This window comes from Epinephelus moara, chromosome 15 (genome assembly GCF_006386435.1).
Source record: "Epinephelus moara isolate mb chromosome 15, YSFRI_EMoa_1.0, whole genome shotgun sequence".
Taxonomy (NCBI): domain Eukaryota; kingdom Metazoa; phylum Chordata; class Actinopteri; order Perciformes; family Serranidae; genus Epinephelus; species Epinephelus moara.
Window position 1 is genome coordinate 4,287,645 of NC_065520.1, and position 61,515 is coordinate 4,349,159.

Consider the following 61,515-nt stretch of genomic DNA (forward strand, 5'->3'; position numbering starts at 1 on the left):
ATACCAGATAACATTTGCTCACAGAATGACTGTCTATTAAAATGACAATAGTTTGTTTTGCTGCCCCTAGAAGTCTGTGCCTGGCATTTCCTGTTACCACCACTAAGTACAGGTGTCGCCAAATTGACCCGGACGGAAATCTTACAGATTGCCCCATTAAAACAAGCTTTACCTTCATACATACAACAGAAATTAGAGCTTTATTTACAGGTTTCAAATCTCAAATTGTTTTCATGACAAACACCTAAAGTGGAACACCTAAAAAGATTCCTTTGCTTATTTGAGATTAAAGGAAATGGCCAATTTAGAATGAAAATACAGACAGTACTTACTGACCCTCATGCCGACAAGAAGTCCAGTCTAGTTTTTTAATCCACAAAACTCGTTCAGGGTATCGGGGTATGTTTACATGGCAACTCACGCGAGACTCGAGAACTAGCACCACCACTAGCCATCAGCTAGTCTTGCGCGAGTTGCCATGTAAACACAGCACTCCTGCAGGGCAGGCTAACTGACCATGGTAAGAAATTATGCTATAAAAGTGGAGTAAATTACGTCTTTTCAAGTCAATTTTGCATGCCGCGGCTTCAGGGCATTTGGATTACGACGGACGAGCTGCTCTGACATTTTTGAAATACATTAGCTGAGTTTTATTACATTTTCAAAATGTGGGTTCCATGCACTTCAAGTGTAGCTGTTATTCCGGCTAGCTGTTATCCTCCTATACCCCGAACAAGTTTTGTGGATTAAAAAACTACACTGGACTTCTTGTCGGCATGAGGGTCAGTAAGTACTGTCTGTAATTTCATTCTAAAGTGGCCATTTCCTTTAACTACCTTACGCCACTGACCAAGACCAAGACCAAGAAAAAGCTCCATTCTCTATCAAAACTGAAATTTAAAGGGATAGTTTGGATCTTTTGAAGTGGGGTTGTATAAGGCACTTATCTATAGTCAATGTATTACCTACATGAGATGGCAGTCAGCATGCTCACAATTTGGAGAAGCAAGCAGTAGTACTTGTTAACAGCTTCAGTTCCCCATCTACGTATGCCCTTGTTAAGCCACCTGACTCCATTGACAAAATTAGTCATTTTACCTCCCTGAACTAGGTAGCTGTTGGTTTTCCACTGCTTCAGTCAGTTAGGTTTGTTTGTGCAATTGTGTGACTTTGGTCAATCTGAACTAACCCTTTAAAATGCCAGAGTCACATAATAACATAAACACACTAACTGATTGAGGCAGTGGTAGACCAGCAGCTCCTGTGTTCAGGGGTGTTAAATTAGTGTTTTTCTTAATGGAGTCTGGCTTTGAGGAGGGGGATATAACAGTTTCTGCTCTGTGTTGGAAGTCACAGCTGATGGCAAGGTAAAGGTAAAGCAGTAAAAATATTCTAATTATGGCATCCACTCTAACTGATACTATTTTTTTTAACTTTTTTAAGTGGCTAAAATGTGTTTTGCTGTTGCCTTACTTCACAGTAAAACAGTTATGCGAATCCACTGGTTCAACTTCACAAAATTAAGGTAACAATTTGCATGCATTTTTAATGTAGTTCCAAGTCTGGCCTTACTTATAATCTGACAAACTCAATTTGTTTAGTACAACCAACACAATTTGCTTTGACCTCAAAAAGCTTAATTAAGTTGCACCAATTTAATCATTATCCAAAAGTTGTGGTTACATTTATTTGTCAAATTATTTTATTTAAGATATTCCAACTTATTTGTTTTAATTCCATCCTACTCAAAAATGTCAACTGTTTTTGATTTTGACCAACTTCTTAAAATAAGTTGTCTAAAACACTTTAATGTAACAAAAGTATTTTTCTATGCTGAAAAACTTCATTTTAAGTGTTATCCACTAACCCCATGTATCTTTTTTTAAAGAGTACACAGCTTAGGTGGGGGGCGACTAACAGCAACTGTAGGTAGTACACTGACTATGGAAAAGTACCTCATACAGCCCCACTTCAAAAGATTCGAACTATTTCTGTTTGACTTATTATTTTCCAAAACTACAACACAAGGAAAATAATGTTAAAATCATAATGTTAAAACATATGAATATAGTACTATTCCTACGGTTGAATAATCTCTAACAATATGATTATATAAAAACAATCTTACCTTAAGGTGCACTTCTTGTGAATTCCCTATCTGCTGCAAGGATACGCAGTTTGTCACATGATGTAATATTTCTGCAGGTATAATGAGTGGGAGTATTGCAGACTGCCCAAGGCCACCTCAGTGCTGTTCATCTGTGAATATTCTCCACACAAATTCCTCCAGTTCAGCTCTGTGTAAGAAAAGAGACCTTGGTGAGTATTTTTTTGTTACCTCTCATCTCAGTTTCATACATGTTGATAATATTTTTAGTATTATTCGAGATGTTTTGATAAACAGAATTTTTCATCCTTGTTGCTGTCCTGGTTTGGGGGAAGGACAGCTAATAGGAGTGAAGAGGCAACAAGTATGCAGTGCTCTCATGTTGACTGAGCCTAACATTCCACTGAGAAGGTAAAAGAAGAATTTAAAACATGTAATACCAACAAATAATTATCACAATAACACTTTAAACTCTTTCAACACATCAACAGGAGTGACAACAGGAAATAGTGTGAGCTTCCTGTTAGCACAGGCACTCTTGGAAACAGTGTGGAGTGTGACTGTTCTCCCAAGTATCTAATGAAAACTTACTTCAGCCAAGTTTGAAACAGAAAGTAATATACAAATTTAAAAAAAAAGTTATGACTGATTATTTATGTAAAGTGTATCACTGCATGCCTATGTCCACATAATAATGAAGAGCCATAACTCAATTACACCCAGGAGGAAACGTGCAGGTCATGATCATGGGAGAAGAGTGGACAGTCGTAGAAATGAGCCTCATATTATTCAGAAGTGTCATATTATTTAGAGGTGTGTCCATAAAACACCATGAAACAAAACAAGAGATTAAAAATGAAGAAACTAAACAGCTTTTTTTTGTTGAGACATTTGTGGCTTTCCACAGCACTAGGGCTAAAAATTAGAATCCCAGCACCAATGACAGTAGCCTTAAATCAGTATTAGTATCCTTCATTCAATACCCATGAAGTGAATGGATCAGGGTTGGTAAACTTTTTTGTCCATCTGCCACTGTGGCTGTTTTTGAATCCACCAGTCACAGTGGCAGATGGACAAAAAAGTTTACCAACCCTTCTGTTGGTAACACATTATATTACTTCGTTACTGCTAAAAAGTAATATATTACTGTAATATGTTACCCCAACACTGTTCCTAAGAGTTCTCCTTTGCATCATACGTGCATTTGGCCATGTCATTGAGTTAGTTTGCTGTCTCTCTCAAGTAGCTGTCCATTCATCACTCACTCTACAGCAAGAAACTGAACTTCAAAATAAAAGCACTGTGCCAGAAATTCATTAGACTTAAAAATAAGGTGTTTTTACAAAACTAATACTTGTGACTCAACTACATGACCCACCAGCTGGGAACCACTGCGATAGATTACCATTGTTTTTCTTTGGCTAATGAGTGTGTGAAGCAAGTCTCGCAGCCACTTATACATATTTCACCAGCATTTGGCTGATGCTAATTTACAACCCTTGAATGGAATAGCGTGTAGTGCAGACATTCAAATGATTTGGTGGCATCTCGGCACACAGAACTGACAACTTGTAGACTTAACCACACCACAGACTAAATGGGTTGTAGCTGCAGGTGTGGGAGTGTGTGCTAAATAGTGGGGACAGTTTGTGAGAGTCTTCCAGCACCATAGATATTAATAATAATCAGATACTGGATGGCAAGATGGCGCCTATTTATTCCAATGGAGTTGCTGGCCTGGCTCATACGCCAAAAAGGTCTCTAGCTTCTGGGTTTACTTCTGTGGTATGCAGCCCACTGAATATGTGCAGTCGTGTTTCTCCCACTAGCCCTGCCCACGAGTTCCCACTTGGCTCACAGACTTTACATTGTGATGACGTCAGCCATATTTATGGCTCATGGAAAGTTTTAAAATATTAAACATCCATGGATTAAAAAAAAATCATGATAGAAAGAGTCATAATTGACCTTGCAGTTTGAGGTGTCCTATCAACAGCTTTGAGCGGTTTTAATGTTGGTGTGAGTTTGTTGGGACCGTGCAGCTCGGTGCTGGATGTTGGCCGCTGCTGTTGTGTTAGCTCATGGTACCCTGGCAGACGTTGAACTCACTGTTCACGGGAGGAGAGCGTGCCCAGAGACTGAAGCAACTGAAAGTTTGCTGATCCGTAGCGGAGTTGGGACAGTCAGGAATCAGACCCCAGCACAAAATGGATCAAATGTAGGATTGTTTGACTGGAGAAGCTCCCATATATTTTTCTAACCTCAACAAAGCCCATGAAAAGACCAAAATGAACAATGAATTGATGTAGCCAAAGCCCATAGCTTATCTGTGCCACAGAGCTCCACTGTTGCCCAGTCGGAACAAATGCACTGTAAAAAGGAAGTACTGACAGGTGGACTTTCAATTTCTCATGAGATTTGTTGTTGATAAGAAATGTAAGATGTAAACCTCATTCTTTATATTTGAGTAAATGTGCTTTCCATTACTGGTCATTTGCTATAAATAGAAATTGTTAAAACTGTTAAATTAAACATTTGATCCTACCATAAGACAGACTTTAAACTCATTTTCTCAGGCCTGTCTTTAGTGGGTACAATAAAACGGCTCCAGGAACACACACACACACAATAATATTTTGAAGTATTAGTCACGCTAGGATATCTACATTTAATTGTAGATAGAATTATCTGCAATTAAATTCAATTCTGTTTAACCCCAGGGCTGTTCACTGTTGGGTTTTAGCACGCTCCTACTTCAGGATGTATGAGCTCATGGGAACCAAACGAATAAGACATTGTATAAAGAGCTGAGGTCTGCTGTCTCATCGTCACTTGCTACGGTTGACAAAATGCTTTCAACAAGATTGACAATCATTGCCTGTGAGTACACGACCTGTTGTTGTCTTTAATACTCCTTAACTGTGTCCATAATATTTTAAATGTTTGTTTTTTTTATCTTTTAGTCCTGGCTGCAAGTTGGTGTTGGACATCTGATGGTAAATTCTTACAATTTATATCATTACTTTCCTTAATTTACTATTGTTTGTAACTTTCTTTTTTTTTTTCTTTTTTACTTTATTTTTGTGCATGTTCAACTATATGTTGTGTAATGTCAGGATTTATCTATCTCTTGCATAGTCTATTCAGTAACTGTTTTTGTTCTGTAAACTTTATTTTGTAAACTACCATTCATAATTTTGTTTTGAAGAAATAATATTATCCAGTATTTGACAAAAAAAAAGAAACTTTTCTTCTCTTTTCCTCTCCTGTCAATTATCTCTCAACTCCCTCAAACCCATCCATGTTGGGAACCTTTGCTCTATAAGTGTGACTAAGTGTGTCGAATGACTAACAATGTTTTGCTGCAGGACAACTCTACTTTGACGTGGCATGACACACGCTGGCTGGTGTCAACAGCGAGCTGCACTGCCATGTGTTATCTATTATTTATTCATATTTTAAAGTAGTATCACATCCACTTACCCTGACCATTCCCATCCTTCTCCTACCATCACCGATTATTACTATTTTGCTGTTTGATCCATGTTTTCTGTATGTTCAGCTGGAGGAAAAGTGACTCAAGCGCTGTCCATGCAGCATGGTGTGCCGAAGTATGCTGACAACCCAGGTCTCACGTAAGAACTGCATACACCCGGACATGTTTGAAAGGGTCAAGCTTGTGCAAGAATTTTTGTATTCTGTTTATTATAGTAGTTCAGTTTGTAAATTGAGAAAGAATTAAGGATTTATGGTTTTGCATAGACCCTACACACGTAGCCTACGCATGTCGCCTATGCCATTGTGAGCATTTTTACTTGTGCGGTGGTGTGTCTGTGTCACTCTGCAGTTACACCTCCAAAACACTAGTTGCGGCGGAGGTTTCTGTGAAGTGCTGTAAAGTTTAGTTGATTCAAAACACACATTAAACATGGCTTAATAGAGACAATTTCAAACACAAGTACACAAATTGGCTTCACTACAACGGTGCCGTAGCATTGTTCTGACCTCTCATTGTTCCGACCTCTCATTAGTCCGACGTCCCGTTGTTCTGATATGTGATTATACTGGGCTATACTGTATTTGTGTACCATAGAGGATCAGCAACGCAACAAAAGTAGGCTACTGGTCGAGATACAAGTGTCATAGAGAGAAGAAAGTGAAACACCATAACGTCCTGTTATTAACTCTGGGGTCGGGGTTGTGTGGGGAGCTTTCCGCGGTGCTGAACGGCTCCCGGCGGGCGTATTTCTGCCTTAATGGTGCGCCGTGACCGGCTCTGGGTCAGCTGGGAAAGGCTTGAGGCGAAGCAGGCTCACGGCTTATGTGTTTGCTACTTTCTTTTTCATTTTAACCCACACCATGATTTTTTCCTAACCCTAACCAAGTGGTTTTTGTACCTAAACCTTACCAGACCTTAACCACAGGGCATCGTGATGATTTCGGAACAACGGGACATCGGAACAGTGGGTTTAATATGGTCGGAATAATGGGATGTCGGACCAATGGGCTGTCGGACCAATGGGCAGACCCCACTACAACTCGCAGCATTCACAGACAACACTGGACACATTTTCCCCACAAATACAACATGCTAATGTTATTAGCACAAGCCTATGGCATTTTACATTGTATAAATTAGCCTAGCAGCAAGCAATCTTTTCATCTTCTCATATAAAACCAGGGACAACGGCAACATTCAACAAAGGTAACAGCACACAGTTTGGCTCCATTACAACGCACAAGGTTCACCGACAAAACAACTATCACACTAAACACGTTTTCCAAACAAATACAAAATGCTAACGTTATTAGCACAAGCCTATGGCATTTTACATTGTATAAATTAGCCTTGCGACGAGTGGAGATTTCCTCTTCTCATATGAAACCTGGATAAATCCCTAAGTATAAATCCCTTAAGGATAAATCACACATGAGACATAAAATGCTATTTTAGTGGAGGCTTTACTGTCTTTCACAATTTATTGTTTCTTATCTGTGAACTAAAAGTAAATACAAGCTCCGTTTCCCCTGAGGGAAATGGTGTCAGTATACAGTGACAGACCGGAGGTCTGCGTCACCGCGACACGTAGTTACAATTCTGGGGAGGTGCACGTCAGGCTACGGCTTAGGTTTTGGAGTAGGTTACGGCTTAGGCTCTATGTCGACACGGAGCCTACACTGCATCTACGGCGTCGATTCAATGCAGAACTGTAAAATGCGTGAGGCATAATTGCCATCTGCCAGTATGTGACTGAGCCATACCCGTAGTTGGAGGCATTATGTTTTCGGGATTGTCCTTCTGTCTGTCCATTTATCGTAAACGTGTTATCTCAACAATGCCTTTTCTTTTTTTTCCCAAATTTAGCATGATTGCCCACTTGGACTCAATGATGGACCTATAAGATTTTGGTGGTCAAAGGTCAAAAGTGAAGGTCACTGTAACTTCATGTTTGTCTCATTCTTGTGATTGCGATACCTAAAGAAGGGAATATCCCTAAATCTGGTCTTACTCTGAAGTCAATGAAATCCTGCATGAGGGCAATGACTTCTGGCGCATGGGTCCAACAACCATTGACTTTCACCAGGGAGGGTAAGACAAAACTTCCCGTATGACTGTAAAGCTAAACCCTGTTGGGTTTTTTTCCTGAACCCACCATGTGTTTTTGTTGCCTAAATCCAACCACGTGCGTGTGTTGTGTTAGTGGTTTAAGCAAAGGCAAGTTTCCTGTTATCATTTGAATGTATTGTTATTATGTTTTCGTTTTTCGTTCGTGTACCTATGTTGCTGTGTTCTGTATTTTTTTCACCTTGCTGCAAGACAAATTTCCCTCAGTGACAATTAATTTGAAGTTGAAGGTGAAGCTGAAGTTGAAGTTAAAATTTAGTTTTCCAATCAATATTTTGACCTTTTCTAATATTTCTCCAGCTGTGACGGAATGGAGTGCAGCAGCCCGTCCCCGCCCTATACTGAGATGTTTGTGTGCAGTTTCTCTGACAATAACTTTATTCAGATCACCTTCATCTGTAAGAACACAAACGCTAGTGAGTATTTTTAAGCACCGCAGAGGACTTGCTGAGGTACAGTAGCATAGTTCTGCAGATGTCATTAAAGATGTTAGGGTGATTTTAGGATTGGAAGATCTGACCTCATCTCCTGATGTTTTGACAGATATGCGTACCGAGGTTATTTGTGAAGGACCGGCTGCAGTGATCAAGTGTGGTAAGAATGCGTCTATAATTCTTACTGCATGGAAATTTTTGGTTATTAAAAGATCACACTTCTCTCCATGAAGTTTTTCTTTATAAAAATTTTGTCACACTCTGTAGCACAAAAATAATAAATAATGTTAGATTTTGTTTAGAGTGAGACAACTGAGCAATTAAAAACTGAATGTATTAGAAAATTAACAATTATTTCATTAAATATACAGATGTATTTTTTTTTAATTCACAGGGGATGGAGACAATAAAATGCAGATTTGTCTTACATAGTGTAACCTATATAATCTATATCTACAAATCCGTAAATATTTCTTGTTGAATGGCAACTTTTTGGTAAGACAAAAAAAAAAAACATGTTGCATCAACTTGCTTTATTGCATTATAATACACTGTCTTTCTGTGACTTGTCACTGACAAAACACCACAACAAAAAAAAGGAAGATGGAATAATATAGCCGTATTCAGTGATCGTAGGGTTCAAGCCAGCACAGAGCTGTGAAGGATCAAGATTTATAGGAGTGTCTGGCATCTGGATTAAAGATAACAGGTTCATAAGGCGTTCAAACAGACACCAATTCATTTATGACCATATCTGTGCCGGGCCACGCTTTGTGCTCTTCTTTGGCAACGTTGTCGCCCCCCCCGACCCCCATTAGTCAATTATGAAAACATATTAAGGAATCACTTCAACATCTCAAAAAGTTTGGCAATGTTTGGACAAACTGTCATTGCTTCATGGTCAAATTTTCCACAAGGCCAGTGCACTTGTTATGAACTAGTGGTGCCCCCTATTGAGCAATTTCAAAACAATTTTACACACATGGTCAAACATTGTTATAAAACATATCTTGGGAGTTTGATTTGTGTTATGCCACGCCCATTTTTTGCATTCATAGCGCACCCCTATTGTCAACTTGAATGAAACTTTCAGTGTAAGTTTCAGGTACTTATGTGGACATATCCTGCAAGTTTTGTGAGGATTGGCTCAAGGATTGTGGAGTTTGGTCTACTGATGTGCTGAGCCGTGCCACTTTTGAGGTTTATCGGTCAGTATCTACAAAACGCAGTGAGATATTAACACGCTTTATGCAACTTTTGGTGACTTGGTCCATTAATAATCCACAAAAAATAAGGCGGCAATCGAGTGACATTTTAGTAGATGTTAAAAATGTACTAATAGGTAAAAGGTACTGGTTCTTGAGGCTTTGAGCTAGACTTGTCTCTCCAATTTCAAGTTAATCAGACTTACATTGAGAGGAGTCTGGCCTTTCAAAAATTGAGTTTTTGGGCCTCAGTTACAGCCCCCATCAGGCCAACTGGGGTCATATTTCTTAGACAGCAATTGCACAAAACTTTCAATCATTGATGAAAATTTCATGTGTCTGAGATAGACTATCTCCCAGGAATTTGGAAAAACATTTCTTGAGAAACAATATTGATTACAATGCCAAGGTTTAGTCAAAAATGAATAAGACATTATTAGAAAAGTCCATATCTGTCTTTTTTGGAAAAATGTAAATTCATTGTATATCTCTCAAGGTTTGCATTCGTTAAGTGATGACATTTTAGTGGGTTTATCAAGCAAGTTGCATCAACTGTTAGCTGGTTAATCTCAGTTTAAGTTAGTTCTTGTCAGTGTTACGACAAATTTTATGTTAATTTCTGTGTCACCCTCAGAAAAAGGAGGCCTTGCCATTGTGAGGGCCAGTTTCGGACGTTTCGACCAGAACACCTCCACTGTAACCCCTTCAGAAATGACCCACTCTGCAAGTTAAGACACTGAAGACAGCATGAGAAGTTTGTATGTATTGGTTCAAAACACAAAAGACTGAGTGGAAGCAGAGGGAATGCATTTTCATTTTGTGCTATAAAATAAAACTAGTTTTAATGACCAGTAGTAGTGCTTCTCTGTGTAGTAAGTGTAATAATAAACACATGTCCTGTGCACAGTTTTGCAAACAGTTGAAGCATTTAATGTATCATGTGACGCCTGAGGATGTTTTTTGTAACTTTTAGGAGGTTTGCTTCTGACAACAGCATCTCAGAGAGGAGCAGTGACTTCATAATTGGTTCCATCGCATTCATCCACTGGCTTCTTCCAAACACACGTCAACAAAGATGTGATGGAATGAATTAATAAAAGAGTGCATCTAATGATTGTGTTTGTCTTTTCTGAAAACGTCGTATCCACACTAGTGCGATTATTTTATGAACATGCGAAAGTCAGCTCTGCTCAAGACCAAAGAACAGAACCTGTCTTTCTTTATACATGTTTATTTTACTCTTAACAGGTGTTTGCTGCTGGCAGTAGCAGAGAGTAGTAGATGGGCTGGGGTGAATGGTTTGTCCATGTCCTGGATGTAGGGTGAGCCTGAGTCATTAACAACATGGTAGACAAGTACCAGTGTCTTGAATCGCATTTGAGCAGCCACTGGTAGCAGGTGCACAGTGCTGAGGAGCAGCGTAGGGTGGAAAAACTTGAGCAGGTTGAAATCAGGCGGCCAGGAGTGGGTCGCAGCAGCCTAGGCCTGAGATAATAGGAGCAGGGACCAGAACCCGCTCCACCTCCTGGCCTTGCTTTATAAGATTCTGGCCTCCTCCTTGGCCTGACAAAGCTGCCTGGGATTAGCTGTAAACCAGGGTTTGTCATTGTTGCATGTACAAAAAGTTTTGGCCGGCAAATACATTCCCACACAACAGCTGATATAAGACGTCACAGTGTCAGTGAGTCCATCCAGGTCTAGCTGCAGCCGCTAATCTCTCCAATCAGAGCAGTCAAAGCAGGCCTGTAACTCCAGCTTTGCCTCCTTGGTCCAAGGCAGCTGGGGGACAGAGCAACATGCGTCCTTTAATGTGGTGTAGCAATGGTCCAGTGTGTTTTAACCCCAGTGGGACACTTCATGTGCTGTCTTTATTTTGGAAATTCGTGGCTGAGGTTTGCTCTGTTAAAACCACCAAGAACATTGAGCAGGATGTTTTTCCTCCATGTGAGTTATCTGGTCAGCAGAATAAAGAAGAAAAACTACTACAGTGAATAAAATGGTTTACAGTCAATGAAAATGGTCTTTAAGTGGAGACTGTACGTTCTCCTTTAGAATCCCCCTCGTTTTTGCCTAATAGCTCTGTTATGCAGTCCGCTCAGAGGAGCTGGAGGCTCAGCAGATGGGGTGAAGTGTCTGGAATGGGCTCACCAAGCAGGTTTTAGTGAAGCTCAGGGCAGCAGGTCAAGGAAAATTCATGTGTGCTGTGTTGAGAAGCAGCATATCAGCAGATTTGAGGATTCCCTGCCCTGCCTTATATTGGATCTCTTTGCCTGATCTGACTGCCTACCTGGTTTTTACCCCTGCCTTTCTTTAGACCAAAGTAAAGTTGGACTTTTATTTTGATCTTGACCCTGAAAGATGTAATGTTGGATTCAGGATGGGCTGACAAAGCCAGGTTTTGGTGAAGCATTGGGCAACAGATCTGGAAAAGTCCAGGAGTGTTCACTTGAGAAGCAGCACATCAGCAGATTTGAGGATTCCCTGGTATGGTATATCTGTCAGATAAATGGTGGATGTTTGTCGACCAGAAAGGTCAATTGTCGGCAAGATCGGCAAGGGCAGGAAATCAGGGAGTGTGGGATCATTTTGAGAAGGTGAAGGATGAACCCAGGGTGATATATAAACTCTATCATTCGTCGACTACAAACATGACATATCATCTGAAACGTGGATGTAGCTAGCCATTCGCCACTGAGCACAATCTTTACTGCTTTGCCGACAGATGACATATTTTGCAAGCCTCATGTTCTATACTTGAGTAAATGTACTTTCCATCAGTGGTTATTAGCTTTAAACCAAAATTACTTTTCAGGCTCCTAAAGATGCAACAAAAGAAACAATCACTCACTGGGAATTTTTAATATAGAGATGGCTTGCCCCCTCCACCCCCTTAGTGCTCTTACAAAACAAAAACAACTGATGATGGACACACTAGACCTGTGGTAAGAGGGGATTGTGCAATACCTATGAGGAGGACAGTCAGCTTTCTGAGTGAGAGCAGTTCACACATGGATCAGTCCGCCAACACTTATCAAAGACTGTGACACATATTGTTCATTTGAAAACAACATAAATCATGTGTAAAAAACAACCAAGTGTGTGACTTTACTCTGTAACTAACTCAAAATCTGAAGTGTGCTTTGTTTTTATTCTTTCTCTATTGTTGCCCCCACTTAACTGTCACAGTATAAGACAGATCACACACTGAGCACATGTAACAGGCATCAAAGAGTCTGGAGAGGCTGTGGTGAACATTATGCTTCCTGTAACATATACCTTAATAATATAATAATAATAACTTTTACCAAACTGCCGACTTGAATATTTGCCATTGTTAGACAAACTGAAAACTCATTTTTTTAGTTGCATCTTGCAAGTGTCGACAGTAAAGTTCCTCAAGCAACAGACAATATTTGGATTTCAAATGTTTAGATTACACTAAGAGACACGATGACAAGTCATGTCACTTTGCTACCTGTGTACATATTTATGCACTTAACAAAAATACACTTTTGATTTTGCTCCCATTTTTCATAGATTTAAATGAAAGATTGGGAATTTTTATGCCCAAAAATGCAAATTATGCAAATTTATTAAGATCTGTGTAAGTGAGCCCTTATCCATCCACCTGTCTAGTCATGAAATTCTGTCCCGTCTCTGTGCCCCCCAGGGCTGTTGATTTTCAGCAGCCTCCTACTTCAGGATATTTGTGTTGATTTGAAACAAAAGAAGAAGAAATCATATAAAAGCTGAGGTCTGCTCTGTAATCATCACTTGCTACAACTGACAAGATGCTGTCCACAAGACTGACAATCATTGCCTGTGAGTACACGACCTGTTGTTGTCTTTAATGCTCTTGACTTTGGGTGTAACTTTAGTAATGCAACCAAATTATGCTTCATGTCCTTTATAGAATCAACAATATTTATATATGTTTTCTATCTTTTAGTCCTGGCTGCAGCTTGGTTTTGGACATCTGAAGGTAAATTTTTCTTTGACCCTCTGATTTCTTTTCCTCTAATTTCCTTCCTATATTAACTTTTGTTTGTGCCTTCCAAACTTTATTTTACTTTTTTTTATGTGTTCAATTTGTTGTGCAATGTCAAGATCTCTATGTCATCTCCTGCAAACTGAATTCAGTAAATGTTTTTAATCTGTAAACTTTATTCTGTAAACTACCAGAAATAATTTATAGTTTTGAAAAAATAAAACAATCGGGTAATTGACAGGGGAAAAAAAGCAGAGATTTATGGAAGCCCTGAGAGGAAAGGTAGAAAAAATGTTTGTGAGCAATGTGTGCCAAAACCTAAGTTTATGCCATACATACCAGAGGTACGAGATCAAGTTTGAGGTTAATTAGGCTGTACTGAGAGCGAGACAGCCGTGCAGAATGAAACACAAACTGAACCATATAAATGGCATTGAGTTCAGTTCAGCCAAGTGCAGCATAAACAAAAGGTTTTACAGTGTTTCCCATTAATTAACGAAACTATGGCGGCCCGCCATAGTTTAATTTGATCCGCCATAGTTTCTAAATAAAAGATTTAGGCTGCCGAAAGTATTGGCTTCTCATGATATAAATAATATCTTGAGCGCCGTAGCATTTTGTGCTGATGTGCTCAGGCTGTCAGATCCAGCGCTCGACAGTGCGAGCGTTTCACTCGACTAAAAATACGTGNGCTTGGCGCAGTGACAGTTTCGTGCCAAAAGGCTTCGCCGTAGGTGCGCTAAAAGCTCGCCATCTGAAACCAGGTCTACTGTCAGCGCAGGGGGAGTTGTGGTGACCTCCTCCCAGGCTGCCTTTGCATCATCAGCCCGTGGAGGTCTGCTCGCAGTTCCGTATATTCGGACACTGTGAGCAGACCTCCCGGACCAAAACATCAGGTTCCTCCTCGGAGAAGTTTGGCCGTCTGACGCTGCTGCTCTCTTCTGCAATGGCGAATTGAGTAAACTCTCATTACGCCTTCGTGCGGCACATTTAAGGGCGAGGAGAGGGGCTCATTTGATTGGTGTGATGTGTGTAAAACCCACTCCTCGCCTTCTCTCCTCCCTCTTTCCGACTTGCGCAGGTAGGAGGGACGGAGGTGGGACAGACGAGTAGCTGCGCCAGCGCGCACGGTGTGCCAAACTTGCAAAATCCGCCTGGCCACACCCAGTTGGCGAAGCGCAGGTGCGCTGCGCCCCCGCCTCGCCCGGTCTGCGAAACTAGAGCCCTAAGTGTGGAGAAGAGGGACCGGGAAAAGCGGCGGACCTCCGGGGAAGAAGAGGGACCGGGAAAAGCGGCGGACCTCCGGGGAAGCCTGCTCCGTTCTCCCCGCAGTTAGGGAGTGTTCGCCACGGTACTGCTGCTGGGCAGGGTGGAAATAAGTCCTGCAGAGTTACAGAGGACCTAGAGAATGTTTTAGGATAGTAATAACATTATATAAGATAATCATATTACAAAGATAATATAAGATAATAACATTAAAGACAAAATGAAATTGCAATACTTTTTCAAAACTTGATGATGATTTTACCTTTCTGTACATTTTGTATACAAATTCATTTCAATTTCAATTTACAATGTTCAAAATTTTCTTCCGGGGGGGGGTGTGGGGGGACACCCCCCCCCCCCATAGTTTCCCAAAATCCTGTGGGAAACACTGGTTTTACCTTCTAAGTTAACTTATGACAAATGTCCACCAGAGTTGGGTTGATTTCAGCTGCACCTGCATTTGCCATTATGGCTGGTTTCTGGCAAATTGGAAAAATAGCCTACATCGGCAACCTGTGCTGATGCTATCAAGGTGCTAAATCCAACTTGTATTGCATTGGTAATAAGCAATCTGACAAAGTGAGTTACATAATATTATGTTCATAAATGGACCAACTGAGCCACTAGTGTCTGGCAGGCCATCTGCAATTTAAAGAAGATCAAACTTCAGCAGAGGTGGGAGGGGGGACAAGTGGCGCATATTGTGTTTGTTTACTAGGAAGACCATGTGTTTTTTGGTTGATGAGACGAGACATGGCAAAGTCACTCTCTCAAGAAAACTGCAACAATATGGCAACATTTTGGATTTCTGAACTTTTGCCGGATGCCCTGTTTTTATTTGTTCCTGTGGCTCACTTTAGAAATGCCCCAATTGACGAAGTACAGCTGATTTGGGATATCACAATATGAAATTTTTGTTTAAAAAGTAACGTTACAGATTTAGGAAGATGGCAAGTAGGCTACTCAATCGTCTTTTAAGTAGCTACGTCTCCGTTATGATCAAGAGCTCACAGCTGAATCATGTTAGTTTACATAACTATAACCACAATGACCATTTCAATAGCAAAGGTTGAAGAATTTTGGAGTTTCTGAATTGCAGAGGTTGGCGCATTCACTCTTGAAGTATATAATAGACAGCATATTCCAAAAGTATTAACAATATAGCAAAAAGCAAAAGTACAGGCAGTAACAGTCAGACTCTGTGCTAGGGAAGTATACGCATTGCCTTTGCGCCAAGACCTGTGGGCAGGACAATGGCAGAGAGAAAAAGAAAAATGAAAGGAACAGGTTGTGATGGACAAGGTCCTCAAAACCTCAGAAAAGAAACATGACAGGTTTAATATCCCAGTCTGTCAGTGCTGTAGCTGTTTTCAAACACACACCTTTGTGTGTAAGTGCACACAGCGTCTCTCTTAATGGGACATACAGCAGCAGCAGACAGCAGTTCTGCTCTCTGCTACGTTCATATTTTAGATTGTGATCTGAATAATGATGTATTATTCCACCCACCCACAACCCATCAGCTATTAATCAGAATGTTTTTGCTACTGTATGAGAGCTACAATGATGACCGTGGAAACCTGACCTGTTGGCTGGTATCTGAAATGCATGTGGTTAGCTAATCAGAGCCTTATGATTGTGCTGTATCAATAAGGTTACAAATAAAAAACATTCAATCTGTCTCTCCTGCCCGCTCGCTGGCTGAGTAGACTGCATATTAGGGGTGGGAATCCCCAGAGGCCACACGATACGATATTATCACGATACTTAAGTCACAGTACAATACTACTGTGATATAAAATGTGTTGAGACGTACTGAGTATTGCAATAACATACGTTGCAATATACTGAGATTCATTACCTTTTTTCAACTGCAAATTGTTAGGGCTGCCCCCTAATGGTCGACCAAACTTTAGTCAACCAATGAGGTCATTAGTCGGCAAGATTTCATTGGTTGCTTAGCCGCAGAAAATAAAACAACAAACAAATGTGAAACTGTATTAGGAGCTGGGCCTATACGACTGGACAATGTGGGAATTTAATTTGAAAGGAAAGACACAGGAAGAGGCCACGCAGTCAGACAGGAGTCATGTTACAAACCAATCACAGCTGACAGATATCTTTCCCTTCTTCTGCGAATAATAATATAAATATGGAATAGTTGATCATAGAAATCTGCAAAGATAAACAGCAGAAATATGTATTTTCTTTGCTTTTCTCTCCTGTCAATCATCTCACAAGCCCTAAAATTTTCTTTGCAAGACCCATCCATGTTGGGGACCTCTGCTCTACAAGCGTGACTAAGTGTGTCAACTTACTAACACAATGTTTTGCTGCAGGAAAAATCTACTATGATGTGGCATGTCCTGGTGTCAACAGTGAGCTGCGTTGTCGTATGTATTCATTTCTACTTAAACATAATATAAAATCCATTCACTCTCAGGCTTCAGCTCCTCTCTTCCCTCTCCTACCATCATGTATTGTTTATACTTTGCGTAATGATCATGTTTTGTGTATGTTCAGCTCAAGGACGATTGATTGAAGTGCTATCCATGCAATATGGTAAGAAGAGTTCTGTTGACTGCGCTGCCAGAAGCCAGCCTGCCACGAGTGTGAGGGCGCAGTGCATACACTGGATGATGATTGGATGGGTCAAGAGCATGTAAGAGTTTTTCAATTCTGTTTGGAACAAAGTTGGTGGGCATATTTTACAATAGGAATATGAAAAGGTTTCATTTGAGTTGAAAACTTTCTAAATGATCCTTAATCCAACATTTCACAAAAAAGGAAATGTTAGAGGAAATCCTAACCCTAACCCTTACCCTTGTTAAAAAAAACAATCAAATGTTAAAATTGTCTTTGTGAAGACATTCTCTCATGCATAAAAAATCTTGCCTGTGCAATATTTGAATATTTGAACCTTTTCCAATATACTCCTCCAGCTGTGACAACTTGCAACGCTGCCGACTGCCCAAGCCCAATGTTCAGATGTTTACGTGCGATAAAGATAAAGATAACTTCATTCAGTACAAGTACAAGTGTAACATCAAAAGTCCTGGTGAGTATTTTAAGCACCCCAGAGGACTAGCTGACATACAGCAGCATAATTGCACAGATATCACTGAAGATGTTCAGATGATTTTAGGATTGAAAGCTAAGATCTGATCTGACCTCATCCTCTGATGTTTTGACAGATGTGAAAACGGCTGTTTTCTGTGAAGGACAAAAAGCGCTCATTGAGTGTCGTAAGAATGCTTCTTTAATCCTCTCTGCATGGAAATGTTTAGATATTAAGAAAAAAACATGACACTTCTCTCCATGATGTTTTTTATAAAATGTTCATACCTATATTCCTTTAACCCTGAATTTAAAAGTGCAGGCCTGTTATTTTTATTTCACTTTTTAGCATTACAGTAACGTAGTATAAGATATTGTTATTGTTTAGAGTGAGCGACCCTATTCATACAGCATGATAATAGATTCATTATGAAAAAAAGATTATAGGTAATTGTAAAAAGCAGGTTGACCAAACATTCGTCGACCAAAGGTCCAGTGTGTGGGATTTGGTGGCATCTGTTGGCAAAAATGGAATATAACAGTAATAATGTTTTAATTAGTTTATCATGAAACTAACTGAAGCTAATGGGGATTTATACATTGAATCAACGCCATACCTACGGCGTAGGCTATGCGTCAACGAAGAGCCTATGCCATAGTCTCACGTGCACCTTCACAGAAATGTAACTACACGTCACGGTGACGCAGACCTCCTGTCTGTTTGTGTAAGGTGAAACCATTTCCCTCAGTGGAAATGAAGCTTTTATTTCACAGATAAGAAACAATAAATTGTGAAGACAGTAAAGCCTCCACTAAAATAGCTTGTTAAATCTTTATCTATTTATCCTGGCTTTATTTGAGCACAAGAAATCTACGCTTGTTGCTAGGCTAATTTATACAGTGCGCCCCCCTGCACAGCTGTTGTCACCACATCTCTAAGACCTAACTGACCCATTAAAACCTTTACATAACTCTAACTTCGAAGGCTTGCAACTGTCTTGCTTCTTGTAGGTCAATACTGCCAGTACAATATTTACTGCTAGTGAGTTGTACATGCAACAGTCTGCATACAGTATGCAATTCACTATTTGATGCAAGATCAAAAGCCGCCATAAAAAATGTGCTAAAGACCATCTTTTACAGTCTAAATGTAATTTTTATTGTAAAATCCCAAAATGGAAAATTCTCTTTAACATTAATGAAAGACTTTAAAAAAAAACCCTTAAATATACATTAAGTTTTTAATCAAAATAAATTAAGATCATCATCTCAAAAAATTGAAAACAGCAGATTTTTTTAATACAAATAAATTAACAACACTAAATCCTACCGAAAATTGACCCAAATTACCTACAGTTCTGTATCACCACCACTAGATTACATACATTAGTTACATGTTTTTGTATTTTGCTTTGTTGTGTGTGTGTGTGTGTGTGTGTGTGTGTGTGTGTGTGTGTGTGTGCAAGCTGCTCAAATAAATTGCCTTTCATGGGAATAATAAAGTCTGTATCTATACATGTCATTTAACGGCCATAATTCAATCTAAATGAAAGCATCGAACTGGATTATTTTAATATTGCCTGTTACTTTAATACAGGCTGAGTTAGGCTACTTAATGTTTCCAACTGTCCAGCATCCAGTACCGACAGTTGTAGGCTGTTTTTGTTTCATAATAATCATTATATGGAAAAATAATTTGTTTGAATTTCTGTCATTAAAAATATTTTGTTTTCTTTTTTGTAATGATATAAAAGAGCAAGAGAGAGAGAGAAATTCCCACAGACTCCCTGCAATGATGCTAACTGGCATGTCATTCAACACAGTGTTGCTCACCTTCTTCATTGGGACAGGGAGGGGTAAAGTTATGGGGAGACAGGGCTGCTGCTTCTGACTCATCTGTTGTTGAGTCTGGTAAAAGGGGCAGGGACAACTGATTTAATATGAATATCTTGCTAAACATTTACCTGCACTGATTAAATGTAGGTTAAAAAGGAGTGAAATGTAGGCTAACACTACTCTGTAGCTAGCTTATTTCACTATGGACATTAAGCTAACAGGTTCATTTCTACCACTCACAGGCTATAGGCTACCCACCTTTCTCGGAGAAAAACTGGGTCACATATTGACGCCCTTTCTTTTGCCTCTCCTCTCTCTCCTTCCTTTTTTGAAAACCGGATTTTCTTTTAGTAACGTTACTAGGTAGCATTATGATGAATGTAGCATTCTAGCGCAACCGCTGACTGCTACTACGCACCGTCACCGTCAGTGCGCTAAGGCAGGACCAAACCATTTCATGCGGACACAGGGGGGTGGTCAGTCAATATGGATGTTTACTTTTTGGTCAATGGGGATATTTAACTTTTACTGCCACACACAAGTAAAAACAAAGACATCATTAATTTTATTACCATATTTAAAAAAAAAAAAATCTTAATGATGATGGTTTAATAATTTTATATTAATTTTTACCTACTTTTGGGGCCCCTGTCAGTCAGGGGCCCTTGAAATCGTCCTAACTTTTCTCCCCTACAGGGCCACTGGCCATAGGCTTGTGCTAATAATATTAGCATGTTATATTTGTTTGCAAATCGTGTTTAGTATAAGACAGTTGTTTTGTCAGTGAACCCTTGTGAGTTGTAGTGGAGCCGAAATTTGTAACGTTACCTTTGTTAAATGTTGCTGTTGTCCCTGGCTTCATATGAGTAGAGTACAGAAAAAGTCTGCTAGCCGCTAGTCTAATTTATACAATATAAAATGCCATAGGTTTGTGCTAAAAAATATTAGCTTGTTGTATTTGTGGGGGAAATGTGTCCAGCAGAAGATAAATGCTTTGTCTGTGAATGCTGCAAGTTATAGTGACACATTTTGTCTTCATTTCTGTGTCACCCTTAGCAAGAGGACGCCTCAACATTTTGCGTTCCACTTTTGGACGTTTCGACGAGTACATCTGCACGGACAGGGCTTCAACAATGACCTTCTGTTCAAGTCCCCGAGCTGGAGCCATTAAAAAAGAGTGTGTACTGGGGCAAAAGACAAAAGATTTGGGGACAAATTCACAAAAGGATTTGCTGTTTGTATTTCAGAATGGCTGATTTAGTATTTTAAAGGTGGAATGAATTTTTGATTTTTTCGTTTTGACATCAATAACTCTTTCTTTTCGTTTTGGTTTACCCTCAGCTGTGATGGCTATAGAATTTGCAAATTTCCCTCCAACTCTGGATACCTGGGAAAACCTGCTTTCTGTGATGGTCTTCCCAAGTACACCACTGTGGATTATGTTTGTCAGTGATAGGTGAGTTTAAGAATAAATAGATGTCCTGTGCACAGTTTTGCAAACAGTTGAAGCATTTAATGTGTCATGTGACACCTGAGGATGTTTTCTTGCAACTTGTAGGAGATTTTCTTCTGACAGCAGCGTCCCAGAGAGGAGCAGTGACTTCATGAGTGGTTTCATCAAACTGATCCATTGGCTTCTTCCAAACACATATCAACAAAGATGTGGTGGAATAAATTATTAAAAGAGTGCAACTAATAATTGTGTTTTTGTCTTTTTTGAGAATCTGCACCAGTGCAATTAGTTTTTCTTTTTTTTTTGTATATGTGAAAGTCAGTTCTGCCTGATGGCCAGAGGTGGGAGTAAGTCACACATGTGCAAGTCTCAAGTCATAACTTTCAAGTCTCAAGCAAGTCTCAAGTCACTGTGGTGAAAATTAAGCAAGTCAAGTCGAGTACTTGCAATAAGTCAAGCAAGTCAAGTCATTAGTCAGGTCAAGCGAGTCACAAGTGAAGTCATACTCACAAACTCATAAAGATAATATAACATAGACTGCACCCAGTGATGAAATGTAACTAAGCTCATTTACTCAGGTACTGTCAGTAAGAAGTAAGTCACTGTGGACACTATCTCATGGTGCACACATACACACACACACTCACAGATAGTGAACTTATGTTGGGACAGTCGTTTCACTGTGGCAGTATCAAAACCTCGTACAAATAAGTGGAGAGCCTCAGAGTATAAAGCTAGCAGCACATTTATCGGCTCTCACAGTGGTGACTGTGTGTGTGTAACGGCCCGGAGCTGGCAGTGTGTCGCTGGTTGCAGAGCACGTTCAGTACTCAGTGAGTTATTGAAACTTAACTTGCATCACGCAGGTAGAATTGAATAAAAGCACATGGTAAAGCTCAACTGTCATCCTATATCAAAAACAAAACGTAACTTCTCAATGTCTAGAAAAATACAGATATTAGATTAAAAAAGTCAAGTCCATTCAAGTCATCTGTCCAAGTCAAAGTCAAGTCTCTGTTACAGTTTTTATCCATGTCTGTGACAACGTGGATGCTTCACACACATCTTCCCCCCAGCAGCAACACCCGACATAAGTGTCACCAATTCAGTATCTGACCAAATGTTTCCCCTTCTGTTCCTGAGAGATGACGCTGAGTAATGGCCAGAGAAATGTTTTGTGCAGAACATTGTGATGTCACAGTGAAGTTAATCTTTGACTTCATTCACTTCATCATTTTATCCTATCAGACATTTGTGTGACGTTTTGTCATAATTAGCTGAAGAATTCTTGAGTTATGGCCAAAAACATATATTTGAGGTCACATTGAGCTTGACCTTTGACCATCAAAATCTAATACAGTTCATTGTTGAGTCAAAGTGAGTATTTGCGCCAAATTTGAAGACATTCCCTCAAGAAATTCTTAAGATATCGCATTCATGAGAGCAGGACAGACAGAAGCACAGAAGCATTAAAATAAATAGGAGGCCTGTGCTGACGCAACATGTAGTTACATTTCTTGGGAGGTGCACATCAGGCTAAGGCACAGGCTACAGTGTAGGGTATGCATCTACGCAGAGCCTATGCTGTACTTACGATTGCAAGTTTGTCTGTAAGTCAGAAGAAGATGAGCCAGACACTGCAGGGCTCAACAATAAGGATTGCCCGATTGCCCGGGGCAAGTAAAACTCACGGTCGGGCATGTAAACTAACAACTCACTTGCCCGATCGGGCAAGTTGCTAAAAATAGTAAAAGTTAATAACTAATTGATAAAATAAATGTATTTTAAAACGTGCTCTTCTGCTCTGATGCAGCGGTCTCTCTGCCTGAAGTCACAGGCACAGCTGTGTAACAATGTCCTGCCCACAGCCCCCATTGATATTATTTTGCGCGACGGACGCTTCATATAATAACATAACAATATACTATTTATGGTGTTATGCCATCGTGTCATTTCTGTCTCTACATGGTCACGCGTTAACAATTCTCCTCTGCTCTCTGTATCGCGCACGGCGGAGTTCCGCCACACACACAGGTGAGCACGCTAGAGCGGCTCGGGCCGCATTTTCCTGACCAAACCTGACCCCGAGCCCGGTGCAGTTTGTCAGCTGACAAAGTTATTGTTATGGACAGTGTGTAAATAACCAACAGACTGCTGTTACGCACAGACAAACACGCTGCTCGCACAGCAGCTCAGCACGGCACTCATGCTGAGCTTGTGTTGCGTTCAGGCGTTGTCACGTAAATAACAACTTCCAACACTTAAATAGGTCATAGCACAAAACAGCAGCATGTCAAGTGACTTTTTACTTTATTATATTCAATAAAATTGTATGTTCCTAAATCTTGAGACACCTCATATGTAAGCTAGACAGACATTTCACCTGCTCATTACTGTGCACACATGTACTGTATGTACTTAGTCCTAAAGAGCCCTTCTGGTGCCAGTAGATACATAGAAACATCCCAGCAGGCTGTGCTTTGCAAGCATACAAAAAAGTTTCACGCATGTGAAAATTATTTTTCATGCGTGTGCTCCACCTCCGCTGCTACAACTCCATTCTAGGGGAAACACTGCTGTGTGCGTTTTGTGCAACAGGTGGATGTGGTAGCCTACTGGTAGAGTAGAGAGAGAGCTAAGTAGCGTTGAAGTACAGTAGAGCAGGGCAGAGAGATGGAAACAAAATATATTAAACCCGGTGTTAATACAGCAGAACTGGAGAGAGGGGTGAAAAATAAATAGAGGTGAGCACTGCATACATGAGGACATGTTAGGCTGGATCAAGTTCATATAAGAGCTTTTCTGTTCTGCTGTGTATGTGGGAACAAGCTAAGTGAGAAACAAGAAGTGAACATATTTTACAAGTGGAAAAAGAATAGCAAATTTTACATAAAAAAGTCCAAATCCCTGGTTACAAAGAGATTTTCCACTGCAAAATCAAAAAGAATAATTAATAAATGAATAAAATGTTTAAATTGTCGATATGTAGATATTCTCCTGACTGGGGAACATTTTGACCTTTTCTGATATTCCTTCAGCTGTGACGAAATGGATCGCTGTTGACTGTCCAAGCCCCATGCGCACATGTTTTTGTGCAATCACACTGATAATCTTCCTTCAGATCGACTACAACTGTCACAAAAAAAGTCCTGGTGAGTATTCTAACCACCACCAAGAACGTGCTGATGTACAGCACATTTTTTTAAATGCACAGGGGTGACAACAATTACTGCTGCTCTGTCCAACATAATGCAATCATTACAATCTGGTGCATCTATTAACCTGTAAGTACTTCCTGTTTAATGGCCACTTTTTGGTTAGACTGTGGTAAAAATGTGATGATTCAACTTTTTTGCATTATGTTAAAAAAATCTATAAAAAAGGAAGAAATGCAATCAATTAGAATGGTAAGGTTTCAGCCAAAAAAAGAAGCCTAAAACAGTCCTAACAAAAACTTGAACTTATAGGATATATGTATTGTTGTGAATTGCATTGAATAACTATTTTTTTTGTTTGTTTGTGTGTTAAATGACTGGTACAGAGTTGCAGGCTTTAAACCCTGTGAGGGTGCAAACCCTTGCAGAGTCATAAGGGTCACATGTGAGCTCTTAGTTTCAGAGTCGTTAAGGTCACAACGTGAGTCGTTGACCCACCTGTCCACCATGTGAGTCGTTAGGGTCAGGTGAGACCAGGGGTGAATGGGTGTGAGGTCGTCTGGGAAGGGACCAGTGCTTAATTTGGAACCGGTTTTCCTGTTTCGACAGACAAAAGAACTTGCTCTGGGCCAGACAAACCGGTTCCAGAGTGGCACCAGTTCTTTGCTGGACTAGAAGAACGAACCACATACGTCACAGGGAAGGGAGCGGGGTTATTGAGACCAACAACAATAAATGAGACTTTGCGAAGCGCCATTTATAAAAAAAAAAAAAACAGTGAAGAGGGAAGCCATGGACGCAGCAACAGTGGTCCATCAAGGAAACAAGCTGTCTCCTTACCTCATGGTCGTCGGCAGAGGTTCAAAACAAACTTGAGGGCGCTTCGCGGACCACGCTGGTATTTATCCAAATACAGCGTGAGATGGCTGCTGCGTAACGCTGCCGCTGACGGAACCGGTAAGTTTCTTTTCGAACATTTTGGCCTTGCATACAGGTGTTTAGTGTTACCAGCTTCTTCAGATAACAGCTGTGTCCCAATTTATGCGGGCCCCAAATTGGGACACAGCTATTGTTTGTGATGATGTAATGTTAACTCATCAACAGGTTAGCCTTGGTAACATTAGCTAACATTAGCAAGTTACTTAGCCATGGGCTCACCTACCACCCATGACTGCTGTCATTGAATCAGGGCAGCTACATACTCCAATCAGCAATACTATGCACAATCGTCTCTGTTACTTTTATACCCACATCCTCATTTCCATATGGTGTGAGGTCTGTATACTGTGTCGTAAGACTAGTACTGATTGTTGAGCTGACATGTTTGTTACATTGTACTGCTGAACCTGTGTTTATCTACTTATGTGTAAAAAAAACTCTTAAACTGATTCTTTTTTTCTTGTACACAGGGAAGAGGAAGAGAGACAGCAACACAGAGCTGCTGGAATACCTGGAGAGGGCAGACGAGAGGTTCTTGCAGCACAGCAAGGACCTGAATGATGCCCTGCTGCAGAAGCTGGAGGCTGGCACCAGTGCGCTTCTTGAACTGATGGGGCGCATGGTGTCTGTGATGGAGGCCCAAGCCCAGAAATGAGCAGTTCTGTTACATGGGTAGTTTTAGTTTTGCACATTCAATGCACACTTTTCACTTTTATCTTTTGCTTGTTTTTTGTATTTAAATAAATTTTCGTTTTCTAAAGAGACATGTCTGCTTCTGTATGTTTTCACTTACTGATGTACAATTTAACTGTGTAATAAGTTCAAGTAAAGCTAGTAAAAACAAGTCAAGAACTCAACAGGTTATCCATTTATGAAGATGCTTTTCATTGATGTCTTCATTCACTGTGTTTATAAAGAAATGAGACCATGACAGCCATAATCATTTCTATGAATTTATTGAACTGAAGGATGAAACAATATTGGTGACATGAAGTAGTCCAGCAAACACAAGTAGTCAGGTAAGCAGCAGCAAAACAGCAAAAACAATGGAGAGAAGCAGCCAAAACATGTGCAGCATACACAACCAGAGCTAAACTAAAACATTTGAATGGCACATTCAATCGTTCCCTCTGTTTAAGTATGCCATTAAAGCAGCTCTAATGTCAGTCCCTTCTTGGTTGCCATGCTCTGGTAATGCCTGAAGAGGAGGCTGAATGTTGGCCTGTCTGTCCTGATGCTCCTCTGTGAAATTGTCACCATGTTCTTCACAAATGTTATGAAGGACACAGCAGGTCAGTGCCATTTTCTTGCTCAGGTCAAGCTTGCAGTCATCTCCCAAAACCCACTTCCACAACCGACCGTGCACTGCTTAATCTGTAGTTGTAGCTGTGTTGTTCAGGGGTTAATCTGCCAGTGTCCACAAAAGGCTTCATGAGCCGGCTCTGCATGGGGTAGGCTGGATCACCTATCAGGTAATGTCCAACATCACAGCCAGAGATGGACACTTTGTTTTGGCTCAGAAATTCCCCGTCAACGGAAAATAGCTCTTTTCTAAAAGTTAAAATCCCACATCCTGTGTTAATCCTGTGTTAAATACAATGTATCTGAACTATATTTACAGTGAAGCTCGATTCTGCATTCATAGTGAGTGTGCTGTACATTTAATGTATCAGAAAATGTACAGCACATTTTAAGTGTAATGTATAATTCTATTGAGTTTATTTCGTTCTATTGATGCCATATATATATATATATATATATGAACACAGCCAAAATTATTAAGAAAATTAAGTGACAAACCAAGAATGTTTTTAGTGAGGCATATGGGTTAAGAAAACGAGGTTAAACATAAATCACTGACTTGTATTTTCATACAGTTTGTTTACATGCATTTCAAACAGTAAAGTTCATTTCACAGAGCACATACACATTTGCGTTGTGAATTAGCTGTGCTCTGCCAGCTAACATTAGCTTACAACAAAGGCTAACATAATCTCACATTCAGTGTTAGCAAGAGACAAACCGTGTTAGGTTATTACCTATCTTCTGGAATGTAATCACTGTCCATACAAATCTTATCGAGCAGCACAAATACTATGTATCTGCTGTGTTTGGATGCCGATGAAGCCTCGTAGAGCCAGGAGTAACGGCTGCACAAATACGTGGTCCGCCATCGTTGTTGTTGTTTCTTCGAGCTCGGCCCAGTGGGAAAGCAACGACGTAACTGACATATACAGTGACCCAATGAAGTGGCACCCTAACCACCTTCAGCCCTGGAAAAGCAAATTGGTTCTCAGCTGATTCGCAAGTTGAACCAACTGAGTTCCAGCACCAGCTCAGCACAAGCACTGGAACCGGTTTGGTGGAAAAGGGGTAACACTGTGACTTTAATAACTCTGAAACTAAGAGCTCACATGTGACCCCTAGACTCTGCAAGGGTTGGCACACACACAGGGTGTAAAGCCTGCAACTTTGTACCAATCATTTAGAACTGAAGAAGGTTCTTGGATGAGAGGTGAAACGTCTTCAAGAAGCCGAAGCATGTCCAGTTGCCTGACCCACCTGGCCACCATGTGAGTCGTTAGAGTCAGGTGAGACCAGGGGTGAATGGGTGTGAAGTGGTCTGGGAAGGGATCCCAAGACTGCATTGTAGGTGGGTGATAAGTGGTGTCGTAGGCCACCCCCTCTGTTTAACCATGGTCAGTTAGACGTAGATGGCTTCTTTCATGCCTCTTTCAGACCATTTTTCTTCCCTGGCCAACATGTGCACATTGCTGTCCTCAAAAGAGTGTCCCTTCTGCTTTAGATGTAAGCGGACAGCTGAGTCTTGACCTGAGGAGCTGGCTCTCCTGTGCTGTGCCAGGCGCTTGTGGAATGTTTGTTTTGTTTCCCCAATATATAAATCTGTGCATTCTCTGTGAAAACAATTCAATTTCATGCCTTTTTTTCCCTTTCATTACCTTTCAGAGGCAAAATATTTTATATTTGGCTGTTTTTTGGCCAAAAACATGCAACTGTCATGTAACACACACATCTGGTGATGTAGTATTTTAACGCCCTCTTCTGGTAAATGGCAGGATAACACCTGATTTCATTCTCATGTCTAACAATTAGACTATCAGTTAAATCACATCAGTTGAAGTTTGAATACACCCACCCCATGGTCTGTGACACTTTCTGCCCGTGTGGGACGTAGCTGTAACAAATTGTAAGAAGTTTAAAATGTTAGTTCATAATTCATGTAGCTCATAGTCCTCAGTTATTGGAGTTGATGTTAGTGAGCTGTTCCAAAAGCATCACTTATGTAGAGAGAGGATTTTCCTGGGGCAAATTTACATTCAGATACTCTCAGTCACGATGCCTTTATGTCCCTTACTTACGTTTGTGACGTGTGTGACTTCAGTAAACCAAAAATCTGTTAGAATGAACAGACTTCAGAACAGCTTCTTCCCCAAACTGAGCCTGCTACATATAAACTGTCTCACACACAAGGACTCATGATAAATAATGGCTCTTGAAATTGTCAAAACATATCTCCATTACTTATGCACTGTTGCAATTACTTTTTTGCACAAAGCTCTGTAAGATTTATATCTATTTTATGCTAATAGTGTGATTTGTTATGTCTACAATCTTTTACTATAATTTCTACTTATTTCTCAAAATGATTTTGTACTGGAGATATAACTACCTCATTTCATTATGTACACTTGCCTTGTGACAGTTAAGTTCACCTTTATATTGATGCACAGCTGTATTGTTATTTTTTAAGCATTTCCATGTGATTGCACTCTACATTATTTATCTCATTATTACATTCTTTCATACATCTTTCTGGTGTTGTTGATAAATAAAGCCAAACATGTGGCAGCAACTCAATGCATTCAGACAAAGTCAAGACGACCTGCTGAAGTTCAAACTGACCATCAGAATGGGGAAGAAATGTGATTTAAGTGACTTTGAACGTGGCATGTTAGTTGGTGTCAGACGGGCTGGTCTGAGGATTTCACAAACTGCTATTCAGATCATGAATAATAATCACACAACAGTCATATTTTTATCAATCATAATTTATTGGGCTAAAAAAACATAATGAAAACTTTGGGGCAGACCCAGGACACACTGGCGGAACCCGGATTAGTGAAAGACGGTGATGACAACTTTGTTCAAAAACCATTGCCAAGTGTTCATGTACAGTGGTAGTCCAAAAAGCAGTTCCTTTCCTCTGAAAAGCAGAGCGTATTCCTGCAGAGCGTATTGGTGTAGCCTTTACTGCAGTGTCTGCAGCGTCCTCTCTTTGCCTTTACTGGGAAATGTGACATCATGTCTTTGCGCACATCCACTGGTGGTAAACATGACCTCTTCGGAGCAGTCACAGGTCTCTGTGGTGTTACTGTCATGGATGTCAAAGGGCTCCGTGATGTCCCACTGCCTAAAGATGGTCGCCCTGTCCTTGGTGTGTTGACAGTTAATTTTGTCTGAATAAGATGAGAAAAAGATCAATTACAATGTCAAACATACATTAAAAAGTGTATAATCACTTGTTCCATTCTTTTGAAAGCTGTACTCATTTGTGTTTTCTGTCAGAGCCTGGATCATGTCTTCTGACACAAACCTCTGGAAGTACTCCAGTGGTGTGTGGAGGGAGACAGCACCACTGGTGACATCTGGACCGGAGAAATCAGTACATGGACTAGTGAAATCCTTTTTCAGCCAGCAACACCGGTCCTGTGGCATAGTGTGATGAGTTGGTTGGATTGGTTTGGGTGGCTTGACGTCCTCATCATCATCATCTGGGCAATCAATGAGTGTCTGAGTCTGTTTGTCCACTGGACCTGCATCTTCATCCTCCTCCTCGTCACTTGATTCACTGGTGTCTGATTCCATTTCAAAATCACTCTCTCCGTTTTGGAAAGCTTCAATGGCGTCTTTCACAGCGTAAACACGCCCCCTTGCTCGTAGCATTCTGAAACGGAAATAATAGTGGTTAAAGTCTAAATCTTTTCAATGCAAATGAATCCTAATCATGTGATACATTCCACTGAAGTCACACAATACTATCTGGCTAACCTAATGTACTCTCTCGTTAACATACTAAAAGGAACCCCCAGACCACTTACACCCCCACAGTCAAGAACATTCACACCTGTCCCTACACCCATACAGTAACTATCCTACACAACCAGTGTCTGGCTTTAGATATTTGAGCAAACAGTCTTGTCCTGAGGAGCTGGCTCTCCTGTGCTGTGCCATACGCTTGTGGAGTGTTTGTTTTGTTTCCCCAGTGTATAAATCTGTGCATTCTCTGTGAAGACAATTCAATTTCATGCCTTTTTTCCCTTTCATTACCTGTCAGAGGCAAAATATTTTATATTTGGCTGTTTTTTGGCCAAAAACATGCAACTGTCACGTAACATACACATCCGGTGTATTTCACCACCCTCTTCTGGTAAATGGCAGGATAACACCTGATTTCATTCTCAGGTCTAACAATTAGACTATCAGTTAAATCACATCAGTTGAAGTTTGAATACACTCACCCCATGGTCTGTGACACTTTCTGCCCCAGTGTGGGATGTAGCTGTAACAAATTGTAAGAAGTTTAAAATGTTACTTCATAACTCATGTAGCTCAGTCCTCAGTTATTGGAGTTGATGTTAGTGAGCTGTTCCAAAAGCATCACTTATGTAGAGAGAGGATGTTCCTGGGGCAAATTTACATTGATACTCTGTCACGATGCCTTTATGTCCCTTTCTTACGTTTGTGACTTCAGTAAACCAAAAATCTGTTAGAATGAACAGACTTGACTCCTGAAATTGTCAAAACATATCTCCATTACTTATGCACTGTTGCAATTACTCTTTTTGCACAAAGATTTATATAAATGATAAATTGATAAATAAAGCAACTCAATGCATTTAGGCATGCAGACATGGTCAAGACGACCTGCTGAAGTTCAAACTGAGCATCAGAATGGGGAAGAAAGGTGATTTCAGTGACTTTGAACGTGGCATGGTTGTTGGTGTCAGACGGGCTGGTCTGAGTATTTCACAAACTGATCTACTGGGATGTCAACCCGTTGAAACAACCCACGCAGCCAAGCAGGGGCCGTCACAGCTACAAACCGCCCAGTGCATGCTGGAGGTTACGGTGTGATGAAGCCAACAAAACCACATCTTCTGTGAAAAGCAGAGATGCAGTTCTGAGGTCCCCAAACCCCCGGCTGTGCTTCAAGATCCTGTACATGAAAAATCACAAACAGGATTGGTGACAAGGGAAAACCCTGGCGGAGGCCAACACCCACCGATATCCGAGTATGTACGAGTACATTGGTCATACAGGATATTTTTGTCACTATATTCAACAGTGTTAAATTACAAAAGTATTGAACAGATAACTGATAGATAGCAGAAGTTAAGGCATCAGCTCTAAAAGAACACCATAAACAACTTTCACTATATATCCAATAATTACTACTGACCGCTACTTCTGCTCTGCTGGCGTCAGCTACTGATGTATCTTATACTGCTATCCTATACTCTATTACACCTTAAACAAATACCAATAACCATAATACATCTTATCATACACATAACAACTCATATACACTAAGAATAGGCATATTACTCCTGATACCATACTCAGTCCTCTTGTCAAAGGGTACCTTGTCCAAATACGCATGTGAAGTACTAAAAAAAAAAAAACATGTTCACCTTACTCTTACACAGCATACAGGTAAGTAATAGCAAGTACCATTAGCCATGACAATACTCCTCTTTAAAGTGTCAAATGACTCCTTTAACATATGCTGTACTGGTGAGTAATGCATGACCCAAATTACATGAGAACCAGAAAAATAACAGTTCAGTATTTTAACAATACTCAAACATAAATGACAGTATGGACTCTTTTTATCCCTGCTTTTTAGTTAGCTCAAACCCTGGTATTGTCACTCGCTGCTCTATTTTGTTTTCTTTTTTAAAACAGGGGTTAAGCATCAGTCAGGTTTTTTAAAATATGTTTTATTTATGAACAAAAAAGAAAAGGAAACAAAGCAGTACACGGGAAAAAAGACAAATATGAGGTCATGTGAGGTTTACAAAGACATGACAAATTTTCCTAATCTAAGTAAGGTTTCATATATGGTACATACCATTATCATGTGACACCTGTCTCATTGGCTAAATAAACACCATTTTCTCCAATGTTTACGTCCCAGTTCTCTCTGAAGTTGTATTTTAGTAATGGCCTTTTTACTTGCTGCCAGCAGGATCTTTAGTAGATAAATAGATATAACCTTTACTGAGTCCATCAGGGATGTGTCAAAGACAAAGGGATGTGAATGTTGTACTGATACTAAAACCCTGAGTTTTTGAAATGATTGTTGCTAGTTCCTTCCAGAAAGTCTGAACAGAAGGACAAGACCAGAAAATATGGGCATATGTGCAACCATGATTTCTCCACATTACCTCCAGCAGCACAGCTGGGTGCCAGTTTGTTTCCACTTCTGATTGGGTGTGATGAAAAAGCGGATCAGGTTTGTCCAGCAGAAGTCTCTCCAGGTCCAGGAGTTAGTGGCACGAGTCAGTTCAGAGGAGGACCCAAATGTAGACTAACAGGCGGTTTGAGTCTTTAACAAAAAGCGAGCTTTAATGTAGCTGACTGAAAACATCCAGTACAGGCAGGCAACTCAAAGTCCGAATGAAAGCAGAACAAAAACTAAAACCAATCGTGAAAAACACGACTAACAGGGATGAATGCAGGATGAACAAAAGAATGCACCCAGGAGGAACACAGACAAACTGACAAAGAACAAAGGGAAACACACAGGTATATACACAGAAAACTAATCACAAGAACGAGACACAGCTGTATTAGGAGGACAAGGACAAAAGGAGGGAGACTGGCTAACAACAAGGGTGGAGCAAACAAGACTAATACAGAACAGGTGTGAGGGGAAGACTCTGGGAACAGGGAGGGACTAACGAGACAGGTGTGACAGAAAACAGGCGGGAAAACACACAAAGACAGAAAGTAAAAGCAGACACGACACATGAGGAGAGAATCTACAAAATAAAACAGGAAGCAGATTAAATATGAATGAATAACATGAAACAAGGAACATCCAAAACAAAGTCCATAGGATAACAGAATATAAAAAAACCCAGGATGACAACAGTAGGCAGTTAGCTTAGCTTGGCATAAAGACTGGATGCAGGGGAAACAGCTTTCCTGCTTTTACTGTCCAAAGTGAACATACAAAACTGCAATGTGAAAACAGTTTGTTTTACAGGGGGGTTATGTGGCAGATTATTTCCTGTTATTGGATTAACTACAGATTGAAGACAGAGGATATAAATCTGGCAGAGCTGGAAGCTGAGCTGCTTTACCTAAAGAAGCTAAGAGCTGAAATACAGAGCTAGAAAAGCTGGAAGCTAAACTGTAATACTGTCAATAGTAGAAGATGAAATTAACTAAAAAATAGCTGAAAGAAGAAATGCTTCTCACTTTGAAAAGTTGGGTTCAAGCATAATGTCCTTAAAGAGCAAAACGTCTACAGCCAATCATGTCATCAAAACAAATGACAACAGCCGCTACATATTCTACCACATTTGAGTATAATATACATTTCCATTCATCCATTTTCATCCGCTTATCGGGGACCGGGTCACGGGAGCAGCAGGCCAAGGAAAGCATCTCAGACGTCCCTCTCCCCAGCAATGCTCTCCAGCTCCTCCTAGGGGACCCCAAGGTGTTCTCAGGCCAGATGACATATGTAATCCCTCCAGCATGTTCTGGGTCTGCCCCAGGGCCTCCTACCAGTGCGACGTAACCGAAACATGTCCAGCAGGAGGCATCCTGATCAGATGCCTGTACCTCCTCAACTGACCCCTTTCGAAGTGAAAGAGCAGCGGCTCTACTTCGAGCTCCCTCTGGAGCCCAGCCACCCCACGGAGAAAACTCAATTTGGTTGCTCGTCTGCGACCTCGTTCTTTCAGTCATTACCCAGAGCTCATGACCATAGGTGAGGTTTGGGACGTAGATGGACCAGTAAATGGTTGTTGTTGCTGAGGCAGAAAGCACTCGATCGGACCTGCTTGAAGTTGCTATTTCCGTCTGGCAGCAGCTAAACCAGTACGGGATGCTTTGTGGATATAAAGTCTTGCATCTGGAAAGTCATCAAAATTTAAATACTGTGGTAACATTCAGTGACAGCTATCAAAATAAAGTGAGCAATAAAGGTATGATGAAACATTGACATTGGGAACATAGCTGAAGGTCACATTATTAATGATGTGTGCTGTTTATACCCACCTTGGTGCAAATATTTGTACCCTCATTTTGTACAACTAAACTATTATCTTCTCAACCCTCAGGGCTTACATTAGCTACATAGCTAACGGATAGTTAGCTATGTGGCTAACCTAGGTTTTGTCGGTCCTGAATCTACCATTACAATGCAACCATGCCAAGTGTCTTTTCTTTCAGCGGATTTATGGTTGTGTGTAGACCCTACGCACGTTGCCCACGCCATTGTGAGCATTTATGCTTGTGCGGTAGTGTGTCTGTGTCACTCTGCAGTTACACCTCCAAAACACTTGTCGGTGGCAGAGGTTTCTGTGAAGTGCTGTAAAGTTTAGTTGATTCAAAACACACCCAAAACACACATTAAACATGGCTTAATAGCAACAGTTTCAAACACAAGTACACAAATCTGCTTCACTATAACTCGCAGCATTCACAGACAAACACTTGTCTTTATCTGGACACATTTTCCCCACAAATACAACATGCTAACGTTATTAGCACAAGCATATGGCATTTTACATTGTATAGATTAGCCTAGCAACTAGCGATCTTTCCCTCCTCTCATATAAAACCAGGGACAACAGCAACATTAAACAAAGGTAATGGCACACAGTTTTGCTCCATTACAACTCACAACGTTCACTGACAAAACAACTGCCCTGTATTAAACACGTTTTCCAAACAAATATAACATGCTAACGCCAGCCTATGGCATTTTACATGGTATAAATTAGCCTAGTGATGAGCAGAGATTTCCTCTTCTCGTATGAAACCTGGATAAATCCCTGAAGGATAAATCACACACAGTTGACTTAAAATGCTATTTTAGTGGAGGGTTTCCTGTCTTCACAATTTATAGTTTCTTATCTGTGAAATAAGAGTATACAAAAGCTTCGTTTCCACTAAGGAAAATGGTTTCAGTATACATAAACAGACAGGAGGTCTGCGTCAATTAGGTTTTTTGTAACGTTACGTGCAGTTTGTTGTCACATGTCATACAGGGGTTAAAATAGCCCAGCTGAGAGGATAAGGCTATTTATACTGGGGTACAAATAGTCACTCCGAACAAATTATCATTAAGCAAAACCAAAATCATGGTGTCAGGAAATTGTAAAATACACACACAAGTACAAGTTGTGATAGTGTTATTATACACTGTAAACAAGGATCCACTGGTTTAACTTTTAAAAATTAAGGCAACAATTTGCATGCATCTTTTGAAGTAGTTCCAACTCTGGCATTTTCGAGTCAATCCTATGAGGGTTTAATAATCTGACAAACTCAATTAATTTAGTATAACCAACATGATTTGCTTTGACATTGATAGGCTTGATCAAGCTGAACCAACTTAATATTTATCCAAAACCTGTGGAGATATTTAGTGATCATATTATCCATCCATCCATCCATCCATCCATTTTTGTAACCACTCATCTTCTCGAGGGTCTATCCCAGCTGACATTGGGTGAGAGGCAGGGTACACCCTGGACAGGTTGCCAGACTATCACAGGGCTGACACATAGAGACAGACAACCATTCACACTCACATTCACACCTACAGACAATTTAGAGTCACCAATTAACATGCATGTCTTTGGACTGTGGGAGGAAGTTAAAGTAGAGTCCAGCAATCTGCTTGTATTAACTAATAAGCAGATATGTTTATGTGACTACATACGCAGGATAAGCTGAGATAGTTGCACCCCATCTCACACCTTATTTTAAGTTTATAATTTCATGAAGGTTGTATTAAGTCTGACCAGAAAAAAATAAATGGCATGTGGCATCACGGTTGCTTTTCAGACAGATGTGATCAATTATCTTTATTTGAAATCAGTGGGGGTAAATCTTCTCAATATAGTGGAATTTAGGAAATGGGTTTTCAAATCTTTATCTCTCTGATTTACTCTGCACTAAAACAAAAGGAGAGCATGATAAATATCATCTCTGCATGTAAACTCTTTATACTACTATTGCTGGTGTCCTGTTTTGGGACAAAATGTGACGACATGAAGTCTCCATCACTCTTTCCTTCTCCTCTAGTCTACAAGTTACCGGGACATAGTTCAGTATGCTACAACATCTGAAGAGGACACCACATCCTCCTCCTCATCTTCAGATGATGAGTCCCAGGTCATCCTTGGCGTCCTCTCCTCCCCCTCCTCCGATTACTTGATCCGGTCTTTTTGGGGCAGGGGGTCTTTGGAAAAGTCGCCAAGCGCACCAAGTCAGCCACCAAGGAAACAGTGGCTGTGAAGATCATCAACAACTTTTACGAGTCATTTTCTGCACCAAGTGCACCAAGTCAGCCACTAAGGAAACAGTGGCTGTGAAGATCATCAACAACTTTTACGAGTCATTTTTTCTCCATGACAACTGTGCAAACTCCATCTTCTGATAAAAACAGTTAAACACAGTTTTAAACTCTGGAAAAAGTGAGTAAGTGGACATTACTCTGAAGACAACTGGTTGGTCTGACATAGCTGATAAATTGTCCTTGTACAGAAACACGCATTATTAAAAAATATTTCTCTGAGACAGATACAAGGATTCAAGGCCAGTCAGATAAAGACGGCACACACAGGTTTTCCTTACAGTAGACAAAGACTTTTTGTTTGGTGGGAAAACAGGTGTGTGTTAGATACGGCCGCTATGATGGAGTCAAAGTGTGCATAATAAACACTCACACAATATATCTTGAGAGGGCTACTCACAGCTAAAACAAACATATAAAGATGTTTTTGTATTGGTGTGAAATATATTTTTTTCAAGCTTTAAGTCGACTGTGCCGACAGAAAACAACTGCAGACACAAAAGAAGAAAGTGCAAAGACAGTCCCTTGATTCTGTGTGAAACAGCCAAGGCCATTCTTTGCTATCTTCCATTTATGTGTTGGCAACAAAATCCATTTGCTTGCAGACTTCACTGAGACCCAGATAGCTGCAGAGCCAAACAAAGCCCGGCAGTGTCAAGCAGTTGTCATTCAGTACAGTCATGGTGTCTTGTGCCGTATTCATCCTGGGCCCTCTGTGGATCCATATTCTGACACAAGCCTGCAGGGGAGAGGAGCTCTCCCGGGAAGCGGTGTTGTCCTGGTTCAGAGAGCGGGTGCTGGAGGGCCTCGAGCTGGAGGAGCCTCTAACCACAGTGCAGGGACCTGATGGGAACATGGCACATCCAGAAGCGAGGCGCACACCTCGGAGGGCCCCCAGGACAAGCAGGACAGCGTGGGTTAACCCTCAAACCAGTCTGACCCAGGAAACATCTCAAATTATTCTCTTCCCCAGTTCTGGTGAGAGGCTTTTTTTTTTAATTTTCTTTTTTTTCCTACCCGAATAACAACTCAAAAACTCTTAAATGTGCGCACTTTCACTCCAAAACAGTATACCTTTATTTTGGATCCTTCAATCCAGTGTGTTTTTGTCCTATAGAAGGAATTATTTTGCTTTCTGGTGGAAAATCTGATATTTTAAGGACTGAAATTATACAGACTTTCAGTGAGCAAAAATAATATAATGTACAATTCCATTCAAGCATAGCGCAGTTTTATCATATTTTCTTGCAACTGCATTACAAAACTGCCCCGATCATGTGACAGTAAATTTGAAATACTTAGTCTTCAGGTTTAATAGGGTGCTTGAGCATAAGACTAAACTGAAAGTTTAGCAGAGTGCTTCCAAAAAGGTTTTAATTTAATATTTGTGTTTCTTGTTTAAAAGTACACTGCCTGGGCTTAACTGTCATCTATATTGCAGTAAACTCACGATATCCACGCTGAAGATGTGAAAGAAATATACTCAGTTATCTGCACTTTGTATTAGTTTATGATATGGAGCCTTTGCAAATAAATTTGTGTGTAAGCAGGTGTCCTTGGAGCATGGATGGTTTACTGAATGCGCCTACAAGGAACAGACCCAATGGCCCAAAGTGTCAGGTCTCCCCTGGCCCCCGCCTGCAAACTATCACTCAATTAATACTTAAGGTAGAGACTCAAAAGACAACAAAGAGACATAAAAAGACCACAAAAAATGCAAAGGAACTGCACAAAGTGACTATAAAAATGGACAAAACAGCCACAAAGTGACCAAAAAGACAAAATGAACATATGCACACAAGAACACAGTAAGACACAAAATCAAAGAAATACAAAACAACCAAAAAAGACACACAAAAAAACAACTAGAGACACAAAATGACAAAGATAAATATTATGACCAAAAAAGCCGCAATATGACACCAAATAGCCACAAAATGACTACAAAGAGGCTTATAATGACCAAAAAAAAGACACAAAACATTGGAAAAGAGACACAAAATGACCACAAACACACAACATGAAGATTAGACAAAGATAAAAAATACTAAAAAAAAACAAAAACACTTAAAAGACCAAAAAAACGACACAAATTTACCTTGAAGAGACTTAAAGCAGCTGCAGAAACACACAAAACAACCACAAGTAGACACAAAATGACTACAAAGAGACACAAAGCAAGAAGACCGGACACAAAAATGACCTAAAACACACAAAACAACAAAAAGACACAAAATGAAAGACACACAAAACGACCAAAAAATACACAAAACCATGGCATAGAGACACAAACTCACCACAAAGAGACAGAAAGGGACAAAAAAGACACAAAATGGCTACAGAAAGACACAAAATAACAAAAAAAGATGCAAAACAATGGCAAAGAGACAAAATGATTACAAAGATACATAAAACCACCAAAAAACGCATCAAACAACCACAAAGACACACAAAATTACTATAGTGACACCTCAAAGAGACATAATATGACTATAAAAAGACACAAAGCAGCGAAGAGAGACACAAAATAACTAAAAACACACAAAACAAAACAACCACAGAGACATAAAACGGCTACAAAGAGACATATTATGGCTGAAAAAGACTCGAAACAATGACAAAGAGACACACAATGACAATGAAGAGACACAAAATAACTACAAAGAGACACAAAATGACCAAAAGAAACAAAACAACCACAAAGAGACTTAAAATGGCTACAAGAGACACAAAACGACCAAGAAAGACACAAAACAATGGCAAAGAGACATTAAATTACCACAAAGAGACAGAAATGGACCAAAAAGACTCAAAATTGCCTCACAGTGACCTAAAATGTCTACAAAGTGACACATAAGTACTATTCGGACGGGATTATTTTTACATAGGGACGTGGACTAATGTCAGTTTACCACAGTATGTCTGTAATATAAACGTCTGATTTGCACGGGACAAGAAATCTCCGTAATTCTACCAGAGATGGGAGTGGTAACTCTGTTTGCGCCCTGGCGTCACCTCCCTTTCGGCTTGTGCGTGCTACATTGCTTCCTGTATGTGTCACGTTTACGTTGTGTGTACACAACGATTAGCAATATGGATTTATATTAGGCTGACCTAACACAAGATGAGAGAAGTCTTGTGGCACTGAAAAGTGCTTTCTTCTCGACCGTTTTGATTGGTCTCCCCCCAAAAAAGGTTGTAAACAGGACGTGACGAAATATTTATATACATTTTTACAGAGGATCGCGTTCACACGGGATTAATATTACCCAAGGTATTTTCTCCGGACCGTTTTACAGAAGGTAAAAGTCGTTTTCCGTAATGATTACAGACATGGCGCGTTCGGACGGGACTAAAATACTTCCACGTTAAACTAATCCTGTCCGAATAGGGCTAAAAAAATCACCAAAAAATATAAAGAATAATCATGGGACACAAAATGACTACAAAGAGACTCACAATGACCAAAAATGTCACAAAATTACCTCAAAGAGACACAAAATAAGCAAAAAAGATGTAAAACAACCACAAAGAGACACAAAACAACACAACCACAGAGGCTCTAAATGACTACAAAGAGACACAAAACAACAACATAAAAGGGGCAAAACCACCGCAAAGTCTGTGCGTCTTGCCTCTATGGGTGGTGGGGCCGTCTGCACATCTGTGCCTAGGGGCCCATTATCTCACAGTCAGCCCATGCCTTGCAGTACAATTAATAGAAGGGGCCTTTACTTTAAGACCGTGTAGATGATTATGTGATTACAGCAGCTGTACAGAGTAACTGAACACCAGGCTGAAAATGTGGTCACAAGAGCTTTGTTGCGCCTGTAACCACTCCCCACAGCGATGTCACAGCCTCCCGCAGTAGAGCTGTACCTCAGCAGGACTCTGAGGAAGCCCCAAATTGCCCAATAAAAAAGCAATGAACTTTACTAACTGCTCTCTTATTTCACTTTGGCAGACTCGTCCTGTGCCAGATCTGACTCAGCTCCTGAAGAAACCACCAACAGCCACTTCACATATTACTTCCAGCCCTCCATGAACAACCAGGACACCCTGGTCACATCCGCCCACTTCTGGTTCTATGCAGACGAAGGAGACACAGCCAACTCCTCTGCCCAGCTGTTCATTCTCACCTCAGCGCAGGAGCTCCTCCAGGCAGCAGAGGCTCCATCAGAGATGAGCTCAGACGGATGGGCCACCTTCCACCTGGATCAAAACCTGCTGGCCTCTGTGGCCGAGGGCCCTTTCCTGCTCCAGGTTCGCTGTCCAGCCTGTCAATGCCACACCAATGAACCAGCCAAGACGCCCTTTCTCCACGTCCATGCTCAGCCTCGTGGTCCTGTCCGCTCACCCCGCCATGCACCCGTACCAATCCCCTGGTCTCCTTCAGCGATTGACCTGCTCCAGCGGCCCTCACAGGAGAGACCTCAGCACAGTGACTGCCACCGAGCAGAGATCGAAATTAGCTTTGAGGAGCTGGGCTGGGACAACTGGATCGTCCATCCAAAGGTGCTGACTTTCTACTACTGTCATGGGAACTGCTCGGCCGAGGACAGACCCTCCGCCATGCTGGGGATCACACAGTGCTGCGCTCCGGTCCCAGGGACAATGAGGTCGCTGAGAATCACCACAACATCTGACGGCGGGTACTCCTTTAAGTATGAGACCTTGCCTAATATCATACCTGAAGAGTGTACTTGTATCTGAAAATTTAAAGGGACAGTCACCCAAATTACAGAGGGACATTTCTTGTTAGCCAAGCAGACATTTCTGAATTTATGTGCTGAGGTTTTTAGATTTCTCTTGTGCAGTTTACCTGCTCTTTACTGTTTTACACAGCTACCAGAATTTCATGTAATGTAATGGATATTAAAGTTTTCTTAGCTGCTGCTACCAAAGACATAGTCCCTATGAAAACTGTCCAAAACTGACATTTTGCCATTCTGTTATTCAAAAGTAATGTTTACATGCATAGATGACACATTATTTACCCTGATTGTGTTTGAAATGGAGTTTACATGCAGATACCAGATATGTTGTAATTTGGTTGAACAGACCCCTTAACCCCTAAGGGTCTTGGGCTATTTTGGCCGTTTTTATATACTTTTAATTTTTGCCTTCATATACCACATAAAAAAAAATGTTTGTCATGCCAATGTTTGATTTTTTTTTTTTCAGCACAACCTTAGCTATATGACCAGAAAATTATGTTTCCACTCTGACATACTATATTAACATACTTGACCCAAAAACACTCAAAAACACAAAATTGGATTTGAAAAATAAATTAATTTCTTAACTATACAAAATTCAAACATGCTCAATGAAAAAATTCAAAGGCAGAAACTGTGAACACAAGTTGTAAATATGTACATACAAAAGTATAACTGAGATAAAATTAAACTATTTACAACAAAAAACAGGTGAAGCCATAGGCTATAAGTAACATATAAATGTCAAATTGAGATAAAATCAAACTATATACAACAATAACATAACTATTTACAACAAGGTGTTTTTTTTTTTTGTTTTTTTTTTAAACATGTGCCACTCCTCAAAACAGTTCCTGTCAACAATGACACAGAGGGGCACATCACAGGACTTGCATTGCCATGGCGTCAGGTTCCTCTTTTTGTCCACCTGGTGGCAGCGTTGGCATGCCCTGCGGCCTTGAGTGGCTTTCTGGCTGGCATCAGTGGCAGTGGCGATGGCAACAGGAACATGTTAATTGCTCCTGTTGTTTGGAGTCCCCGTCTTGTCCACTGCACACAGCTCGGACACCAGCTGGGTAAGAACGTTCTTGTGAGTCATGGGCTGCACCTGTTGTTTGCTGCTCATCTCACAATGCATGATGTATGCATTTGTTGCTGCAATATCCACAAAGTGCAAAAAGAGCGTCCAGTACCAGCGAGCAGTTTTGCGGTGGGTGGAGTAATACTGGATCAGCTGGTCGGAAAGATCAACCCCACCCATGCACTTGTTGTAGGCCATGACAGGGGTGGGGCAGGGAATCTCCTTCACTGCCCAGCGTCCATCTTCATCCTTTGCTCTCCTCTGGACCACCTCACCAGAAAATGCTGGATGGATTGTGGAGCACACAGACACCTCCCGCGTATCCATCCACTTCACAAACAGCAGGGGGCCCTCCCTGATCCACCTCACAGCACCTCTCTCAGACTTTGGGGTGAGGGCATTTCCTCTTCCACGCGGACACCCTTTCCTGTTGTCCCTGTAGGTACCGCAAGCACCATACTTCATGCTGGCCAAATCGAGGAACAGCTTGGGACTGGTGTAGAAGTTGTCCATATAAATATGGTATCCCGTCCCAAGATATGACGGCTGAATGAGGTCCATCACAGCATCATATGACAGTCCATGCACACTGGCCGAGCTAGACTTCCCACTGTACACACTGAAGTTGACAGTGTAGCCACTGCTTGACTCAGCCAACACAAAGAGCTTGATCCCCCATTTTGTTGGCTTGTCCTTCATGTACTGGGTCAGGCCAGTTTTTGCCTTGGTTGCCACCATTCGCTCGTCGACAGCCAATTCCTTCCTTGGGTGGTAATGACCCTGGCACGCAGTGCGGATCTCATCCATGAGGGGTTTTGTCCTGAAGAGCTTGTCATGGTCAGGTGTTCCCTTCTTTCTGTCATTTATCACATTCTCCTCTGGATTGCTGGAGTGGATGTTCCACATCAGGGACCTGAATCGGTCTCTTGTCATGACCATGGCTGGAAACGGCACAGACAGGATGTGGTTTTGTTTCCAGTAGTCCTGGAGACTTGGCAGTGACACCAATGCCATGTACATGAGAAGGCCAAAGAATTTATACAGCTCCTCAACCTCGACGTCAGCCCAGCTGTATTTCTTCCCCATTTCCTGCTGTATTGCTGCATATTTGTTGGTGTTCTTGCAGAGTGTCCTCACGGTGGCAGTGGAGAAGAACAGCTGAAACAGCTCTTTCGGTGTGTATGGCGAGTGCATGTCCACCTGGGCTCCTGGTGGTCTGTGGGGCATGAACCTACTGACTCCTGGCGCAGTATCAGGTTCACTTTCTGTTCTCCAGGCCTCAGGGCTGTGGTGTGGCTGGGATGACCGGTCACATGGAGATCTAGATCGGCATCTATTCTCCCTCCCACGCTGACGCCCCCTGCCTCTGCCTGTTGCTGGGCTGTAGATGTCCCAGGCTGCTCATCATCTCTGTATATGTACATGACAATAACACAATGTAAAAAGTTGAGTTCAGTTCAATTTGCACAATTTATAAAAATACACAAAAACAATAAAATAACATAATTCTTGGGGAGGCCCTGAAAAATATTATTTTACCGTTAATATTTTACTGCGAGTTGTGTGTGTGTGTGTGTGTGTGTGTCACAAAATCACACAGCACACATTTACAAAGAGAGTAATAAGAAAAACAAAAACAATACATTTTCATAAGAAGTTTGACTCACCTCTTGTCGGATCCTCAACTTCATAGTCAAATTCACTCTCCCACTCCGACGGTGAAATGCAGATTTCGCCCTGCTGCTCCTCCAGTTCGAAGAACAAGTCCACGGCTTGTCTTACGTTCAACGTCCTCAACATCCTCTACTCCTCACTAATAAACTCTAAATACGAATACTAATACAACTCCAAATCTTCCAAAAACTCTCTCAATATATCTCTCAATCTTCTATCTCCTGCCTCTCTCATCCGCCTCACTCTCCCGCGCTTCACTTCCGCCACACTGCTCAGTTGGCCCCGCCCCCACGTCCCTAGAATGTGCAGCCTGTAGAGCAGAGTCAGCAGATTCAGACATTTTGATTCGTTTCGTAATAATCAGAAAATCGAAACTAATAGTCCACTACAAAATATTACGTCAACATCTCAAATCAAATCGCCTAAGACAACAACCAATGACCTTTGTGAGGACTTTGCAGACCACTTCAGAGGTAAAATCAATGACATCAGATCCAGTCTTTTCTCTCAACAGATTTTAACTGTTGACACACCTGGATTATTGCTTTTACCTGAGGAAACACTGGAGAGTTTTGCCCTGGTTGATGCGAGGACACTTGGTCGAGTTTTCTCCCAAGTAAAGCCCACAACCTGCCTTTAAGCTCCAATTCCCACACCGTTTTTTAAAACGTTTTATGGATTCTTTGAGTAACAGCTACTGTACATGGTGAATTGCTCTCTTCAGACGAGTGTTTTCCCAACCTCCTTGAAAACGGCGGTGGTGAAGCCCCTTTTGAAGAAGAGCAATTTAGACCCCAACATTTTTAATAATTATTGGCCTGTATCCAACTTACCATTTTTAAGCAAAATTTTAGAAAAACTGGTTTTTACCCAAGTAAATGATTTTTTAAATACAAATAACACTTTAGAGAAGTATCGTCTAGTACTGTATTCGTATTCGTCTCTTACCTTAGTGATCGACACTTCTTTGTAAGTATGGATACATGTTCCTCAGGAACCCATGAGATAGTGTGTGGGGTCCCCCAGGGGTCAATGTTAGGTCCAACTCTTTTTAATCTCTACATGCTTCCCCTGGGGGACGTCATCAGGAGGCATGGCATCAGCTTTCATAATTATGCTGATGATACGCAACTGCACATCGCCGTGTCTCCTGATGACGCAGGGCCAATTGATGCCCTTTTTAACTGCATTTTAGACATAAAGTCATGGATGGCAGCAAATTTCCTGCAGTTCAACCAGGACAAAACAGAGGTTTTAGTCATTGGTCCTGAAGGCCAGAGAGAGAAACTTTTACCAAAACTACAGGATTTTAAACCAACACAATCTGTAAAAAATCTGGGTGTGATTTTTGACTCTGAGCTCTGTTTTATTCCACATATTAAAAACATAACAAAGGCAGGTTTCTACCACCTTAAGAATATAGCCAGAGTCCACCCGTTTCTCTCTCAGACCAGCACGGAGGTGCTGATGCATGCTTTTATCTCCTGTAGGTTAGATTATTGTAATGCCCTGCTCTCTGGTCTTCCCAAATAGAGTATCTCAAATCTACAATTATTATAGAATTCAGCTGCACGAGTGCTGACGAGGACCAGAGGGCTGGAACACATTACACCAGTTTTAAAATCGTTGCATTGGCTCCCCATGCGCTTCAGGATTGATTTTAAGGTTCTTTTATTAGTTTTTAAATGTCTCAACGGTCTTGGGCCTTCTTATTTATCTGACCTGCTTTTACCATATCAACCCTTGCGGACCATGGCACAGGCCTTTTAAGATATTTTTTGGGGGCATATTTGCCTTTAATTGATAGGACAGACAAGTGTGAAAGGGGGAGAGAGAGAGGGAGTGACATGCAGCAACGGGCCACAGGCTGGATTCGAACCTGGGCCGCTGTGGCAGCAGCCTTGTACATGGGGCGCCTGCTCTACCACTAAGCCACCGACGCCCTGGCACAGGCCTTTTAACCAGACCACAAGTTAGGACTAACACACGGGGAGGTGGCATTTAGTTATTATGGCCCCCGATTGTGGAACAGCCTGCCGGAGAACCTCAGGGCTGCAGAGACTGTTGATGTTTTTAAAAAGAGGCTCAAGACTCATCTTTTTAATCAGGCTTTTAACCGATCTCTTTATTTATCTATTTTAAATTCCTTTTATCAGGCTTTTAACCGATTTATCTATTTGTTTTTAAAAAAATGCTCTTACCCTTCCTCTTTTTACGTTCTTATCTCATTTAATCTTTATCTTTTGTTATTTTAGTTATAGGTTTTAGTTTTGATGCATTTTATGTCTCTGTTTTAGATCATTCTTACCTAGCTATTAACGTAATTTTATGAGCTAAATAGCTTTTTGTTTATTTGGTCCATTTTATACCTTTTATCCTATTCTACCGTTTTAGTCCATTTTTAGCTCCGGTGTTTCCTGGTGGGGGCCGTCCCGTGGACAGCTCTGAAACTGGGTGGCTGAAGGGCACTGCACCTCAGTGTGGAGTCGGGGTGGTCTCTACGGCGGCGCTCCCAGTGGCCGTGGTCCGAGGGCCCTCTCAGCGTGGACGGCCCCCAGAGGTGGCTTTTTCCTTGCCTTGGGTCTCGGTGCTCGGCCATGTCTCTTTAGTGATAGCTAGTGTGTGTGGGTGTGTGTGTGTGTGCGTATGTGTATACTTATATATCTCTATATGGTGTGGGAGGGTTGGGTTTTCTCTTTTCTTTTTTGTTTTCTGTTTTGGTTCTGTTGTTTTTAACCTCTGTGAGGCACTTTGTGTTACTGTCGTATGAAAAATTCCATATAAATAAAGTTGAGTTCATTTGTTTTGAATATGCCAAAAAACGACGAAAATATTCAAATAAATGCAACGCCTGCTCCAACACACCGTTCACACTTTGCGCATGCGTAAACATTATTTTTATTTCAACTTTAAACTATTGTATCTCCGTTTTTACTTGGTCTATCAACATAAAACAAAAACCTGTCATGGAGTTTCAAGTCCGCACTTTCCAGAAAAGTTGACAGTAGCGTTCTACGTGGTTTAGTTTTCTCGCAGTGACGTCCTAAACTAGTCACGTGATTTGATCACGCCAGCGTGATCGTCGACCTCAGGGACAGTTCACCCCCAAAATCAAAAACACATATTCTTCCTTTTACCTGTAGTGCTATTTATTAGTTTAGATTGTTTTGGTGTGAGTTGCCCAGTGTTGGAGATATCAGCTGTAGAGATGTCTGCCTTCTCTCCAATATAATGGAACCAGATGGCTGTTGTGGTTGTGGTGCTCAAAGTGCCAAAAATGACATTTGAAAAATTCAGCAGCAATGTCTCTTTGCAGAAATCACGACCCAGTTACTCAAGATAATTTACAGACCTTGTTGTGAGCAGTTTGATGTAGGAACTATTTTCTTTCTATCAAAATACATCCGCCAACTGTATCACCTCGTAGAAGTAAACGTTTATCTACTGCAAGCTCACCTAGCACCACTGAGTTAGCTAAGCTTACACGATGCCATTAATGCTGACATCTCTTGCTGTCACAAGTATGATGCATGCTCCCTTCTGCGCAGTGATACAGTTGGCAGGTCTACTTCTGTGGAAAGAAAATGAATCTGCTTACAAAAAGCTACAAAAGAAGAAAAATATGCAGTTTTGATTTTGGGGTGAGCTGCTTTTAAATGCCATCTATCTCCTGGATGAGCCAGTGGTAAAATGATTTACAGGACCCTACATGTCAGAATTAGACATCAGAAGGTTTTATATCCAGACTATGTAAGGGTTTTATGTCAAAGAAATCCCATCCCACAGAGCACCATAAAAATAAATGGGAAAATGAGGGTAATTTTGAGATTTCAAGGGAGGAATGGTATAGTTCTTGCAGCTTTCAATGGAAGTGCACCAATTCATATACCAAATGAATAGATTTACAAAGTAATGGTCAAACTGGATCCTATATGTGCGACAGTCACGGCCTCTTTCTTGGATCTGACAAATTAATAGATCCTTTAAAGAATGACTGGTCTCCTAACCAATTTAAAAACAATGTACTGGAATGTCCAATTTGATAACGTATACCTTTGTTACACATCCCTTTTTCACACTGTAACATAGTTAAATGCCATCTACCTTACTAAACACATACTCTTATCAAAGTTTCTTGTTTCTGACACTTTGAATTAGCTACAGTCTGTAAGTAAAGATACCGTAAGGCCAGCATTGTGTTGCTTTTCAGTGTTGTGATTCAAACCTTTAGAGGGCAGTGTAAGCCTACTTTTACACTGCAATACCTTCACATGCAGCTTGACTTGTTTTATACTGTATGTATACCAAATCATTGATTGACACATTTAACTCAGTGTTGTGTAAATATCAAACAGATCCAGTGTTTAAGCTCCTGATTCTTTTGTCCCATTCACACAAAGTTCTATGCAGCAACTTCACCAGAGTCCAAAGACCAAAACAAACTGTTCAAATATATTTATTTACTCTGAAGACAAAATAATCTCTACAGTTACAAAAACTACAAAACTTGCAAAAGAAAAAAAAAGTATAAACCATTGAAGAAATACCATATTCAAAATGGAATGTCGTACCTTGCAATAAGTAGCAAAACTGGAAGTGAGATGTTTACAAAAATACAGCATCAAACAGCTCTTTGTAGTTTCATCATTTCAGCCAAAGATCATAAAACCAACTGACAGGCAGTGAAAGAGTATGAAGTCTGTATGAACACTGAAAGCTATTGATCAAAGTCCTCGTGATGAATTAAAGATTATGTGTTTACATGGCACCGAGCTGTGCATCGGCAGCCAACTGTCATCCTTTCTTCAGCTGGGTTGTTTTTTTTCCAGGACACATGAAAGCGTCCGTGGTTCGGCACAACGGAGGGGTAGTGGTGCATGTCAAGGATGGAAAATATGTCTCACCAAAGAAGAATGTAAATTTCAAAAGACAAGGATGGAATTTCGTTGTTGACAGTAGCCCAGAAGACAGATGTTTCCAGCTGGTTTGCAAAAAAACCCACAAAATGTCAAATTATTCTTTGAATTTCAGCGATGACGAACAGTGTGATGAATCAACTTATCGTACATAATTTAGGGAAGAAAGATTACTTAACATCAAGTGCCTACTTTTCAGCAGTGGTGTGAAATAAGTGGCATATGTGATGCCAAACTTGCAAAGTAAATATTCTACTGGTATTTCAATGAACTGATTGTACACAAAAATGATTCTTGGAAATTCCTTGGAACATTTCCTGTCAATAAAGAATTCAAGCATTTCCCAGGTAAACATTTTGGCCGATTGGAGTAAATATACAGGCTTCAAAATTCTGTCAAATATTTCTGAAATGGTGTGACTTGTGGCTAATAAACACCGATAATCCCTAACATCAAATCTGTTTAAATTAAACATGACTCATCTAGCGCAGGTTAAGCCGCCCTCGTTGCAAAGAAACACTGTGACACACACTCCAAAAATTACATAACCGAAGGCTGTGTTGTTTGAGATTCTCTCCGAAGCCAACAAGCCTCGACAAAGTGAGACATTAACATTCGGCGACATTTTATAAACAGAGAGCCTCTCTTTTGTGAGGAAGACGACAAAACTACACTTGGCCAGAGGAGTTTAAAGCTTTCGATAATCCTTACAAGGTCTGAAATGGACGAGGATTATTGCACAGCCACAAAAACACAAGAGTGGGCGAAAGAACAGGGTGTAGACATGGTTTTAGCCGAAGGCACAGTCAAGGTTTGGACGTAGGTCAGCAAGCAGAAACTCGAGATGTTTCAAGTTTAGAGTCGTGGAGATGAACCATTTGTCGCAACACCGTTCGGTCAGCATTTTTCTTTTCTTTCAGACTGACCTCTAATACTGAAAGGCATGTCTCTTTCATCCACACACAAGCACATACACAAGCACACACACATACACGCTTTGGTCTCCCTCAGTGGTCTGACTGCTCTCCCATATGTGCTTCCCCAATGTGTTTAAAGGCCAGTAGGAATGGAAGAACAGACGTTTGAGGCAGGAAGCACGCTCAGGCATGTATTCCTAGGAGAAGAAGAGACAGAGGAATATTCAGCATGGGTGTTCACTTTAAACCTGGATTTTAAAAAGGTTCTTTCATGGGTAACATCATGTTTTGCTGACTTGAGGTCAGGCCTTATCTGACAAAGAAATCCTGAGGTAGCTATTGTAACATGTTCACAACACAACTAAAAGAATTACTTGGTCGACAGAAAATTATCTGCAGCTAGAGGATTCCTGCTTCTGAAAATAGAAGAAGTATTTTTAAAAGGTTGGCAACACTTTTCTTCTGGACGTTTTGCATCCACACGGCTTGGAGCTGCAATGATTTCTCATTTTCAGCCATAAATCTTTACTTTTTAGAGGCCTGAACTTGTGAATGTTTGCTTTTCTTCGGATAAAATGATTGAGTTTTGAGTCTATTAATTGTCTAATTTGTTTCTGTATAATACTTCCATATATAAACCTTAAAATTTTAACCAGTTAAAGGTCCATTTGCATTTTTGCATCAGCTGCCGTCGTTTTTTTTTAAAAATGAAACTGCTTTATTCAGTGTCTTCACCAGTTGAAAATCACCTTGGGTCTCATTTACAAACATTGCATATGCACAAAACAAGGCCTTAAGGAGGTGTACGCCACTTCCCATGCAAAAGTTGTGATCTATAAAAAGAATAGATAGGAGAAACTTGACCCATGCTTACAAACATTTTGGAGACGGGAAACTGGCGATGCAGATGGTGAGGTAGAGGCCTGATTGTAGAAATTGTCAAATATTTTATGGCGCACACCATGTTTGGCTTTTGTTCGTATGTACATATTTAGTATGGATCCTACGATTCTTTTATAAATGAGACCCCTGGTCCATTTGTCTTGGAGAGGAGGCGACCTCTGCGAATAATTCAGCTCCCACTAAAAAACCTCCTGAAGGTCTTCAGTTTTCAGAGAAAAAAGGTGAGTCCACATTATTAGCAGGTGCTGGGCTAGCGGCATGTCTGCGATGTGCCAAATGGCATAGGAGAAACACTGATTTGCAACGTGCAACTGCTTTACTCATTGTTTTTATCAGTTTTAATCACCTGGTCAGTTTGTTATGGAGAGGAAGAGACCTCTGTGGATAATTCGGCTCACGGTAAAAACCTCCTGAACAGTGAACACTGATGGAATTCCAAGTTTCAGCTAGTTGCAATCTGCAATCGTCACCGCTAGACACCACTAAATCCCCCTAAATCTTAAACACTGAACCTTTAGGAGAACAACTATTCAATGGTTGGCTTTACTTTGGATTAAATGACTAAGTTAAGGACATTTTAGCATTGTCTTCATTACCTTTCTCGCTTGCCTCCCCCTGCTTTTCCTGCGCAAAGTTGAGGCGGTTCTGCTCGGCGGCCGTCTGTGCAGCCGTGTTGACCTCGGGGCTGCTGCTTCGTGAAGGGCTTCCTTCATCTGCCTGGTAGGCCAGGTCCAGGTGCTGCTGGGCCAGCTTCAGGTGCCTCCTCAACCTCTCCAGCTCCTTGGACGACGGCCCCTCGTCCCCGAAACTCTCCCGCCCGGAGTCACCCATCGGCGAGTCCCTCAGCTCTCCTTTCAGTTTCTCCTTCTTCATGGTGGCATGGTATCCCGGTGGAGCTGTAGGCATGGCACGTGATGAGGATGGAAGGGGAGCTCGTGAGGCGAGCGTGGCCCGCCTGCGGAAGGTGTCGCGGATGCCACCGATCCCCAGATGGATGATTTCGAAGATGGTGAGAAGCAGGCAGAGGAAGGACACAACGTACATCACCAGCAGGAAGATGGTTTTCTCCGTGGGGCGGGACACAAAGCAGTCCACAGTGTGCGGGCACGGCGAGCGAGTGCAGACGTAGGAGGGTATCACCTCAAAACCGTAGAGGACATACTGGCCAAACAGGAAGGCGACCTCGAAGCCAGAGCGCCACAGCAGCTGGCACACATAGACTTTCATCAGGCCATCACGCAGGATCCTCCGACGACCGTCATGCTTTTTCTCTGAGCCTTGAAAATAGAGAGACACTGGTTAGAATGCAGCATCAAGAGGGGCTAAACCCATCAGACAGAATACTGAAACTGCACCCCCTTACTTTTATCTGCCTTGTCTGGTTTCTCTTGTTCAATCTCTTCAGCAATCATGGGGTCTTCCTCTCCGTTGTCCTCTGCCTCCTCGTAGTCTCGAACTGCCCCACGGCTGACAATGGGTATCCTCTTCTTCTGGTTCCGGATGGGCCGATACTCGCTGTCGTCCATGCGTGCAATCTTGTGCATAGCGAAGCCCAGGTACATGATGGTGGGGGTGGTGATTAAAATGACCTGTACAAAGCACATCAGACATATTCTGCTAAAATGAACCATTCAGACACATAATATTCTTGACAAGATAGCATTTCAACATTAATTTTGAACATGATGTGCAGCTCACCTGAAAGATCCAGAATCGGACGTGTGAGAGCGGAGCAAACGCATCGTAGCACACATTCTCACACCCGGGCTGTTGCGTGTTGCACACAAATTTACTCTGTTCATCATAGTAGATAGTTTCACCGCCCACAGCTGTCAGCACGATGCGGAAGATGATGAGCACCGTCAGCCAGATCTTCCCCACGAAGGTGGAGTGGTTGGAGATCTCATCCAGCAGACGAGTTAGGAAGCTCCAACTCATGTTGCCAAGGTGACCGGGGAGCTAAATGAGCTCTGGGTGAAAAAACAGTGACCTGTCATTGCACTGTGAACATATGGTCTTTTGCACAAACAACATTTTTCTTTTACTTCCACTTTCCAAACTACAATGAACTAACAGAAGCAACTTGTACGCAATATTTTGTCAGTTCGAACAACAGAAGTTTGAGATTCGAGCCTAAGCAGTTCGTTGATTCATATATTCGTCTATCAACAGAAAACTTTTGGCAACTTCTTTGATTGACACATTTTTGATTGATCATTTCAATCATTTTTAAAGCAAAATGTGCAAAATTCACCATTTCCAGCCTCTCACATGTAAATATTTGCTGTCTTCATGTGACGTTAAACTGAATACACTTCTCTTTTGGACTGTTAGTTGGGAAAAACAAGACCAAATGATTAATGGATAAAGTAATCGGCTGATTATTCAACAATGAAAAAAAGCGCTTTAGCGTTTGAAACCTCCAGGCATTACTCAAATACTTCTCACTGGATTCATAGGAAGTGTACACATGCATCAAACAACTACCATTCACACAATGATGAAAGAATTAAAGTGCAAATACTGCATGCAAGTATTTAGGGTTACCGCAGGGCTGAGAAATAAACACAGCCACATGCTTTGTTTTAATCAGACACAGATCTCTTAGACATGCAGGTATCCATGCGGAAACTGCACAACACAGTGTGAATCAGACTTGCTGGTCAGAGCGCACTTGTTGGGGTGGCAGTTTGGTAAACCCACATTCTTACAGCTCCCTGACGTGCTAAGCTCGAGCTGCTTAATCAAACATCAAAGTGTCGGCTGGCAAGTTGCAGCTAGCCGTGAGGAGACCTGCTGTGGCTTTGGACTACAGGAATTATGATACTAAAGCAGTGCATGGGGTTAGGAATTTATTCCCTGCCACAGTGCCAGGAGTTATCCCTTTAAATTCTTAAAAACCACAGTTTGATACCTTAACATGGCCGAGACAGAGAGGAGAACAGAGCTGGTCCTTTTTCAGTTCAGTAACCATTAGAAGTGATTTTACCTTCAAAGCGGATGAATCAGCATTTAAAGGAAATTTGGATTTACCTATTTTTGGAAGGGAATTGGTAGGGGTGGTAATCACCGGACGCCCCACAATAAGATATTATCAAGATATGCAAGCCACAGTGTGATAGTATGGCAACTTTAAACATTTTGGGATATGCTGGGGCAATGTATTACCTCTTTTCAACTGTGAATCATGTCCCCAAACTCTGTATATCGCTACAGTTTTGCAATGCAAACTATCGTGATACTATGCTGTATCTTTTTCTTTCCCCCACTCCAACTAACTGGGAACAAAATTCAGACAACTTTAGACTTTTTATGGTTGTTTGGCAACTTTTCAAGATGAAATTATTAGGTTTCTTTTTCCAAAACAAGCTTAAAAGGTTGCCTATTAAGCACTGAAATCAAATATTAGACATTAAATAAAGCTCGTACTTTGAAAACGCATCCAATATCAGTTTGGTTAAGGAACAGATCCAACTAGATATTTGACCAAACAGGCCACAGGAAAATATTTTAACTGATATAAATACCAAATTTACTTTATTTCTACACCAATCTGAATAACACCAACACAACTAGAGCTGCAATAGTCGATTAACTGGTTTGAGTAATTTTTTTTTTAAAGACAGAAAGTCTAATGTGAATATTCTCTAGTTTCTTTACTCCTGTATGACGGTAAACTGAATATCAGGGAAGGCCAAAATGCTTCAAAGCTCCCAACATTGCTATAAAAAAAATTGATATCCAAATCCATATTCGACATTTAAACTGGCCTTGTTTTGTGAATCTGACAGTTTGACCACATGCAAAAGGCTTACATGTGCGCTCGCAGGATGTCAAAAGTCAACCATCTGGAATAGTGTCAACATTTACAAAGATGACCTCCAAAAAGTGCCAGATATGCCAAAGGAAACTGGAATAGCACAAATCTACAATGAGCTTGGCAAATCACCTGAAAACTATAGGTAACAGCTTAGCCATTTTGTAGTCTCTTTATCTAGTTATTGTGGCTAATGTTACTGCAACTTGCATCTTTAAAAAAGTAGCTAATTGTCACATTATTTTAGGTGCAACGACTGAAAACGGATGCTTCCAAAAATGTCCACTCAACTGAAAATAACCATTAGTTGCAGCCGTGAACATAAATAGAGCTAAACGAGAAAAGGACTGAAAGTCTTCAGGACTCATTGAGTCTACCTTCAACATTTCTACTTTAAGAAAACGGGGTGTAGCAAAGAAAATAACCAGCATTTTATGACTCATTGGAACAGGACAAGGCTTTAGCCATTACAAGCATCTCTAGGCATGTCTCCTCAGATTAATGCATGATGCAGGCCCTCCCTCGCCAGGTTACTCATCCATTCCTTTGCAGAATCCCTTTGCCGAGTTGGCACCTTAGAAATGGTGAGGCTGACTTGCCCCAGCCTGACCAGAACAAATATTTTACCAAAAACAAAACCCTTGTGTTTAAAAAGGCTCATCAGCTGCACCAAAGCTATGAACACATGTTAGAAGTTGGCCTGTCTTGGCTAGATCCAGAAAGGGAAAATTACAGGCCTTGAAACACTTCTCAGATCTAAGTTTAAAAAAAAAAAGCAGCTCCCTTCATTAAATACAGAATTAAATCCCACTCAAAAAATGTTAAAAAAAAAAAAGGTGAGATTCACCCACTACAGGGACATCATATCATCATGCCTACGTCCAAGTGTTGATTCTTGGACATGGGAATGGTTAATTGCTTGAGGAAACAGACAACTTTGTGACCCTGACATTAAGTCTGAGACTAGAACAAGCACAGCTGCGAGGTGACACCTGATTTACCCCACCATACAATTACAAACCCCACCTACATGGCCTAGGTGCTTCAGCAGAGGTATACAACACACTACATGCAAAATGCACTTTGAAACATAAACTAGCATAGTTTATCACAGCTAAAAAGTCAAATTTAAAAGCCCCTCTGACATCCAATGAGGCGAACTGTCCCTTTAAACATCACGCGCCCCAGTTACCAGTGGGTTTGGTTTACTCCATCGAAACTCTTTGTGATCTGGTATTCAGCCATCTCCGGTTCAAACTGTGCTTTGAGGAGCGTTTATCCAAATACTGACCAAAAGCATCTTTCGAGAAATGTAAGGCATTACCGTCATGAATCCGCAGCAGTCTAACCACTAATGGACGTGACTAATATCAGTGTAATCATAAAACATGCTGAACTGCCAAAACAAGACGCCAAAGGCTGACGTTTAAATTTGACCTCTAAGGGGTCAGTTTGTGCCTTTTTATCAGCCTTTAAACAAACTTATCACCACACTTCAGTTACCTGAATGCTGCTGGAAAATCTACACTACACTGGATTTGACTTGCCCTTGCCAACATGGAGGTTAGAAATGCAATTGGTTCATGGAGCCAATGCAGTCAATACTCTTCACAAAGCTCCAATTAAGTCAGTCGAACGTCCACAGTGTCAGATTATTTTAATACTGTTAACATATTTACATCTTTTTCCTCTGTTTTAGGTGCTTTCATGCTTTTTTCTTGCAGTCTGGCTTCAATCACTCAAGGGCTGCAACTAATGATTACTTTTTATCGGTTAATCTGCCAATTACTCTCACAATTAATTATTTAATGCTAGAAAAATTGGGTTTTGGAAAGTTGTGATGGCATTTTTGACAAAGTGACATCCTCAAATTGACATTTTTTTTGTTTTAACAACAGTCAAAACCCAAAGACGATACAATATTATTCTGATTTTAATAGGGCTGCAACGATTAATCGACTAATCGACTATTAAAATAATCGGCGACTATTCTAGTAGTTGACTAATCGGTTTGGGAGAGACAGACCAACATTTTTTTCAACATTTTAACACATTTTTCGATAAAATGATTAGTCGACTAATTGAAGAAATAATCGACAGATTAGTCGACAATGAAAATAATCGTTAGTTGCAGCCCTAGATTTTAAACGTGTTGCGATATGCTGAGTATTACGATAAAACATACTGCGATACATTTTGATTCATTACCTTTTTCTGAACTTCAAATTTTGCCCCTATAGGAAAACTTTATCAACACCTGTTTTACCTAATAAGATAAGGCTCTCAGTCTGTTCATCTCACTTCAATGTTTATTGCAGCAAAATGTGTCTAGTGGACTATAAAGGCAATTGATAATTTATCTAATAAAAAACAATACTTGGCGTCCCTATGACGATACAATATTGCCACACAAAAATATCACAGGACTATGCTGTATCAGTATCTTCCCCCAACCCTATCATTGACTATCATAAATGGCACAGAAGAGCAGCTGATTCTCACATTTAAGAAGCTTGAACCAGTAAATGTTTAACATTTGAGTGATAAATGACTGAAATGATTAATTGACAGTCAAAATAATTTTTGATGGACTTATTTACTAATTGCTGCAGCTCTATCATGCTTTCAACAAAAGGCAGATTTGCATGTTTCCTTTAAAGAGACAATTCACTCAAAAACAAGAAACGCATATTTTTGGTTTTGGTTTTGAGTTGATGAGCGTTGTAGATACTGGCTGAAAAGATGTCTGCCTTCTTTTTAATATAATGGAACTAGATGGCACTCGGCTTGTGGTGCAAAAAGTGCCAAAATGTACATTTGTGAAACTCAATAGGATTGTTTCTTTCCAGAAATCATGACCCTGTTACTCAAGATAATCCACAGATCCTTTAGCGTGTGTGTAGGGATGCTCCTAATGACTACATTCCCTGATATTTAAATGGGAGTTTAAACTTAAGAGCAGCTGACTCACATAAACTAACAATTTTCATAATAGGCTTACCTGACTAGTATGTCTGGTGCTGATTAAAGGCAGCAACATTTAATCAACGAGTTGACTAATTCCTTGTACTTTTTTTTCGTCGTGATTTCTGGAAAAAGACATTGCTGTTGAGTTTTTCACATTTTTTTTTCCACGCTTTGAGCACCACAAGCCGAGTGCCATCTAGTTCCATTATACTTGAGAGAAGGCAGACATCTCCAACACCCTGCAACTCATATGAAAAACTTTTAAAAATACAGATATTTGATCTTGGGCGTGAACTGTCCCTTCACTACAAAATTACATGAAACATCACAAACATGGGTGGTATATTTCTGCTAGTCCTGACTGGTACATGATTCCAGGCTCCTGACTCTTGGCAGGAAAGCCAAAAAGTTACTGTAATTTCAGACTCTGGCTGTGTGCCACCAATTGGTCAAGGTGTACTTTTGAGTCTTAGCTGTTATTCACAGTGATATAAAGTCTGTGCAGCAGGTGTTACCGCTCCAAGATGAGTCGGGCTCCTGCTCAGGGCCCATGAAAGGTTTCCAGAGATGCAGGGATGACGCAAAAGTTTAAAGAGTCTCTCCTCCCACAGCAGACAGACCAAATGCACTTAGATGAAACTTTTACAGCTCCCCTTGTTAACACACTGTTAAATACCCCCAATCTTCCTCTTTAAATAAAGACACAAAGGAAAACAAAACAACAATCTATTTGACTCTGACAAACTGGCTTCCTGGCTCAAACAAATGCAAACATTTTTTTTTGCAGTGCCACCCTCCCAACAGCTAACCAAAGACAGCTTTTAAACAGTAGCTTATTTGCTCATGTGGGCTAAACCCAGCTCAACTGATTTAATGGCTTTTCTGCTTCAGGAGTCACTCGGCTCCAGGAGGAGATGGAGGGGGTTGGAGAGTTTTTGGGCAAAGGATCTGGACAAAGCGAAGGCGAGTGAACATTCCTGCCTAACCAAAAGCAGAGAGCTGGATTTTAGGGTTCAGGGAGCAGACAGAGGGCACATGAAATCCCCATGCAGTATGAGCAACCAGAGAAGAATACAGCACCTACAAATGTCAATCACTTGCTTGTCTCTTGAGTGCAAAAAGCAAGTTTGACTTTGCAAAGAGACATCCAGAGGGGAGCAAGAGTTTACCCACAGTACTGATTCCCCTTTCTGTTTCAAATAAGCAGTGAAAAAAGAAGTTGAAAGGAGGTTTAAAGGATCCACAGCAGAACTGTTGACGGCTCTGAACACGCTTTGCTGAGTCAGACTGAATTGTTTTGGAAATTGTGGCATTCCTGCAGGAAAACAAAGTGCTGCCAAGCTTCAGTGGGGAAACAAAAATCCGGCGAATTAGAAGATGAAGCCATCATTTCAAAGAGACGCAGACACGATTGATTTGGAAGTTAAAGCCACCATTAGTAGGAGCATTACTCATTTAAAAAAAAGGGAAAATCACTGCGACGCTTTAAAGTCTGTGGTGTGAGTTTATTTAGCCATTGCGATGTGGCAGTTGTTAAATCTCCTATGGTCTTTAAAGTAGCATTGAAGGCACTTTTATCAAACTTTGTGACTCTATAACGTGTCGAGTCGAACTAAGAGTGACTTTTACAAAGTGTTACACGTTAATGTTTCTTCTTTGAAGCTTAAAAATGACGAAAATAGGACTTTAAAGCGACTCACCACTCTCCGGCACGCGCAGATCCAAAACTCGTTACGTGGAACCCACTTTGCAAATTTAACCTAACCCCTGCTTGTAAAACTATGCCGCTGGAGCACAAAACGACTCAGCCGAGGTTTAATTAACTTGTAGAAAGAAGCTAAACTTTCTTGACAAACTTCTCTCGCTGCCAAACACCCACCTTCTGCGCTCCAATCCGCGCGGCGGCTTCTCTCCTCGCGCTTAATTGCTCGACCAGGTTTTCCTAATTAGCGCGCGCTCTCATCGGCGTCTGCGTGCGTCCGCGTCCGAGCCAGTCTTTTCAGTCGGAGCCCATTCACAGCCCGTGTTGACCCCATGTGTCGGGGTCCCGAACAAGAGGACAAAAGAAAGATCTCTGATTCCCGCAGGCTCCTGCTCTCCTCCTCCTCCCTCCGCACCACCTCCACGTAACTCGGCCCTATTCAAGAAGAGGAGGCCCCTCTGCCTGAAACCTGAGATCCAAGACGCTGGCTACCGTTCTGCCCTCGCGACAAAGGACTATGGGAATCACATTATACCTTTTATAACATGATGATGCTATCAACCACAGGCCTCCATGGGGAGTTTACACTAAACTTTATAGTAGATAAAAATAGCCTGAGGCACAGTAGCACATGAAGCACCCTTGGCAAGGTTCCCTAGGTGCTTCCCCTTCATATTACTGTATTCATTACCGACAAGAACAAGAGCTAATGTGTCAAGTTTGTAGAAAACACACTTTATTTTAAGTTATAGTAAATATCCAGCACAGAGCTTTTAATTTGAAGCACCATTTACTGCTGTAAATAATGGATAGCGACTGGACAGAAACAGCAAACTGGTTCAACAACATGCTGCTTAATGTATTTAACTGTATGGACCTTGAACTAATCACTAAGGAGAAATCTGGATCCTGTGGCTGGACCAGTTGGAATTCACTGCCATAAAGAATACAGCAGGGGTGTAGCACCACATTCTGGGCCCTATGCTTAAGCAGTCTCCGTGGGCCCCTGCACTCCCTCTCTTGAACCATGTCTCTCTCATGCCCCTTTTTAATTTTTTTTTGGATTTTCCAAAGTCAGTTTGCTCTCTTTCTCTTTCCTTTCTTTTTTTGGGTCCCTGATTTCCGTTCTTTCGGGGGAAGACATGACAGAGTACTTTGGCCCTGGGTAATGAGTCTCATTTCCCCCTGACTACAACGCCCCTGGTATACAGTATTCCAATTTGAAAATTAAATCATTCGGAATTAGTTTTTCCAGGTAGTTTACATGGGAAATATTCATTCCGAATGAGGGTTTGCACAGAAGATCAGTTTAATCGCCTTTTAATGGCCTGTATTCGGGTCCGCGCAAGGTTTGGGGCAGGGAAGGTTTCTGATTGGATAGGGGGCGGGGTGGATGTTACGGGTTTATGTTTACCGGAAAACACTGTAGTCCTCGTTCCGGATAACAAGATGCTTGACGTTGTCGTTCTCTGTGCCTTTTTCGGGCTTGTTTTGCTTATATTCTTGAAGCAGCAGTATGACAACAACCTTGTTCTGCTAATGCTTCCTCTGTTGAGGAGGAGAAGGGAGGTAGAAGATCGAAGAAGGGAGATAGAAGACCGTGCTTTGGTGAATGGAAACCGGTTCGTACAACAAGTCGTGCGCGCGCTATATACGTCATCGCGCCAGAAGGGCAAGGAAACGAGCATGTGCAGAAAGACTGGAATGAACTTAAAGCGGAATGAGTGTATACAAGTGCGAGAAATTCTTTCATTCGGAATTAGAAACCTAATATTCCAGCCCCTTACATCGGATTGAATTTTCAATCGCATTGGCCATTTTCATTCCGAATTAGATGTTTACAAGATCACTTTTATGAACTTTCATTCTGAATGAAAAGGGAATTAAACTGTCCATGTAAATGCACTCACTGGCTCAAACAGTGCCTACAGTCAGGTCCATAAATATTTGGACAATGATACAGTTGTCATCATTTTGGCTCTGTACACCACCACAATGGGTTTTAAATTAAACAATGAATACCTGCTTAAAGTGCAGACTCTCAGCTTTCATTTAAGGCTTTTTTCAAAAATGTAGTATGAACCGTGTAGGAATTACAAGCATTTCTTCACACAGTCCCCCAACTTTAAGG

General features: G+C 41.0%; 5 protein-coding genes across 10 annotated transcripts in view; 2 read left to right on the plus strand and 3 right to left on the minus strand.

Moving 5' to 3' along the window:
* spega (striated muscle enriched protein kinase a) overlaps positions 1-20,126 on the minus strand; it is a 123,355-nt gene extending 103,229 nt beyond the window's left edge. Inside the window, exons 1-3 of one of the 3 annotated variants that reach the window (XM_050062943.1) lie at positions 19,778-20,126; positions 19,517-19,591; positions 2,129-2,297 (exon numbers count right to left, since the gene is read on the minus strand). The gene's annotated coding sequence lies outside the window, so the exon portion shown is untranslated. Of the gene's footprint in view, positions 1-2,128; positions 2,298-19,516 lie in introns of all 3 variants that reach the window. The other 2 variants (XM_050062950.1, XM_050062944.1) reach the window with 2 other exon arrangements.
* Positions 1,349-21,218, plus strand: LOC126401635 (L-rhamnose-binding lectin CSL2-like). Of its 3 annotated transcripts, XM_050062979.1 has the most exons (11): positions 1,349-1,367; positions 1,481-1,525; positions 2,206-2,319; positions 2,448-2,518; positions 4,828-4,987; positions 5,071-5,103; positions 5,670-5,742; positions 8,034-8,149; positions 8,277-8,327; positions 10,007-10,130; positions 10,346-10,483. In XM_050062979.1, exons 5-10 carry the CDS (start codon positions 4,957-4,959, stop codon positions 10,102-10,104), a joined length of 402 nt encoding a protein of 133 aa, XP_049918936.1. In that variant the 5' UTR covers positions 1,349-1,367; positions 1,481-1,525; positions 2,206-2,319; positions 2,448-2,518; positions 4,828-4,956; the 3' UTR covers positions 10,105-10,130; positions 10,346-10,483. The 3 variants fall into 3 exon arrangements, with proteins under 3 accessions (XP_049918936.1, XP_049918935.1, XP_049918933.1); XM_050062978.1 differs by lacking the exons at positions 1,349-1,367; positions 1,481-1,525; positions 2,206-2,319; ... (5 more) ...; positions 10,007-10,130; positions 10,346-10,483 and adding exons at positions 13,322-13,354; positions 16,966-17,019; positions 17,150-17,288; ... (3 more) ...; positions 20,861-20,975; positions 21,078-21,218 and having other exon boundaries at positions 4,942-4,987; XM_050062976.1 differs by lacking the exons at positions 1,349-1,367; positions 1,481-1,525; positions 2,206-2,319; ... (6 more) ...; positions 10,007-10,130; positions 10,346-10,483 and adding exons at positions 13,145-13,194; positions 13,322-13,354; positions 16,966-17,019; ... (4 more) ...; positions 20,861-20,975; positions 21,078-21,218.
* Positions 21,219-37,366: 16,148 nt separating this feature from the next.
* Positions 37,367-41,811, plus strand: inha (inhibin subunit alpha). Its single transcript, XM_050063480.1, has 2 exons — positions 37,367-37,667; positions 40,654-41,811. The coding sequence occupies exons 1-2, from the start codon at positions 37,370-37,372 to the stop codon at positions 41,400-41,402; spliced, it is 1,047 nt and encodes a 348-aa protein (XP_049919437.1). The 5' UTR covers positions 37,367-37,369; the 3' UTR covers positions 41,403-41,811.
* A 184-nt stretch (positions 41,812-41,995) lies between these two features.
* LOC126401927 (piggyBac transposable element-derived protein 4-like) lies at positions 41,996-44,427 on the minus strand. Its single transcript, XM_050063489.1, has 2 exons — positions 44,156-44,427; positions 41,996-43,898 (listed from the first exon to the last, which is right to left on the minus strand). Exon 2 carries the CDS (start codon positions 43,713-43,715, stop codon positions 42,420-42,422), a length of 1,296 nt encoding a protein of 431 aa, XP_049919446.1. The 5' UTR covers positions 43,716-43,898; positions 44,156-44,427; the 3' UTR covers positions 41,996-42,419.
* A 4,174-nt stretch (positions 44,428-48,601) lies between these two features.
* On the minus strand, positions 48,602-59,780 carry LOC126401947 (gap junction gamma-1 protein-like). 2 transcript variants are annotated; one of them, XM_050063530.1, is made up of 5 exons: positions 59,562-59,780; positions 52,597-52,868; positions 52,262-52,487; positions 51,495-52,175; positions 48,602-50,192 (listed from the first exon to the last, which is right to left on the minus strand). In XM_050063530.1, exons 2-5 carry the CDS (start codon positions 52,834-52,836, stop codon positions 50,179-50,181), a joined length of 1,161 nt encoding a protein of 386 aa, XP_049919487.1. In that variant the 5' UTR covers positions 52,837-52,868; positions 59,562-59,780; the 3' UTR covers positions 48,602-50,178. The 2 variants fall into 2 exon arrangements, with proteins under 2 accessions (XP_049919487.1, XP_049919488.1); XM_050063531.1 differs by lacking the exon at positions 59,562-59,780 and adding an exon at positions 59,383-59,555.
* Positions 59,781-61,515: the final 1,735 nt, after the last annotated feature.

Excerpts from the sequence above, each read along its gene's own strand:
- LOC126401947 (XM_050063530.1), bottom strand. The coding sequence starts at position 52,836 with ATGAGTTGGAGCTTCCTAACTCGTCTGCTGGATGAGATCTCCAACCAC. Across the intron at positions 52,488-52,596 it reads TCCGATTCTGGATCTTTCAG|GTCATTTTAATCACCACCCC; the intron begins GTGAGCTGCACA and ends TGCTTTGTACAG. Across the intron at positions 52,176-52,261 it reads ACCAGACAAGGCAGATAAAA|GCTCAGAGAAAAAGCATGAC; the intron begins GTAAGGGGGTGC and ends TCTATTTTCAAG.
- LOC126401635 (XM_050062978.1), top strand. The coding sequence starts at position 4,957 with ATGCTTTCAACAAGATTGACAATCATTGCCT. Across the intron at positions 13,355-16,965 it reads TTGGTTTTGGACATCTGAAG|GAAAAATCTACTATGATGTG; the intron begins GTAAATTTTTCT and ends GTTTTGCTGCAG. Across the intron at positions 17,685-17,820 it reads GTGTAACATCAAAAGTCCTG|ATGTGAAAACGGCTGTTTTC; the intron begins GTGAGTATTTTA and ends ATGTTTTGACAG.
- inha (XM_050063480.1), top strand. The coding sequence starts at position 37,370 with ATGGTGTCTTGTGCCGTATTCATCCTGGGCCCTCTGTGGATCCATATT. Across the intron at positions 37,668-40,653 it reads TATTCTCTTCCCCAGTTCTG|ACTCGTCCTGTGCCAGATCT; the intron begins GTGAGAGGCTTT and ends TCACTTTGGCAG.
- LOC126401927 (XM_050063489.1), bottom strand. The coding sequence starts at position 43,715 with ATGCCCCACAGACCACCAGGAGCCCAGGTGGACATGCACTCGCCATAC.